This window comes from Eucalyptus grandis, chromosome 6 (assembly GCF_016545825.1).
Source record: "Eucalyptus grandis isolate ANBG69807.140 chromosome 6, ASM1654582v1, whole genome shotgun sequence".
NCBI lineage: Eukaryota > Viridiplantae > Streptophyta > Magnoliopsida > Myrtales > Myrtaceae > Eucalyptus > Eucalyptus grandis.
The window spans coordinates 33,573,296-33,645,384 of NC_052617.1; the positions used below are offsets into that span (position 1 = coordinate 33,573,296).

Here is a 72,089-nt window from a genome sequence, read left to right on the forward strand (position 1 = left end):
TCTCGGCAATTCTCACATCTCGGAAGTCACTTCTCCAAGACCAACATCCACAGCACCGGTCCTCGCCAATTCCGCAGCTTTCCGGTGTCTCATCCGGCGCATCCTGCTTCTACCGCATTGATTCCAGCAAGACCACAGCGAGTCTCGATGGCCAGCCGCACTTCCACTAAGACGGCGCGGCCGCTGCTTCTCTTGACCCGTTGCCGGCCCTGCTAAAACAACAACGCTGCTGCCGTGAGACCACACATCGATCTGTTGTCCAGCTATTGCCTCGTTGACGCCGTCCCTGCCTTGCTGATTTGCTTGAACCAAGAAGGCCCTGCACTATTCGATCCATTCACGAGCCACCGCCATGATCCCATGAATCGCTTCAGATTCATGCCTCCAATTTGAGTTTTCTTTTTATTTATTTTCTCTTGACTACCACTAACCAGGAAGAAAACTTTTAGGAGGCCGCACAATTCGATGGAGGGAACGTTGAGAGAAGAGATAGAGCGAAGGATCCAATAGAGAATAAAAATCGAAGTTCTTTTTGCTCTTTGGGTCCCAATTCTGAGATCGCTCCATCACCGCCTCCCGCGCCAACGAAGACGACGGAGAAGACCTCGTTGGATTACTTGAAAAGAAAGCCCACGACAATCAGATTTCGTGGCTCCCATTAAGGTCCCCTTGGCGATACTTGGAAATCAAAAAGGAATGATGAAAAAAATATATATTGCTGAACCATAGCAAAAGTTGCAATCTCCACAGTTTGTAGCAAATTCGGACAATTTTGCAATGCTGGTCCACCTCTTTCTGACGCGTACACGTTGCTCAGCCGCGCCTGACAATTTTATTGTAGATTTTCCAGGTTCTCCTTGAACGTGCACCACAAGAAGCTAAGTTGAACTGAGGCCACGGAGCCCGCAATCTTCCTGAGCCGTTTTCAGGTCTCATAGAGCCCGTTCGGGATCCCATCGCGACAACAACAGCGGAGATCCTTTACCGTGGGCTCTCTTGGCGAGCGCTCCCGTCCCCACAGCTAACCGAGCGCCACCAAAATCCGGTCCCGACATCCAAGTCCGAGCTGTGAGTCTCGCCGAGCATTGCCATATTGCGTCAGCGAAAACCGTTGAAGTCCAAATATGGAAGCCAATATTCGGAATAGGTAAAAATTTTGTCTATTTTGATTTCCGAAAATTATGTTTCCTTATTTGATATATTCGATTGATGCACATTATTGAAATTTCCGATATGCTAAGCTATGTGAAATCTCGAGTAGCCTTCTAAATTAGGAAATCTTCCTAATTTCGCAACGTGCATATGATTGACGGTCCGATTTCATGCTCGAAATATGACCCGTAATCGTACGGAAAATCGCCAATCCGATCTCACGCTCGAGATACGATTCGTGATTTTGTCTAAAATTGGCCAATCCGATCTCATGTGCGAGATATGATTCGTCAATTTATTTCCAAAATTAAATGGACATGGATGATATTTTGCTGGATTTGTTGCCGTGTTGATGCCTTTATTTGTTTGTTCCCATAAAAGAGAAAAAAAAAAAACATTTGAGTTAGATTAGATGCATCTTAGGATATTACTTGTTTTAGGGTTATTTTGCATGTCTAGAATAAGAGATTTATTTATTTCGAATTTCAAAAATTAAAAAAAAAAAAAAAAATCAAAAATCAAATCAATTAATTTAGGTTGCTAGTTTTCTTTAAAACTTGGATTGCATGTTAATTATTTGCCAATCTTAATTTCGAATTTTTATCAAAAAAACAAAAATGATCATGCATATGTCATGTAGAATAAATGCATTATTTGCCTGTCATTACATATTAGGATAAAATTTCATGTTTCATTTTAAGTTTAGATATTAGATAGATTGCATTTTAGGATTATTTGGGTTAAGATAATATTTTAGTTTAAATTAGGATTTGGCTTAACCTAATTCCTAATGCAAATTAAATAGAATCTTAATCTAGTTAGATAATTTTCACATTTTTCCTAATTCCGAATTTCATGAAAAAATAAAAATAAAAAAATGTCTTAGAATAAATTAGTCCATTCTTTAGAATAAATTGCATGCTTATTAAAAAGAAAATCATGTGCACGTCATATAGAATTAGGTTCATACAATGCACGTCATTTAGTGATTTTTGTCAGGTTCATTTAATTAGAAATTGCCCGTAATTAGAATTAGGTCATTAGATTAATTTAGATTGCATATTTAAGTGTTGCATTTCTTTAATTTCGATTCTCATGGAAACTACAAAAAAATTATTTTTTAGAATAAATCCATCTCATGCTTCAGGATAGATTACATGCTTAGTTATGTCATATTGCTTAGGTCATATAGCTAAGTCATGTTGCCATGTCATATCATTTCATGTTAAATTAGTGGCATGCATTGCATATTGCATGATTTTCATTAATTAAATGAAAACAAAACAAAAATTGCGTGTTAATTAGAAATCATATTTAGGACTGCTGATGTGAATTCTAAACTAACATTGCGGATGCTTTCGTTGCTTTGAGGTAAGTCCTGCAATATTTAATTACTTTATTGGGTGTTAAATTGGTGGTTTGCGCACCCGCATGAGCACCTCACATGTTAGGGAATTAGTTTAAAATCAATCTAAATTGCTTGCCAAACATTTTTTCAAAAATAAAAGAAAAGGTACCGAAAGGGCGTTAGAAAAGTCTAGCGTAACCAAGTCCCCGTACCCATAATCTCTGGTTCGTAGAAGTAAAGTAAATCTCCCATTACTTTACTTGGGTTTCTAATCGACCCACCAAAAATAGATTAGTGGCGACTCTGATTAAAAATCAATTGCATGTTATAAACTTGAACCTAAGTCGCGAATTGGTATGGGCTTGGGAGAGCCCGAGCCAAGTCTTCGAACTTAGTAATCCATTAACCTAAACTTTAGGATTGGTCCGAAAAAATTGGTCGCGACACTCGTCTTTTATTCCTCCCCAAGCATCCACGCCGCCGCCGCCGCTCCTCCTCCGCCACTGTCCGCCCCCTCGCGCCGGTCGCCACTCGCCACAACCGCTGCTCCTCCGCCTCTGCAAGAACTCTCGACCGAGCCCCTTTTCTGTCACTCAACAAGGTACGAAGCCCTAATTCGCGTCTCATCTCTTCCGGTTTCTTCCTCGGTTTTTGATTCTCTCTCTGTTTCTTCCTCGCTCTTCTCTTCGTCTTCGATTCCTCCTCAAGCATCCACGCTGTCGCACTGCTCCTCCTCCGCCACTGTCCGCCCCTCGCGCCGGTCGCCACTCGCCACAACCGCTGCTCCTTCGCCTCTGCTGTCCGCCCCCCTCGCCGACGCTCAGTCCCTTCGTCTTTGATTCCTCCCCGAGCCTCGATGCCGTCGCTGTTGCTCCTCCGCCACCTGCTGTCCACCCCTTCGCGCTGGTTGCCACCCGCCACATCCACTGCTCCTCCACCTCTGCTGTCCATCTCAACTGAGCCCATTTTCCTTCACTCAGCAAGGTACTCGATTCATCTTCCGATTGCGAACTTGTACTTCGGTTCGATTACCTAATAGGTGAAGTGTTCAAGTCTTTGTTGTGGGAATCGATCGCTGTTCATCTTGGTGCTCATGCTTGAATTTGCAGAATCTTGGGTTGCTTTTTCCCTTTTGCTGTGTTTTTTTGATTTTTTGTATGTTTGATTGTTAGTAAATTCTATGCTCATGGTCGTGGGAAATATTTTTGGCTGTCGGCAGAGAAATGGGAAGTCGTGGGAAATATTTTTGGCTGTTGGCAGAGAAATGGGAAGTCATCATTTCACCTCATAAGTCACAATTTCACCTAAGAAGGCAGAGAAATGGTCGTGGGAAATATTTAGCTACATTTAACTATTTTCTGGAAGAAAGGTGGCTAATTGGTTCTCTGATTGTCCCAATTAGTCACATTTCTTCTTCGTTTGTTATGTTAATGATTAACTCTTTGAGTTCATTCCTCTATTTGACATTGGATTTTATAATATTTAAAGATAATAAGCATCCTAAAAATGTCTTATCTTCATTTGATGGCTAACCATAGTGCGTTGCTTAATTCAGGTGATTCATTAACATGTTAATGGAAGTAGAGGAATCCTATGATGCAATAATGCCAATAGTGGAATCAACATCACAAGAACATGAATGAGGTGAAAACTTTGAAGAAGCATCCAAAATAAATCAGGTATCCGGTTCTTGTCCATGTCCTCCTAGTAAGCGAAAATCAGCAGCTTGGCTTCATTTTTGAAAAGGAACAACTCACACAAATGGGAAAGTTGATGTATTTTGCAATTACTGCGGATCCAAGTATTCATACCACGTTGATAATGGGACTTCAAATATGTTGAAGCACTTGAGAAAGTGCAATAAGTATCCTCGCAATGTGGATAAAAGGCAAAAATTGTTTGCATCACAAAGAGTAGATGGAACTCAAATGATAGGAGGAGATACTACTAGTAGTACTGGGAGTGGTGGAATTTTAACGACATGGAAGTTTGATCAGGAGATTTGTAGGTAAATGCTTATTCGGATGATTATAATTGATGAACAACCATTTTCAATTGCTGAACGTGTTGGATTTCGTGATTATGTGAATCAACTACAACCTCTCTTCAAGCATATGTCACGATTTACGGTGGCTAGGGATTGCATGAAGTTGTATTTTTGTGAAAAAAGAAAATTGAAGGCTTCCTTTCGTAAACTTAATTCTAGGATTGCCCTTACGACTGATACATGGAGTTCCATTCAGAATTTGAACTATCTATGCATTACTGCACATTTTATTGATGAAAATTGGAAATTGCACAAAAGGATTATCAATTTTGTGGTGATAGCTAGTCACAAGGGCAGGGATATTGAGAGAGTAATTGATAAATGCATATATGAGTGGGGAATAAAGAAAAAAGTGTCCACAATTACAGTGGATAATACTAGTTCAAATGATGTGGCCATTAATTATTTGAAAGAAAATTTTTCAAGAGAGAGGTTATTGATCTTAGATAGTGAATCTTTACACATGAGGTGCACGGCTCATATATTAAACTTGATTGTGAAGGATGGCTTGGCCGAGATACGGGATTCCATTACACGTATTTGAAACGTGGTTAGGTATGTGAGAAGTTCTCCTATGAGAGCTAAGACATTTCGAGATTACATTGAAATTACAAGAATTGCTTATAAGGGTTCAGTTTGTCTTGAATTCTCAACTAGGTGGAATTCCACTTACCTAATGTTAGAGAGTGCCATAAAGCTAAGAAAAGCTTTTGAAATGATGGAGGAAGAAGATGTTTCTTTCCTAACGAGCTTAATTCGATACTCCAAGTAGCGTTGATTGGGAAAATGCTATTGTTCTTTCTAATTTTTTGAAGAAGTTTTATGATACCACCAAGAAGATGTCCAGAACTTTGTATATCACTTCAAATGATTATTTTATGGGGATAACTTCTTTGTACAAATATTTGCGAGAAGCAACGGAGGCTTTTGATCATAGGGTGAGAGTTATGGACTTGAAAATGAAAGAGAAGTTTGACAAATATTATGGAAGTTTTGAAAAAGTCAATATGATGGTATTGATTGCGGTAACATTGGATCCTAAAAAAAAGCTGAATTATGTGAAGTATTGTTGTAGACTCATTTATGATGATGCTGCAGAAGTTGATGAGATGTTTGATAAGGTGAAGTTTGCCTTGGAACGTGTGTTTATATTTTATGAGAAATCTTGTCACGCTTCTAGAGACAAAAATTTGGATGGCGAATTGGTAAGTTCTACTAATATCGGTAGTAGCTGCGATTCTTATCTCAATGAGGGAAATGAAGAGGACAATTGTAGCTTAAATTTCTATGTGCAAGAGCCTTCGTATGATGACTTTCTTAATGAGGAGAAGAAAAAGTCCGATGGCAACTTATCTGAGCTCAATCGATATCTTAAAGCTGAACTTGAAGATGGTCGCGATCTTGACATTTTGAAATGGTGGAGTGTTGCTGGCCAAAAGTTTAAAATCTTATCTTTGATGGCTCGGGATATTTTGTCTATTCTGTTACTACCGTTGCTTCAGAATCAACTTTCAGTACTTCTGGTCGTGTGCTTGATGGTTTTCGGAGTTCTTTGACTCCTAGAGTTGTGGAAGCTTTGATTTGCACTCAAGATTGGTTGAGAGCAATTCGTGATCCGATTAATGTTGAAGAATGTATTGAAAATGCAGAAAAATTTGAATTGGGTAAGTCCATATCATTTCATCATGTAATTTTTTTTGTATATCTATTATCTAATAATTGAATACTTTATTTAATATCTTCTTTTTGTTAGATATGGATGATGTTAGCAAGGAGATTAACAAAGAGATTGACGGTCCATAGAGTTTACAAGTTGAAGTGGGAGGAATATATGTGGTGAGATTTTCAATAATTGTTTTGAGTTCAATTTTTAGTAGCTCACGCATGCTGCCTTTGGTGTTGCTCTTGCAGAAGTACCTTTTAGGACCTGTAGTTTTTCAATTCTCTCATTCACACCAAAAAGTGGCTAAATGAATAAGTGGTGAAGTATGCTGAATCTTGTTGTACTTCAATGAACAGTTATTTTCAGATTGTACCCATTTCTCATTGGCTAGTACCGACAAGTTGTTAACCAAAAGTTGGGGATTGCAGTTGGGGGCTTCTTGCTGGAGTTGATGGATCTTGTAGCTGAAGTTTTTTCTGCTTGTTGTTTGAGGCAGCAATTATGTATATAAAGCCCAATCCAAAGCTGCAATTTTGGTGGTTCTTTGGTCCATTGTGACTTTTTCATAGATTGTGTGTAAAACATAGAAGCTTTATTGTCCCTAACATTGTCATTGAATTTCTAAGATGATTTGGGCAGAATTTTGACATAAAAGAATTCATTGTTGCATCTTATTCAAAACTTCCATCACATCCTCTAGTAGGCCTGGCGAAATGCAGTTAAGGAGGGTGGCAATGGGAAATCCTATTTTATAAATTTTTCCTTACTCTTACCTATTGAGATCTATGAATTACTAGAAGTGTAACAAATCTTCCTAGTCTCTGCACTTTTGGTTGTTGTTTATTTAACTTGTGTTGGCTTGAACACAGGGACATGGAGCTTGTGATTTCTTTTAATGGACAGATTCTCTGGTAGAAAATGTGGCCCCCAAAGATGTTGCGACTTCTGTTGTTGCACCTCTGGAAGTCATGGAAATTGAGTCGACAATGGCATATGTTGGTGAAGATTACAAGGTAGATCCATGAGTCATCTTGAAGGTTTTTTCCCCCACCGCACTTAGTTTTTTTTTATCATTCACGTGTAGTTGACTGTTATTTAATGTTGAGCATTCATCTATTAATTATTGTTTTAGTTTTTGGAGATTGGAACTTGGAATTTTAGAGCTCAAAACTTCCGGACCGGCAGTCCAGGAAACCAAAATTGTTTCGCGACTGTTTTATGTTGAAAACAAAAATTTTTCGCGTCAAGATCGGTTCCATGGATTTACCCGGGGAACCGGACCGCTGGTCCGGTTCTCGGGTGGATCCATGCAATAAACGGGTGGATCCCGGTTCCAATTTTTCGAAACTAGTCCTTAGCGGGCGGTTCCCGGTTCTAGGTCGGGAACCGCCCGCCCGGACCATGCACAACCCTACCTACATCAGTAAGCTACTTCATCAACACCAAGCGTCTTGTGCTTGTACCGGCACATCCTACACTAGCAAATTACTACATCAAGATCAAGCACTGCAAATAAAGGGCAATAGCATCAATACACTGTGCTTACACCAAGCATTGAACTAACACCAAGCATGACCATGAACAAACCACCGCATCTAGAAATACCAACAAAACCACCACCAACATAATTAGCACACCACTAGAACCAAAAGAAAAATATGTATAAATAGAATAAACGTAGATAAAATAAATATTGGTCTATTGACATTGAACATAGTGTCTTATGTTAGGTCAATATCCAACTGTAATATCCACCTCTAGAGGTTGGCTTCCAACTAAACAATAAAATAAAACAACTAATTGGACACCTAAGAATATCAATTTTAGTCAATAGCAATCTCCCAACAAAAAAAATAGAAACAATTATATCTAGCACACCCCATCATTTGTCAATATTCACAGCCTCTCCAATCCATTTTCTTGATAGACCTTTGGCTTGAATCCTTGCACTTTTTCTAACTGCAACTAGACGTGGAGATTGTTATACTGGCTTTTCTATCTAATGCTTTTGCATTTTCTTCTTAATAGTTACCACATTCTTAATGGCGATGTCCTTGGCTGTTTTGGAATTGCCAACGTTAGCTCCTTGAAATGGTATTGATGCTGAATTTTTTTATGGTGGTTATTTTGGAGTTGCCACTTGTGTTGTTTATTTTAGAGTACCGTCCTTTCTCAATTGTGCTCTTGTTATTGGACTCGCTGCTCGTGTCATTTGTTTTGGGACACTTTTTTTTTTTTTACTTAATTGTGCTCTAATTGACATTGTTGTGGTTCTTCTTTTGGGTGCAGCCATTGACTCTTGACTGGGGCCATCTTGAGAGATGAGCATCTCCGAAGTTCTCCCAAGCTACAATAATATAATCTTATAGTTAAAAAAGTCCAATACTATAAATTAAATGCATGATACCCACAAAACTTATCTTCAAAATAGATATTCAAAATAGTTATTCCAGTATTGAAGTTTGTATAAATGCCATAATTATATTGCCTTATCTTTCTCCTAATAGATCCTCCAGTTGAAATGGTGCATCAGTTTCGGCAATCTAAGCAATTTGTGCGGTTTATCTTCTTCTTACCTAAAAATATAACACACACAATTAACTCATAAACAACATTACACACACAATAAAAATTGTCACCTAAGCACATAACCAGCCCATAAAAAAATATAACACACACGACTAACCTATAAGTAACATCACACACACAACATAAATAGAAACTATCATCTAAACACACGAGTGGACCATAAAATAATATAACACACACAACCAGCCCACAACTTAACTCACACTATAGAAATTATATGACTTACAAGATATTTACTCATTGTTTATGCAATTGTCAACTTAGGGGTTGGCCTTTCAATTTGGCCTTTAGCTGATACTTCAATTGTCTTTCACCTAGCCTTTTAGCTTGCCCTTCTTCAGCTGGCTCTTCAGCATTTATCCTTTCAGTTGGCCTTTTCTCAACTCCTGTAGATGGTTGTTGTTGTTGATGTACATTCTTTAAATGACAACTAACCTTATTGTGCCATTCTTTATGATAATATGAGCATTTTATCTTCAAACCCATCCTGCCCATCTTCTTACTTGAGATCTTCCCCTCTTGCATTTTTCATTTCTTTTTTGGCCTACCCATTTACTATTTTATGGGTAAAGGTCGAGAGGATTCATGAGTCGTGGGTTCCCAAAATCTATTGCTTGTAACTAGTTGCAACATGTGCTGGTAAGAAGTAGTATATGTGCTTCTCTTGTAGCAATTGTGTAGGTAGTCATATGAAATATGATGCTTCAACTGGATGGCACAAATGGTGTGTGCACATGGAATTTCAATCAGTTGAACACTTTCTCCCCTTTAACTAGACAATGTACTTATTAGTATTGTGCATTATTTCATATCCATCATCTCCATTCCAGATCGAATAACATAATTTATATCTTCGAGCATGCTAATGATTGGTTTACACCTGGTCTATAAGATTCTCCCATTAAATGCTTCGCTGATGTTGTTATCAATAATGTCGTACTTGAATCCTTCATTAAAGAATGCCCTACACTAATATTTAGATTCAATTTGGAATAGTGCTTCAAATCCTCCCTTAGTCAACTCAAGCAACCCCTATTTATATATTCTAAAATAAGCCATATTAGGGCTTCTTGCTATAAGCCAAAATTGCTTCTGCAGTTTGTCTCCTTTATAGTTCTTTGTCTAGTTTGCATAAATATGTCTTGCACATATTCTATGTTCAGCATATGGCATCAACTCAACTAATGCTAGAATAAGTCTCTACAATAATTCCAAAAATAAATATTCATAAGTTAATATAAATGAATAATATGAAAAAGCAAACAATTAATAATAGCATTATCTTTCGTTGGTCACTCTCGAATGCCCAAGCTTCCCCATTATTGATTTCTAAGTAAGCTATTATATTCTTTAGGAATTAGAACCAAGTGTCCTTGTTCTCTACTTTCACAATAGCCCATACTATTGGAAATATCAGGTTATTGGCATATCTCTCAATGGCAGCCAACAAATGTCCTTTGCATAATCCTTTCAAAAGACATCCATCTAACCCTATGACTCTTCTATAATTAGCTAGAATTCCTCTTTCGCATATATCAAAGCAAACATAAATTCTGTCAAACTTAGTCTCATGGTTAGGCAATAGTCTTTCGATAACTTCTATATATATTTTATTGGATGAGTTTTGAAGCCTACACTTAGCAACATAATCTCAAATCTGAGTATATTCTTCTTTATACCTACCCATCAGTGTACTCATCACCTTTTGTTTGGCTCTTTTGTACTGATTTTTGGACACATTTACTCCTTCACTAATTGCTTGAGTTAAGGACTCTTCATGTTGAAGAAATGCTTCTAAAACCATGCACTTGTTATCCTTTTTTTGTCAAACACAATGTAGCAAGTATGTTTCTCTTGAAAAGACTTAACCTGGAATGATCCAATGTTTTTATTCACCGCGCCATAGACTTTCCATAAACAATTTCATTGTGAACACCTTGCTCTCACAAATTTATTGGTATTTCTAATGAATTCAACACTTTTCTATTCAACAATTGAATATTTCGCAATAACTTCTTTGAACTGTTTCACATCATCGAATGTCATGTTAATAGTTAATACATGACATGCAACGGTAGGATCATAATAGAGATACTTATTGTTCCTCCTATGCACAGCTCCTTTGGCATCTTCATTCTCTTCACCAACACTTTCTTCATAATTGGTTTGATTACCACAAACTGGAGCTCCGTCATCCTCATTTATAGGCTTAGATTCATGCGATTCTCCTTACGTTACAAGTTTATTTCTCTAAAAGTCCCTTTGCTTTTGCCTTGATTGTGTTAATTCCTCATCATCATCATCACTTGGGTAATTCACATCTTGCAGAGCTTCATCATCTAATTTACTGGATAAAGTAACTTCCCACTCTAATCTAGTGAACTTCGTCACCTAAGTCTTCACCAGAGACTCTTCTTGATTGCGCTATATGCCCTGCCTCCCTCATCTCTCTAACCTGAGCAAGCTGCTGTCCTTCATCTAAATAGATCTAGACCCAATTTGAGTAGTCAGTTCAACACTACCTTCTACTTCTCCTGCTTGAGTACTCTCATCATCTTCATCGTCTTCATAATACTCAACATATATTGTAGCTTTCTCGTCGTGAAAATAATAGTAAATAATGTCATGTATATCATTATCATCATCAAGAGTTCTCAAACCCTCATTCAATTCTTTCTCAGGAAGACAATAGTGCAATTTTTCTATTTTGCAACATAACTAATACACTATATCCCTCATGAAACTAATATATGATGGCTTACCTACATCGACATAAATAGTCCCCTCATTTCCACCAGCATATTTTCATTTATCGGCGCCAATGACGAATTTCCCACCATATCTGACAATGATGCCTACGGTATTGTTGCCCCCATGTCGGCCCCTTACCTAAAAAAACAATTAGCTTTTGGGACCACATAAAGGACGATCGACAACTCAATATGGAGGTCCCCACATGACACCTACTTTAAAAAGAATAACTCGACGCTTGAGTGACAATTAACCTAACTAATTGAAAGTGAGGACTTGACAAGTGATGACAGCAAGCGAGCGTGAGCTATATTTACAGAGAAAGTGGCGTTGATGATGAGGCAACACGATTAGAGCCCTTATATTATTCATTCATTTGGGGCAGCATCATGTGGCGTTGTTTTGGCCCAACAATGTGGTACGGCGCCGCTTAGTCCAACCTAGCCACGTTGGATGAAGCGATGCCATTTGGCCAGTCCACGTGGACTTAATTTTTTTTTTTTAAAATTTCAACTCAGCCATTTTTTTAAAATTATAAATACCACATAACTATTTTGGCCAGAATTTTCGTCGGAGGCACTTAAGTGATCTTTATTTATTTATTTTGGCACTAAAGTGAGCTGGCGAAAAGTTGTGGTACTAAAATGAATACCATATATGAGTTAATGTACTTCTAATGTATTTATCCCATTTTTTTTTTAATTTAACAGTGAAGATTTAATCTCCCCATCTATTATTTACTCGCATAAACTATAATTATTCTTTAAAAAGGTGTACATGTACCCTCAAGAATATTCTAGAGTACTGAAGAACCCTAGGCCCTTGGAAGCTTCAAAGGCTGACTTGGTTATCTTGATCATTCTTGATTTATTGTGCCTTGAAAACCTCTGGAATGTGACACATGTGTCACGGGCCGATCGATCAACTCTTGATCAACTCTCGATTCACCCGTGCGGCCTTAAGGTTTTACCCTAAGCAGCCTTTCTCACACTCGACTCACAACGAACTTCTAGAGAGATAAACACTTGATGAGAGAGAAGCTCTGGATTTTCATATATGTTGTGAATGAGTTACAATGAGGGAGGACACCTCTTTATATACAAGTATAAGGCAAACCCTACCCGTAGATCTCCCTTAGATCTAACGGTGGAGATTGCACCTCCCCATCTACCAACCACTTGCATTCATAGCCAACTACCAGCTATATGCATTTATGGCCAACTACCAGCTACTCGCATTTATAACGTATGCGTACAAATACGGTATCACCCGCCCCTAGGAGAATACTTTTGTACATCTCGGGAACATAGGTCGAGGGTCATCACGTGTCACGCCCGTGCCATGGAAACCTCTTGGACATGCTAACTTTCGGGCCGTGACATTCTCCCCCACCTAATCAGGCGACGCCCTCGTCGCGTCTTCGGCATGGAAATCTTCTATCTCTTTCTTGAACTGCCAAAGACTCTCCTCGGGCTCCCAACTGGCTTCGCTCTCAGGAAGACCCTTCCATCGGATCATGTATTCGCGCTTGGGCGCACAATATCTCTTTCGTATGACTCGGTCCGCCAAGATGGTCTCAACTTCCCGATCATACGAGGTCTTTGCTCCGAGCGGTGCTCGATGAGACTCTCCTCGATCCGGGTCTTCTTCATCAATTTGGAAGGGTTTGAGCATACTTACATGGAACACCGGATGTACCTTGAGTTTTGGAGGTAGTTCCAGCTTGTATGCAACCTTTCCCACCCGTTGTAGTACTCGAAATGGCCCCTCGTAGCGACGGATCAACCCCTTGTGCACGTCCTTGTATCGAAGAACCACGTGTAGCTTGGCCAGCACTTGGTCTCCAACTTGGAACTCCACATGCCGTCGCTTCTTGTCCGCCCATTTCTTCATGCGTTTGGAGGCTTTGTGTAGACACGCCCGGGCCAAGTCCGCCTCTTCTTGCATGTTCTTGGCGAACTTGTACGCGGGCGGGCTACTCCCACGGTAACCCGAAGCAATGGTGCTCGGGGTGTTCGGTTGTTGCCCGGTTGCAACCGAACGGACTACGGCCGGTCGACTCGCTCCGCTGCAAGTTGTAGGAGAATTGGGCTCGTCGATCAACTTCGCCCAATCCACTTGTGTCGTGCTCACGTAGTGCCGGAGGTAGATCTCCAAGAGTGCATTGACCCGCTCCGTCGGCCGTCGGTTTGGGGATGCAAGCTCGTTGACATGTTCAACTCCGACCCCGACAATCGAACACTTCGGACCGAGAAACGTCCCGTGAAGCGGGGATCCCGATCGCTCACGATCGTTTGTGGCACCCCCAGTACTTCACCACATGCTTCATGAATAGCTTGGCCGCTTCCTCGGCCGGGCAATCCTTTGTCGCAGGCACAAATGTCGCATACTTGGAAAACCGGTCAACCACTACCATTAGGGTCCGACACCCTTCGGACTTGGGTAGGTTGACGATGAAGTCCATGGAAACGCTTTCCCATGGACGAGATGGAACGGGAAGTGGTTGTAACAAACCTGGCGACGATCGTTGCTCCAACTTGTCTTGTTGGCAAATCAGGCAAGTCTTCACATATGCCTCCACGTCGTCGCGCATCTGTGGCCAATAGTACCGATCTTCGACGAGGGCCAACGTGCGGTGGATCCCTGGATGACCCGCCCACTTCGAGTCGTGGCACTCGTGCAAGATCTCCTTTCTCAGCTTCCCATAGAAAGGCACATACAACCGCCTTCCCTTGGTGTAGAGGAGCTCGTCCTCGCACCAGAATTGTCGGGTTTTTCCCTCCTTGGCATACCCGATGAGGGCTTGGGCTCGTGGATCATGCGCCAATCCCTCCTTGATGCGGCCGACCCATGGACAGCTCGGTTGGCTCATCGTGTGGCTCATCAGCTCCGTCTTTCGACTCAACGCATCTGCCACGGAGTTGGCCTTCCCCGGCTTGTACTCCGGCGCGTAGTCGAATTCCGCGAAAAGTCACCGCCATCGAGCACCGCCGGACTCAACTTCTTTTGGGTGAGTAACTCGTGGCCACGTTGTCCGTCTTCACGACGAACTTTGATCCCGAGGATGTAATGTCTCCACGTCCGAAGGCGTGCACCACCGCGGTCATCTCCTTCTCTTGGACGGTGTAGCGACGTTCCGTGTCGTTCAGCTTTCGGGACTCGAACGCCACCGGATGTCCATCACCGCATAAGAACACCACCGATCGCATAATCGATGCATCGGTCTCTACCTCGTAAGGTTTGGTGTGGTCGGGCAATGCCAACACCGGCTCCTTGGTCATGGCGGTCTTCAATCGGTCGAAGGCTCTTTGGCATCGATCCGTCCATTCCCACGCCCTTTCTTTCTTCAGTAGGTCCGTGAGTGGCACGGTGATGCTCGAGTAGCTCCGCACGAACCGTCGGTAGTAATTGGTGAGGCCCAAGAACGACCTCAACGCAGGTACCTTCGTCGGCGGCTCCCATTCGACGATCGATTGAATCTTTGCCTTGTCCATCCGCACTCGTCCACCCCCGACGATGTGCCCCAAGAACGGAACTTCTTCTTGGGCGAAGGCACACTTCTCGCGCTTGACGAACAGCTCGTTCTCGCGCAAGGTTTGGAAGACCTGCCTTATGTGCTCGACATGTTCTTCCAACCTCCGGCTATATATCACGATATCATCTAGGTAAACCACTACAAACCTATCTAGGAAAGGGTGGAGTACCTTGTTCATCATCGTGCAGAAAGTGGCCGGAGCGTTGGTCAAGCCGAACGGCATAACCAAGAATTCATAGGATCCGTACCGTGTCACGCAGGCTGTCTTCGGCTCATCCCCCTCGGCGATCCGAACTTGGTAGTAACCCGATCGGAGATCCAGCTTGTGAACCATTTAGCGCCCCAAGTTGATCAAAGAGATCCGCAATGAGCGGGATCGGATACTTGTTCTTCACGGTCGGCTTGTTCGGCGCCGGTAGTCGATGCACATCCGGAGTGACCCATCGTGCTTCTTTTGGAGCAGGACCGGCGCACCCAACAGGGCCTTTGACGGCCGTATGTAGCCCGCGTCGAGCAGCTCCTTGAGTTGTCTCCTCAACTCTTCTAACTCGGGTGGCGCCATACGGTAAGGCGCCATGGCCGGCGGTCGAGCGTCAGGCACAAGCTCGATCCGGTGATCCACCTCTCTCTTGGGTGGCAACTTCTTCGGCAGCTCCGAAGGCATGACATCCTTGAATGTGTTGAGGACTCGGGTTGCTTCCGTCGGGACTTCCTTCCCTTCACCCTTATCGTCCTCAATCTTCAAGGTTGCCAGGAAGGTCACCTCTCCCTTCCTTGCTCCTTTGGTGAGTTGTATAGCCGAGATCATCTTTCGATCACGCTCCGACTCACGATGGACCGGAATCATGCATTGGCTACTCTTTTCCAACACGCATATACATTCCGCAAAGGGAACTACAACAGCTTGGATCCTATCTAGGAATTTAATTCCAATGACAATATTGTAGTCGTCAAGTGGAATTACCTCTAGAGTCTCCTTGCCTCTCCATGAGCCGAGTTGTAGCTCCACGTCCCGTGCAACCCCGATCGCAGGGACTTCCTTTGAGTTTACGGTTTTGAGCCAGCTGGCTCCCTTCTCAACCCGTAGGTTAAGCTTCTTCGCGGCCTCCTCCGAGATGAAGATGTCGGATGCTCCCGTGTCCACGAGCGCACTCATCGTGGTCACTCCGATCTTCACGTCCGCGAACATCAAGCCTTTAGGCTCCTTCGCCTTTTTGGTCTTGATCGTGCTAAGGAGTCGCAGCGACCCCAGCCGTGCTTCCTCCCTAGGCTCGTCCTCTTTGCAAAGAGCGGCCAACTTGGCTTTGTTCGGGCAATCCCGTGCCATGTGTGGACCGTCGCAAAAGAAACAGCTATACGAGCGTACCTTCCTTTGCCCACCCCCATTTTGTCCCGTATTGGCCCGGTGAGGATGAGGACCATTCGGCGGTCTAGCTCCAGTCGGGCGATTGTTGAATCTACCGATCTCCCCCACCGGTGCCTTTGTCCCTTGGACGGGTGTCCGTCGGGATGTGGAAGGCGACGCCTTGTACTCCACGAGCGACTCGGCTACGGTCATGGCCGTAGTGAGATCTCCCACGTTGTACCGCTTCAACTCTTGTTTCGTCCATGGCTTGAGACCGCCCATGAGCGGTGAAACGCTTGACTTCGTTCATCGGGGATTTGGAGTAGCAACTCCGAGAACCGCTTGATGTAGTCGCGCACACCACCCTTTTGCTCGAGACGCTTCAGCTCGTCACGAGCTTCCTCCTCCGCATAAGCGGGAAAGTAGTTCCGTCGGAACTCTTCGACGAAGCCTACCCAGGTCGCGATAGGATTCCCGCACCTATCATCCGACCGACGACGCGCCACCACAATAAAGCACTATCCGCTAAGTACATGGATGCAGTGTTTACCCGTGTTTGGTCGTCGTTGATTCCCATGGCCTGGAAGTACCGCTCCATGTACCATAGAAAGTTGTCCACGTCCTTGGCCACCCGCGAGCCTCGGAATTCCTTTGGCTTCGGCGTGTCCACCCGTGGACCTTGCACCCGTGATGACACCGTTCACGCGTGCGGCTTGTGCCTCGGCGAGCTTACCCGTAAGCTTCGCAATCTCCGCGCGCATGGCCGCCATTGCAGCCTTAAAGGGTTCGTACCGTTGGGCTAGTTCCTCCTGTAGGGTCCCCAGCAACTTGTGGCGGAGTTCTCCCATGCCGGTCTTGAGCTCTTGCACTTCCGCAACCAGCTCCTCCCTTCCGGCGTCAACTCCGTCCACGGTCTGGGTCAGGTCGTCGACCGATCCTTGGACATCGGAGACGAACAACTCTAGCTTCGCCATCCGTTGTGCAAGATCCCCCATAGGCTCCTTTGAACCACCACGGTTCTTCTTCCCCTTGACGCCGCTCTTCTCGGCGTTCCGCCCACGATCAGCGCAGTCATCACCCAGGACTAGCGCCTCATCAAATCGTGGATCAGCTATTGTGCTTGCGCTTGAAACAAACTCAGCTCCAATACCACTTGTCACGGGCCGATCGATCACTCTCGATCAACTCTCGATTCACCCGTGCGGCCTTAGGTTTTACCCTAAGCGGCCTTTCTCACACTCGACTCACAACGAACTTCTAGAGAGATAAACACTTGATGAGAGAGAAGCTCTGGATTTTCATATATGTTGTGAATGAGTTACAATGAGGGAGGACACCTCTTTATATACAAGTATAAGGCAAACCCTACGTAGATCTCCTTAGATCTAACGGTGGAGATTACACCTCCCCATCTACCAACCACTTGCATTCATAGCCAACTACCAGCTATATGCATTTATGGCCAACTACCAGCTACTCGCATTTATAACGTATGCGTACAAATACGGTATCACCCGCCCCTAGGAGAATACTGTACATCTCGGGAACATAGGTCGAGGGTCATCACGTGTCACGCCCGTGCCATGGAAACCTCTTGGACATGCTAACTTTCGGGCCGTGACACATGCCTAGGAGAAGTACGAGCCACACCAGATCATGTCAGTCCTCATTCCAATATTCCCGCGGCTTACCGGCATCAATGTGGTCATGTTCCATGCGCTAGTCCTGTTCATCACCATTGGGCTCGGGAACGATGCATCATCACTCATGTCTACACTTATCACTAGTGGCATCAATTTGGCCGCAACATTTATCTCTGTGTGTGGGACAGATGAGTGGGGGCGTCGCCGTCTCTTCATCGGGGGTGGAGGGTTGATGCTCATCTTTCAAGTACACAAACATTTTTAGACTCATTACACTCTTTACTAGATATCTTCAACTGTACACTCCTTATAAACTCATCCGACCATGTCTGGATCTTTAATAAGGTGTCAGTAGAACTCTTTAGACCATCAATGGTGTTTGATGTTCCTTTATGTTTCTAATCGTAAATATCCAATCCGTATATTTTGTAAAGAATTATACTAGTTGTTATTGCATAGGTGGCAGTGACGTCCCTAATTCGCTGGAAGTTCGGCGTGAAAGGCCAAGTGGACAGCCTCCTCGGGCTGTGTGCAATTGTCGTGGTAATATGCATCTACACCTTTGTGTTCGCCTTCGCCTTCTCGTGAGGGCCGTTTGGGTGGCTAGTGCTGAGCGAGATAATCTCCCAGAGATCCGGCCGGCCGCTCACAGCATTATTGTGTGCGTCAACATGTTCTTCTCCTTCTTGGTCGCGCAAATCTTCCTCACAAGGATCTAACACATGGAGTTTGGCCTCTTCATCTTCTTCACCTTCTTCGCCGCTCTCATGACTGCCTTCATTTACTTCTTCGTGCCCGAGACGAAGAACATCTCGATTGAGGACATGTCCCAAGTCTGGGAGGAACATTAGTATTGGAAGAAGTACGTGGTGTAGATGGATTGCCATTTCCAGAGAAAGTTTAGACACTCAATTTTTTCCTAAAATTTAAGGAAATAATTTGACTATGTTTTTCTCATCCATGCAATTTCAGTATGTTAGGTTTGATTAGGTTACATGCTTTCCTGGAACCAGGGTTTGCATGCAGACAAATTTTTTTTTTTTTTTTTTTGGGTCGTTGAATAAGTGCGACTGATTTAGGTTCATCGATTATCTCTTCTATGTACACTGGATTTAATAACATTAATTTTGATAGGATAAATTTGAGAATATTGATTCCCTTTTTTAATTTCGCAAATATGTTCCTTGAGTTTATTGTCGATAACTATTAGAAAGTATAACATTTTGAGTGTGCGAAATTGATATAAATAGATATTTAATCCTAAAGATCAATAAAATTCAGAATTTATATATTATATATATATATATATATAAAAATCATGACAAATTAAGCAAAAATTATTCTTGCGAAGACCTCACGAGCACTGTGTATAGTTGTACTTCTTCACTCGGAAAATTAGATATACTTAATTGATCGGACTAGTTGAAATTCATTAATCCTTCATTGTTGCTTGAAGATCAAATAGTTGGAGATAAAACCATATTATGGATTTTCATGATTCAATTTGTCAACAAAGATGGTGCTAAATGCCTCAATAAGTAAGATTAATAGTGTCTATATAATTTTTCTAGTTTCATTAACCATTGGCGTCAGCGGGGGCAAAAAATAAAATAAAATCAATATTAGTTTTGAAAAATAAAACAGAACAATTTCTCATATTGACAACAGTAGGCTCGGTAAGTAAATTAGTTGCTTCTAATTATTTCAAATATTGCTCTAGGATTACAAATTGTAACAATATAATTACATATATAAACTAACCATTATCTACTCAGAGAAAAAAAAATTGAATTATCTATTTACATATAATAAGTATTTGATTAATTATAGACATACACAAGACGATTTCTTACAATTGACTGCATAAAGTGATTTTCCCCGCTAGATCGTAGATAGCATGAGAATTCTCGGATTATCATTATCTTAAGATCTCACATTTCGAATATCTCAACCTTATTTCTTTCCTCAGTCCTATCTCTCTCAGGAGTCACCCTTCCTGTTAAAAACACAGCACAAGACCGAGTCCGAATAGAATTGATTGCGGAGATTGAAGAAAAATCCCCACACAAACGTGTATAAATACAGTCAGTCCTCCATTGACGTCGAATCTCCGTTTGTCTTCTATAGTTTCGTCCAGATGGCGGGTGGTTTTGGCATCGAAAGTGACGGCGTCGCCAAAGATTATCCTAGGAAAGTCACAGCTTACGTTATCATCACATGCATTGCCGCCGCCATGGGTGGGTTGATATTCGGGGATATGACGTATTTCGGGTAGTGCTCTTATCAGCTCCTTCTCTCTTCTATCGTTCGCGTCGAAAACTCGGATTTTATCGTGACCAAGATTCTCTTTCGTAATTTATGCACTTAAGACGGCGTGACGTCCATGGCTCCATTCCTGATGAAGTTCTTTCCTACCGTGCACCGGAAGGAGGTATTGGACGATTCAACAAATTAATACTGCAAATTTGACAGCTTCATGCTGACAATGTTCACATCGTCGCTCTACTCGGCAGCACTCATGGCCTCATTCTGCGTATCCACAGTGACGAGGAGCTTGAGTCGGAGGTGGTCCATGATGTTAGGTGGCATAATCTTCCTTTGCGGTGCTCGCGTAAATGCTGTCGCTGAGGACATCGTTATGCTGATCATTGGCCGGATTCTACTTGGCATCGCAGTCGGCTTCGCAACTCAAGTAAAACTGCGCTATTCTTGTACCAAGTTTTCATTATTCACGTATCATATGTTACATGTATAAACATGCTTGCCGGTGTGTTTTTTACCCATTGTTTTCGCTAACCCAAATTCTTACTTAGAATTACTAGACTCCTACAAGATCTCTCTATAGGCCATTTTAAATCTACATTTAATATATTAAGTTCATTCAAAATTGCTATATTTTTTCTAAAAAGAAAGAACTAATCTGGTCAAATTATTGATTATCCTGCTGCTGTCCCTGCAGAGTCGAGAGGTTTAGTTTAACCATGCTTCCTTTCAAGTAAACGAAATAAGAATTATGAACAAAGTAACAGTTTGAGCCGATTTTCTCCATATCTGGATGAAGAGATTTGATGATAATTACTGCAGACTTTCAGTTGCATGTAATATTTATATGGGCTTTAATCAACCGTGATTGCATAATTGGAATTATGTGTTACTTTTGAGATTGCAATAAAATCAACCTAAATGAACATGTTGGTTGTAATCGAAATTTACACTCCGTTCCACTCTGTGTTATAGATGGTGCCATACAAGCACCGCGGCTCGCTCAACGTGCTCTTCCAGTTGTCCATCACGGTGGGCATCCTGTGCGCAAACGTGATCAACTACTTCACCCAGAATATGGCCAATGGTGAAGGGTGGCGCATGAGCCTCAGCGGCGCGACGGTCCCTGCCCTCGACATCAGCATCTCGGCCTTCTTCCTCCCTAACACCCCCAACTCCATCCTCGAGAAGGACAATCCACAAAGGCGCGAGAGATGCTCCACCGCATCTGGGGGGTCTCTGACTGCGAGGTGGAGGCTGAGTTCAATGACATCATGGAAGTAAGCGAGGCATCCAAGACTCTGAAGGACCCATGGAGCAACCTCTTAGCAAAGAGGAAGTGCCGGCCACACCTGATCATGTCGGTGCTCATTCTAATATTCCAGCAGCTTACCGGGATCAACGTGGTCATGTTTGCGAGCCAGTCCTGTTCATCACCATCGGGTTCGGGAATGATGCATCGCTCATGTCTGCGGTTATCCCTAGTGGAGTCAATGTGGCCGCAACATTCATCTCGGTGTATGGGACTGACAAGTGGGGACATCGCCATCTCTTCATCTGAGATGGAGGGTTGATGCTCATCTTGTAGGTACACAAACATCTTTAGACTCATTACACTCTTTACTTTACTAGATATCTTTAAGTATCCACTCCTTATTTACTCACCCAACCATATGTCGATCTTTAATGAAGTGTCAATACAACTCTTTAGACCATCTTGGTGTTTGATGTTCCTCTACGTTTCTAGTCGCAAATGTCCAATCCCTATCTTTTGCAAAAAAATTAACCGTTTGTGATTGCAGAGGTGGTAGTGGCGTCCCTGATCGGCTGGAAGTTCGGCGTGACGAGCCAAGTGGACAACCTCCCTGGGTGGTACGCAATCCTTGTGGTGATCTGTATTTGCATCTTGTGGGGGCCGCTGGGGTGGATGGTGCCGAGTGAGATATTCCCTCTAGAGATCCGGTCGGCCGCTCAGAGCATTGTTGTCTGCATCAACATGTTCTTCACCTTCCTGATCACGCAGATCTTCCTCACTGTGCTTTGCCACATGAAGTTCGGCCTCTTCATCTTCTTTGCCTTCTTCATCGTCCTCATAACCACCTTCATCTACTTCTTCGTGTCTGAGACGAAGAACATCCCCATCGAGGAGATGTCCCAAGTCTGGGAGGATCATTGGTACAAGAAGAAGTGCGTGATCGTAGATGGACCGTCATATTCTAGAATGCTTGGGGAGCAAGTTCTTGAATTTAGGCAAGTGGTAAATATCTAAATCTCATAATTGCCCAAATCTAAGCCATTAATGAAGATGGTGAGTCATTAGCTTAGGTGGCCTTAAGAAGATTACGTGATGATGGCCAAAAGATTTGACTTGGAAGAGAAGTTAGTGATCAAGTATAAGCACCTCATTTTTTCACTAAAGTTTTGCGATTATTGGTTTTCTTTATCTTCGTAAATTTGTTCCTTGGGTTTAATGCTGATAATCATTAAGAGTACTTTAGTTGAGCCTGTGAATTTGATAGAAATAGATATTTATCCTTGACATCTATGAAATTTAGTATTCATGTGAGATGAACATAAGGTATGATCAATCAAGTACCCTTTTTCCTGCGAGGATCACATGAGCGCTGCGCATAATTGTCCTTTTTCATGGTTGAAGAGTTGGATAATTCTAAACTGATTGAATTAATTGAAATATTCATTATTCTTTTGTGGGTGCTTGAAGATTGAATTGTTAGAACTATAACCATATTATGAATTTACATGAATCAATTTGTCCATGGAGATGGTCCTAAATGCCACAGAGTAAGATTAATGATGTGTATTACTTTCATAGTTTCACTAACCACGAGCCTCCGTTGGGGGAAAATATAAAATAAGATTAGTTGGAAAAATAAGGCACAATAATTTCTCATATTGAAGACGGCTGTCATGGGAAGTGAACTAGTTGCTCCTAATTATATTCAAATATTGCTCTAGAATATAATAACATATATGAACTGATTACTTTTTACTCAGAGAAAAAAAAAATATTAAATTTATTTTGTATATATACTCATAAAAAGTATTTGATTAATTATAGACATATACAAGACGATTTCTTATCGTTCATTGTATAAAGTTATCCTACTTGTAAAGACGGATCGTAATTAGGATGAGAATTCTCGGATTATGATTATCTTATAAAGATCTTGGAGTCCATCGCAGTTACTACACATTTGTGTCTTCTCTAGTTTCATCGAGATGGCAGGTGGTTTCGGCACTCGAAAGCAGTGCCGTCCCCAAGCATTATCCTGGGTTCATGGCTTACGTTCTCATCACATGCATTGCCGTCGCCATGAGCGGGTTAGTATTCAGATACGACATTGGCATTTCGTATAATACTCTTATCTTTCTTATCAGCCTATTCTCTCTTCTGTTGTCCATGTTAAAACTTCAGATTTTATTGCGACTAAGACTCTCTCTTGTAATTTATTTATCAGGCGGCATGACGTCCATGGCTCCATTCTTGAAGAGGTTCTTCCCTACTGTGTGCCGGAAGTGAGGAGGAATAGGTAGAGGGTATAAGATAGAATTGGCCATAATTTTGGTGTCCGATATTTAGGTGGGCGATTTTAGTAGCGAGTGGTTAGGACATATACATAATACCAACTGAATGGGACTCTAGCACCACTTTTTTTTTAAAGCATATTTTGTTGAATGTGAAATGTAAATGGACCATTGTTTAACAAATACCTTAAGCCCAACATGGCTGCAATGAAAGTTTTGGACTCTAAATCAGAGCTAAAGCATGTCTTCCCTTCAAAAGGTACAAGAGATGGCAAAGGGGAATTGATAACATCAGCTGTGTCATTCGTTGGTAAAATTTTGGAGAAAATCATGATAGGTTGAAGATGCTAGGGATTCGATCGGATCTTCTCCAAAATCCATTAATAGATCATCCGAAATCTTTACTCAAGTTGGCTCTTCTTCTCCTTCCAACCTTGTTACTGAAACATTTCCAATTCCAATCTCTAATATCCATTCACTAACTTCCAACACATTCGACCAAAAAAGTAAAATAAAAAATCCAACACCAAAATATTGGATCTTACCAAGAATCCAACAATCGTATGTTTCTTCTTAATTGGAATACTTCAAAAGATTGCCATAGGCTTGATCTATTAATTGATGCATTAACTGTTTCTTCCCAGGATTATTGTCCAAAAAGTCCTATACTTATTGTACTTTTGCTAATTTAATCATAAATATTTCAATTTTTACCAATTGAGTTAGAAATATTTTTGCCTTTTGCCAATTGTGTTCATCAAGCTAATTTTGGCCGGAATTTGCTAATGTGAATGTTAGCGGTTCCATATGACAGGGTTGGTGTTGATATAAATAATTTTTAATAAACTTTTAAATTGAGGTTAGCAAGGGTGTGCAACTCTTGCCTAAATCTAGGCAAGGCTAACCTCGCTAGCTAAGGGCAAGTATGTCCTCACTTATGGCCACAATGGCCTTCTAGGTGAGGTTTGTGGGCAAGGCTAGGCTGAGGTTTGCAATGGTCTCATCCATATCCAAGTGAGGGCTGTGACCCTTGACCAGTGGCTGCCTATCCAACAAGGGCTTGACGACTCTCGTCGCCATAGTTGGAAAAAAAAAAATAGAGAAAAAAAGCAAAAAAAGTGAAAAAAAAATAAAAGTTTGAAAAATATTAAGCTTTTATAAATTGTCCATACTTGCGCCGACCATACCACGTAAGATGGCTATTGTCCATAGCAGCAAATTCTGGCAAAAATTGGCAACATGTAAAAATGTTTAAGACTCAATTAGGAAAATTGAAAATGTTTAGGATTGAATTAGTAAAAAATAAATAAGTTTAGAACTTTTTGGACATTTTTCACGTTTCTCCCTTTTGCCACCGGCTATCACTGGTAAAATTTGCCTAGAATCTCCACCAGTGGAAAAGTCTTACCAGTTCCCCCATGGCCATGCACAAAAAACAATCTGCCTTTTCAATTTTCCACAGAATCTATGACAGCATCCAAAATAGTTCTATGTTCATCATTCATTGGTTGTATGCACTGGGAATGCTGACTCTAAGGTTCATTCATATCACAAGACAACTCTTCTCTTAATAATCTACTACTTACATTCTCTAACAGTGACATGTCAACCATAGGAAGTTTAAAACTCTACAAGTGAAGTTGCATTTAGATTGAATATTTTTTCATGCTTAAATAAAACATGATTCTCAAGATGCTCCTGATGTTCCTCATTCTCTGTACAATATCTTCTCCCCGTTTATCACCATGACACTCAGACAACTTAAATGGGTCACCAACAATAGAATACTTTTCTAAAATGCTTGATGCCATTCTCTAAAATCACCAAGTAAACCTAAGGTATAACATGCAGATTACTGCGTGGACTGCACAAAATCTTGACAGTTTGACAATTTAATGTCATAAAAAATTGCTTGCAACTCCAACGATATTCAATAACATTCTCATATAACATAAATCACCTGAGTTATGATGCACATGCACAGTTCTACCAATCCATTGGCCTTGCTTTGTCCATGTCCAAATCTTTCCATAATGATTCCAGATCCTTTTTTTGGGAAATCAGGATACGTTAACTCCCGTGCATTTGAAAAGTTCTGATCAGTTTTCATCCACTACGGGAAAGTTATTTTGATAACATGAACTCTATTAAAGAATTTTTCAAGATTTTCTCCACTTTGATAGGTCACCTTATTCATGAATGGTAAATGCAGAGCTAACGGTCCACAGCAAGCTCTGTTTACTGAATGCGAAAGTGAAAAATACGCCAAATGGGTTGTTTAGCAGATGTATATCGACAATCTAAGTTTCTATTTCATTGAGTTTATTAGTTCTAGACTCTCCTGGTTTGAGTATTTGCCATAATATTAGCTTCCAAAATTGCTCTTATTCTATCTGGGCCTTTGTTAATATATTTAACCAACTTCCTTATTAATCTCGATGTCTTGCAACCATTCTATAACCATGCGAGCATTATATTGCAAAAACATAACAACTATCCAAGTGAACTTCTCCTTTATCCATTATCTCCTCTCCTATAGTTAGGAAAACCATTTGAATCAAAAGTTGTTTTGGCACAAAAGATTTTTGGAAATTGTTTCGAGCAATATCCTTTAATCAGACACGGTGAACCATGATTCAATGATCCACAAGCACCATGAGTCATGAACTTTGAAACACATTCATACGCAAATGGGCTATGGTTGTGGTTGTCGACCATTCATTGTCTGTTGCAACCAAAGCAAAATGTGAGCATGCGGCAGCCTGCGTTTCTCTGATTCGATTGTGTAGACAACTACAAGAAAAGAACGTTCAGATAGTAAGCTCTATTAATAGAATAAACCGTACTGCAATATTAAAAACTAAATGTACAATTATGCATTTCTTACCTGCGGTGACCGCCCCAAATCGTTGGCTTTCTTCTGAATCTGAAATCAAATGACCTAGTCTCATCTTGACTACTCTACTGAAAATATCATGCCTATCTTCAGGCTTTTGTCCCGGAGTTAAACCCAATGCGACATCAATATCAGCCCACCTTGCATTGCAAATGAATGTTATGAATAGGGTAGTACTCAGAAGGACCAACAAACCCTCGTTGCATCTTGATAATTTTGATTCACATATCCTGAACCAGCGGCAAATCTCGTAGGAAATATCATACGTTTTCAAATTGCATCTCCATCTGTATCAACCCTGAAAACTGCAAACCTGATATCTCTGTTGATTTCCGATCGTAGATTCTTGTGATATCTCCTGATGTATTCTAACTTTTCCTCCTCAATGGATGTAGAGGCATCAACACTATATATTGCTGAAACAATCTTCCAAAGCCCTCATAGCTTCGGTTTTGACCAGCTTTATGTATCTTTAATTGAAGGATAGCAAATTTATTTAAGTTATGATAAGTTTGGGAGGACTTATCATTCGAAACATTCTTTGCAGTATTTGAGGACTATTCTAGCAACTTAAATGAAACTGGAACTAAAAATTTTCCTTCAGGACAGTAATTAGCTTCAAAATTGTTAACTTAAGGGGTTATCCGTCAATAATATTGCAATTATGCAACGATTCTCTTGTAGTAGTCGTATCTGATAGCACCGATACTTGGTAACTGTTGTTCCTCGACAATTACAGTTCCCTCGAAACCTTCGTAACTTTTGTTCAACTTAGCGTTGGCGACTTCCCTTCACGATAGGAATTATGCTTCAAAATCCGTAGTTATATTGATTTTCCAATGAAATACTGTCTCTCCTCGAATAGTTAGAAGTGATTGTACCTATAATTTTAGCAATAATTCTTTAATGGAATCCTAGTAACTCTGGTTAAACATAAAAGTTAGTAACATTTTTTTATCATGAAGTGACTCGATAATTATCCGTTGTTTGGTCTTTCATTTGATTTTTCCCTCTATAATTCTCTTTCTTAGTGCGTTCCGCTTGAGGAAAAACTAAAGATTCAATGAAGGTATAGTTGGTTCTAACTTTGTTCAACTTTATAATTTGCTTCTTCTATATAGTCTCAAGAAAGTTAATTGATATATATATATATAATGATCAAGGGGCATGGATGCAGAAACCTAACTACCTCGAAGTCCATGACACACCTTGCAAGCTCCATAAATCAATTAAGTCAAGGCTTTTGGCATGTGCAGGTGCCTTGAATCTGAGGAGTTGACACGTAGTGAGCGAGATTTGAATGGATAACCCAAGTTGAAAATCGGCGTGAGATTTGAATGGATAACCCAAGTTGAAAAATTGGCGTGAGATTTGAATGGATAACCCAAATTGAAAATCGGCGTGAGATTTGAATGGATAACCCAAGTTGAAGATCCACCAACGCCTCACCTAACCATGCCAATCTCGAGGTGCAAAAGTTAAAATGGATCTTTAACACACTTCGGGTCCCCTTGGTTCATGTAAATGGACTTTTTACAAGATTAGCATACAAGATTATTGTCAAATTATCTCAGGGTACAAAATCAAAAACTTCGTGGGGTCAAAACTAATCAATTAAAATAACCAGTACGTTAATGATCAAAAGCCAAGAATAAAAAAACGAAATCACTACTCATGTCATGATGAAAGATGGCTTCAGGAAACAAAACTTTCCCTAAGTGGAGCAAATGCTAGAAAAGTCTAACGAGCATTATAGTCCAAGTTTTTCACCGAACTCTCTTATCCTTGGAGATAAACATTAGGTCAAAACGTGGGAAAGAAATACATAGCGAAAGAGATAACTACATCTAGGTAGTCGCCAAATTTGAAAGTCATGTAGTTCTATGATACAAACTGTGGAAATCTTTTCCCAACTCCTGAGACAATCGAGTGGAGTTAGACGTCGTGCGACCCCCCGAACATCCCACATCAACAAAGCAAAGCCCCGGAATGGCCGACCGACACAACTCGAAAGGCCGAGGGGGGTCGGAGACACACTCAGTCGGAAAAACAAGGTGCCGTGGACCACCCCTCATGTTCTGCACAGCAAGCAAGACACGTAATCGACGCGAGACAACGGGCGCAATAATAAGTCCCAATAGTCGGAAACCAAAGGCGACATACCCTCCCTCGGACCTTGTGCTGCGCAATCATTCTGTCCGATCAAGAAGTCAATCGCGTAACAAGAAGCAATTAGTACGCAAAAGAGAAGCAGTGAAGCCATGCTTGAGCCCCCAAGATGGAGTGAACTTTTGGGACAGGCTTTAGAGTATGTATTCAATAAAGTTTTTGAGCTTTTCGAGACTTTATCATGTTGTGTTATCTGATTCTAGAAGTCTGAATTTGCATCGTGATTCCCGCAAAATTGTATATTCATTTTAAAATGTATCATTTCTCTCTACAAAGCTATCCACACTCCCTTTTTTAATAATATGTTTAGGGATGATTGTACAATGTTTCTCTTATTTCACACCCATTTTAATCGTAGTCTGTGAAATACTATTAGTAACCCTCTATTGTCCTAATCTCTCTCTCTCATCACGTCGGCGTGGATGACCTCAACCCAATTATGTTGCCATTGATGTCATGGCTAGGGGTAAGCAAAAGTCCAAACCAATCTAATTTTTCTTGCCCGTATAGGCTCATGCCGAGATTTTGTGCTTGTCCTTTTTTTTCCCAGCAAATTCATGCCTTCGAGCCTGAGAGGCCGGAAAAGGCCCGGATCAGCCAATATTGTTTTTTTAATAAAAATCTGACAAATATAAACTATGAAAATATACTAGTATGATCGAAACACTTTAATAAAGTCTTATATAAGTTAAAAAAAGAAAAAAAGAAGAAGATAATTTAGATCAAGTAAACGAGCAATAATGTGCCGATATGGGTTGAATTCCAAAAAGTGGCCGAAAACAGTAAAAAAAAAAAGTGAATTTTGAGACCGAAAGTATAATAACTAATTCCCCCCCGGGGGCTCCTCTTTTCCCCCTAAAAAAGGTGGGCGAGGCTTGAACCAGCTTGAGCCGACCGGTTTTGTTCGGTCGGGTACTTCTCTGGTATGAACGGTCCAGGCCTGAAAACGCCTTGGCTAGGACAGTACTCAACCCTAGCGATGACCTAGAATCAAAGTCACAGATGCGACGGATGACTTTGTCGACATTGTTATTGGCGGTGAAGATCTTGGATCGAGGTGCTCAATGGCTGTATTTGCCATTGCTACGACGCCCCCCGAACAACATCTAGGGTGTGTGTAACAGTAACTTGACAGTAGGGTTTTCTGAGAAGCATTCCATCGGGGAGAAGAAATTCTAGTCAATCAAGCTTTGCACACAGCACAGTTGAGGGAGTAAAATTGTATTTAAGAAAGTAGAGGACACAGTGTGGCAAAACACACTGAAAACTTCGGGTATATGCTCTCAACATCTCCTCCCTACAATTTTCACCGCTGTTGATGCTTCTCTATACAATATGTTTCCACCGGGAAAAGCTCGGGAGTCCTTGGTGTGATTTGGTCGTGGACCAAACCTCCTTGAAGTTTGGATAAGTGTTGTGGTTGTTGCTCCGAGGGAGGAAAGAGCTCTCATTCAGTTCCCAGGTTGGATACGACAGTGGTGAAGTTTCACCGAAACGGACAAGGTTTAACCTAAGAAGCAACTCAAAGTCAAGCACCTAAAAGCAGGGGCGAGCAGTGACGCGAACTAGGGACAGCAGCAGAGGCCACCAAGTCTTCTCTCCCCCCCTCTCTCTTCATAACTTCTCTCATACTGTCAGAAACTCTGTTGACGTAAAGTTTTTAGGTACAACCTTCATGATGCTGTCCCAGAAAGATTTGTGCACGTTGCCGGGATATTCGGCGTTTAGTTTCTGATTTTTGACTTTTATCTGTCAAGATATTAGTTTTTTTTAGTTTAGTTGCTTTTCATACCTTTTTCGTGATTTAACATATGATAATATTTAAATAACAAATTACGTATTTATTTAATGATAATTTCTGAAATAGCTGGCTTTAATTCAAATTTTCTAGACTTCTATTTGTCTCTCCAGTCGTATATTTACACATTTTAATCTTTTTTTTTGGTAAAGTACGCATTTTAATCTTTTAAGTCTATTTTTGTATAAAATATATAAACTTGTACTTAAGTAATATATTTACTTTTCGTCAAAGTTCCATTAGATAATTTTCAGCAATAACAATATCATTGTCATTGCATTTAAGTCATGTGGGCACCATATTAACGTTATTTGCTTTTTGGCATCCATAATAGTTTTCATTGTCAGAACTTTAATAGAGAGTAAATGTGTATATAATTATAAGTTTGAGATTTTTGGTTTTATAAAAAAGAAAAGTTTAGGCAAGATATGTCTCAGCTCGCATAGTTTAGAGTTTTTTGTGGCTTTTACTTTTTAACCAAAGCTTGGTGCTTGTTCCATCCCATTTTTGACCTATAATCTTGAGTTGACCATATTATTTCTTCCGTGTCACACTTTATCATGCGTTTGAAACTTAAAAATTTCAATTCATATGTGGGGCCAACTCTTGATCTAAGCTTATTTCTTACATTTATTTTCTTCTTTTTGTTTGGATTCTTTTTACTTTTTGTTTTCTTTTCCCATTTAGAACAAAACCGGTGTCCCTCTTATGACAAAAAAAAAGTAATTTGTTTGGCAAATAGTCAACTAATTATTGTAATAATGAGTTGCATATTTCTTCTTTTATTTTTTATTTTTATTTTGTACCTGGAAAGCATTATTATAAAAATGACATAGGTACAAGGTTGTCCCTCTACTAGTTTTAATGAATGCATCTGGTTCAACCATTACTCTTTTATATGTCATTTCATAATAGTTTGTGAATTGTAATTGATCAACTTCTTTACAATCCAAACTTTTTAATTAAAACATTGAATAAATCAAAATACTAAAGTTAAATGAAAGATAAGCGGTCAAAATACACAAATTATAACATAATGATACATAATAATTTTTTTGTTTACCAAATGCATTCATTGAAACTGTAGATGATTATTTATACCCTTACTTGTGTTTAGGACATTTTTATAATAATGGTTTCCTATAACAAAATAAAAATAAGAAAGATACAACTCTTCAACTGGATGACTAGTTGGCAATCCGCCAAATAAATAATTTTTCTTTTGGAAAAAGATGTACATCGGTTTTGTCCTAAATGGGAAAAATAACAAAAAAAAAAAAAAAAGAAAGATAAGAAAGAAGCTTAAATCAAGAGTAGGGCCCACATTTGACCTTACTATTTATTATGTGGGTAGAATTGTGATCAAAATTGATAAGTTCCAAAAGCATGCTAAAGTGGGACGATGATGTGATCAATTCAATATGGTAGATAATATATGTAGTCAAAAATGGGTTAAAAATCCTTGAGCCTTTTTATATAATACTTAATGCGTTTCGGATAAATTCAAATGTGGCTTTAATTATTGGAATGTTTGAAGCTCATCGAAGCATTTTCTCGAGCTAGACACATGTTGCTTGATTAGCCATAAAGCCAGACGCTTAAGTAGCCGCAAACTTTGGGGATTCATATACATCGACTATAATTACTACCCAATTAAGCAGTTAGTATGGCCCACGAACACTCTTGCTTTTCGTCGTGACGAGCTATGTTTGGCTTCAAGCCAAGGCTCTTGCTCAATTCTGACTCAATCGAGCGCATTTCCCTTGCGGTCAAGTAGTTCATTTAAGACAAATTTTGGTGCATTAGACGGCACATCATCATTCTTTAGTAGCCAGAGAGACTGAGCTGGCGGGAGGGAATTGATGGAATGATCTTCCGTGCATTTTTATGCGACGAGAATGAGGACTCAAAGGGACCACAACGCGAAGGATAGAGTTGAGAGTCAGTGTCCTTTAGGCTCAATTATCGGCTATGATGATTGCATTCAAAAGCTAAGCGTGGAAATTATTGGAAAAATACAAATATTGGCAATGCGATACTGTTTATTGTGATCGGATATATTACACGAAAATAATAAAACTGAGAAAGTGGCAATAAATTAACACTGATAAAGGCAGCTAGCGGATGGAGCGAACGGCTTATTGTCTAAATTTGTGCTGGGCATTAACTCAGGAAGTCCTCAGGCCATCTTCTTGAAGAGATGCAGTCTCGGAAACGAGGAGATGCTTTGAGAACGAGAGTTCCTTTGCCTGGTGCGATGAGGCAAGATAGAGACGCGAGTGGAGCCTTTGTGGAATCTCGCCCGAATTAGCTTGGCCGGTTGCCATAGTCATTCGACTATGCCCTGTGTCATGTGGAAAAATCGAACAGATTGTAACAGAATTAAGCAGGAGGTGAGGTACGGTTAATTAAATCTTCTTAAGGCGATTAGTTCTTAGTAATAGTAATAAGCAATTTCACGAACTACACCTCCCACTCCCAAGATACAACACTACAAATCTGTTTGAATTAGCACTATAAAAATAAAACTTTATTAGATACTTTTCGATACCGGCACACTTATAGAAAAAAATTGAAGAGAAATTTCACTCTATTCACTATACTCTCTATGTCCATATATAGGCTCTATCTTTTATTCTTCTCTCTTAACTCTTCTCTCTTCTATCGAATGAAGAATTGTTTAATTCCATTTATAGAGTTTGAATGGACATGAAGTGAATAAACACATGAACTAAAAAGATATATGAAGTCAAGAGATAAATGAACTTAACAGATATGTGTATTGAAAAGATTCATGAAATTAAGAGATACATGAATTGAAGAAATTCATGAACTTAATATACACGTGAAGTAAAGAGATTCATGAACTTTAGATATCAAAGAACATAATAAATTCATACACGGAAGAGACAATGTCTCTTTTTTCTTTTTGGTCGGTGACATGTCTGTTTTACTCACGTACGTAACCCATAGTTACAACAAAAACCACTCAAAGTGGTCGGACATAGTCCAAGTCTAAGTTAGAACAAACAGAGGATACGCAGTAAGTGTAGAGAGAGAGAGAGAGAGAGAGAGAGAGAGAGAGATGACAGCAGGGGTCAGGTTGCAGCAACGACGGGTCAATGATGAAGGAGCGCGAGTGAAGGGGCCTGGCGATGAGGAGCAAGTCGACTCGAAGAGGACGCTGGAGGCTGATGTGGAGGAGCGGAGAGAGTTACGGTTCTAGGAATTTGTTTATAAATTCTCATAAAGCATAGTCACCGACTTACCTCATAGTTGCAGAGAATCTCAATCCTTTGAAAACATCATCATGTTGGGTCATGGCTTGTCTGAAAACCAGAGTTAGAAAGTACAACAACGCTTTGAAACTTCTATATAACTTTAGAAAAATAGGTTCATTTGATTTTCCAATGTTAAACTCATCTGTAGATTTCTACTCACATAACCATCTAGAAGCTTGAAAAATAGTTAACAAGTTTTGTAGGCATACAATAATATACGATATAATCGCAATATCATCCCCTAGTCAGCATCATTACAACACCTGACATTGCTAATACACTTTGTCATCTATCGAAGGATTCGATAACTTCAAATGTCAGAGATTCTCTCGCCAAAACATGAAAAAGAGGAAAAATCACGTGTCTCCGACCTCGAAGGTTAATTTGGCACAGCTACATTTCGTATTTGCAAGTCATTCATGCACACAAATCCATAACGAGAAAGTGCTTGACAATTTACAGCAGAACACCAGCAAAAGTCAATAAAATTAGACGTCTCATGTCCCGAAGCCAAAAAAGAGGCAACTGAACTGCGGTACGTACTCTTTCCATGCGGGTGCTTTTCCCGAAATTCGAACGTGACAACGGGCATTTAAAAATCCATGAAATTTTCAACAAAAGGTTGGATTTATATCAGTTTGGTCGGTGGACCACAGAGGTACAATTTGTCAAATCGAATTGCTTTCTTAAATTCAATTTCTTACAGGTGTCGCGTGTTTTTATTTTTATTTTTTATTATCAGATCTCACATGAAAGTTGTAGAGAGGGATCGAAAAGATGATTTGCCAGATCTGTTTAACAACGCGTTTGTTACCAACGTCTTCTCCATGTGAGACCCTCATGCTTTTAATTGCATTTGATTATCTTTCTTGTTTTCCTGAAGGAGCAATAATGCTCTCCGACTCTTATTTTAGATTCTTCTTAATGAAATCTGATTAAGATTGGAAGTTGAATGATGTACATGCAAAACTAATTGGAGATGATGGTACATGTTGGAGATAATTAAGTTGACTATCGAGAATATTTTCTTTTATTAGAGATAATTAGAATATTTCTATTGATTTTCTATATCTCTTAATATTGTGCATATATCTCCCTTCCATATATATATATATGTATGTATGTATGTAACTTTAGATAGTCATCTCATAAAACTTATAAATATGTTGTGATGTACTTATAATTAATTTCTATTTGTTGGGGCTAACAATACAACTTATAGGGGTGAATAGGTTGTTTGGGAACTTTAAAAAATATTTACGGAAGATAACGAATTAAACTTCAAATAACGGCATAAATAGATTGTAGAAATCAAGTGCACTTGTTGCTAATGAACAAATAGTGATGAAAATGAACAGATGATGTTAATAGTGAAGAGATAAAAGATAGCACAAAGAGATTTATAGTAGTTTGGCTTATAATCAAACCTTCATTTACTCTCTATTTTTATTTTTATTTTTTTATTTGTCGGAATCTGCTCTCTATAGTTAACAATCACAACAAGGCTGGATTTCATTAGTGGTCTCCTAGAGAAGTTATAATTAGCAAGTACCGTGTTTCCAATAAATCATACTATTAGGACTCATGTACTACCATCATTCTTGTATACTTCCTTTTATCACTAATTACAAACACTAGAACCACATAGACGTTGACTTTAGGAATACATAGCACCTAACAACAAAAACAAGTAAAGAAGAATACTTAAGGCATGTGACTAGTTTTGTTCATTTTCACCCAAGACAACTATTTCTCTTGGACTTAACATATAGCCATCCATCCTTAGATGACCGTTCCCCTTTAAATTCCTCAAGTAGTCATTATCCTACCATTGCCAGCAGTAGAAAGTCTCTTGAAATCGTTAAAATGGCTCTTTGACATCGGCAGTATCTCTCCGATGATGGGAGTTTCCCAGAACAATATAAGTATACTTTTGTTAGAGTCTATCTCTCGCTCATTATTGTTGGAACTGTTCTTGATCAACTCTAGTGCTCCTTTCTGGGTTCAAACCTTGAAGATAACTTTAGACACCATATTGAGGTTGAAAAGAGGACATAACATGTCTTCAACCTCTATGATGTCAGCAGCTACTCGTGCCAACAATTTGCTACTCCTGATAACGATCCCACTGATCTATTTTCTAGTCATTCCAAGCATATGAGCAATTATAGCTCTAACAAGTCGTTCATCTTCATAGTTTCTTCAAGTTTTACTGAACATCCTTGTTTTAGGCTTGTTCACCATCACCAAGGTCCATCTAACTATTCACCTTATCTTGGTCTTTCCAAGCCATCACAACCATCCCTGTTCTACTTGGCTTATTCACCCTCGTCAAGGTTCTTCCATATGTTCACTTTGTCTAAAGATCCTTCCAGTTTATAGATATCTCGACACCCAATATCTCGTTCATCCTCGATATTAGCAGTAGTTTCTCGATATCGGCAGAGCACTCTTGGTAGTGGTAGAGCATTCCTCATATCAAAATCACCCAATACTGATTGTGACATTATCTAGATATTGGCTTGGGCATATATTATGTAGTATACTCAACCGATACACACATTAGTCATCATTGATTATTTTGTCACTGTCAAAACAACGTTGGGGATTTTTCCAATACTATTTTCCATTATCCTTGTCTATCCACAGAAGTGTCAAGTGACAAAGTCAAACCACGATTCATGATGTCTCTAGTTTGTCTCGTGGTTGCCCTTACTCTCCACAGCTTATATTTATATGTGGCCAAGCAAGCCCTAAGGACAAGTGAAAAGCTCCCTCCCTCTCTCAATCTCTCCCCACTACACAGCCTTGTCTCTATCTATCCTAGTGAATCTACATCAGTAAACCACTTTTGGAACACTACTTGGGAGCCAATGTTGTCTAGGAAAGCTAGTTGCAATTCCCATGGTCAGGACTCCTATTATTTCCTTGGGTGGGAGGAGTACAAGAAAAATCCCTACGATGAAGTTAAAAACTCATCTGGAATCATCCAGATGGGACTCGCAGAAAATCAGGTGTGGTTGTTAACGTCTTTTTTCATCCATCTTGTGGATTTTAAAATCAGATAACATTAGTAAGATAAGGTATGATTTTCATTGTCACCTTTAAAAAATCTATCTTTTTCCTGATATACTGGACAAATGATGTTTGGTTATACATCATCACGACGAGCGTCTCATAATAATTATATGTTATCGGAGATTTTTTTTTGTTTTTTCGGCTTCCACAATCTAAAAGGTCTGATTTTCTTCAATGGTCGATACAAATTCAAACTACACTCGCCGATAATAAGTAGGATCTGTTTTCGGACTGTGCTATCGGCCTAAGTTCAGCCAGCTAAAATGAACTAGAAATTACTTTTCCATTTTGGTCTATCCATTTCAATTTTCATAAGCACTCCAGTGTGATGGCACGACCCTTTCAATTTATGAGCAACATCATTTCCATTCTTCTAGTACACTTTCAATTGTATGAATTTTTTCCATGTATACAAAATGCTTTTCCATTTTGGTCTATCCATTTCGATTTTTATAAGCGCTCTAGTGTCATGGCACAACCCTTTCAATTTATGAGCAACATCATTTCCATTCTTCTAGTACACTTTCAATTGTATGAATTTTTTCAATTGACTGGCGTTATGTAAAACATTCTGTTTTTTTTATTTTATTTTGTCCAACCTGTCTGTCACATTAGTCTTTGTTATCTTTCAAAGGATAAAAAGCATGCATGGTACTATGGCAGTCTCGATGTCATCATTCCCTTGTAGAAGATGAATGTCCGAGCTCACAAGAAAAGGTGATCGATCACTGTGGGACTTTACAAACAATTGATTGTTCCCACAATAAACCAAGCACCAACAAAGTTTTTTGGTGGGTCGAATTGAGAATGTCACAGATCAATAATTTGTGAACTTTCCCACAGAAAAAGAGAGAGAAAAGAACGGAGGAAAAAACCCATAATTCTCTCTAGATTCTGGCAAAAGAAAAAGAAAAAGAGAAAGTCTTATTTTTCCTGAATATTATCTGCCAAATGTGTATTGATCCAGGGAAGTGGTTCATCTTTGCACAGCTCTCTCTGGATCTTGTGGAGTCATGGCTTGAGCGCAACCCAGAAGCAACTGAATTCACCAATGGAGGAACTACTTTTAGAGATATTGCACTCTTCCAAGATTATCACGGCCTTCCCGCTTTCAAGAATGTAATGATCATTTTCGACTCTGTTGATAAAGGTTGTCGAATAAAAAAACAGTCTTTTAAACTTCTGCGCGCGCACATTGTCGTGCATCTAGCGCGAGAATAATTGGTTAAAATGAGAACACATCGTAATGTTGAGGAATGATATTTGGCTCCTCTCTGGACGGAATTTAGGCAGCTTCTACCAATTATATAAATTGCAACTTTACCGATCAGCTTGGCCTTTTCCTTCTCTTTCTCGATCTGTATTTTGATCTCATCACAGCTAATCACAGGAGCGGGCTGACTTATAAAGGCTCGTGTTTGGCTGTGCAGGCCCTGGCGGGTTTCATGTCGAGAATAAGAGAGAACAAGGTTTCATTCGATCCAGACAAGCTGGTTCTCACTGCGGGCACAACTTCGGCGAATGAGATTCTCATGTTTTGCCTTGCCGAACCTGGTGATGCTTTTCTTGTTCCGACCCCGTATTATCCTGGGTAATCTTAAGCATCCCTCGCTTTCTCATCGTTCCATTTCAAGCACGTTATTATGTTCAGAGTTTTGTTCAGATATAGTACAATCGTTTACTCTCATTTTACAGCTATAACAGAATGCTAGTCAACGATTGTCTAAAAAATAAAGCAGATATTGTTTGTGTAGATATTCACTCTAATAGGCCAAGTTATAAACTCACTTCAAGAAATTATGCAGAGACTGGGCTTGAATCTAGCTTATGATTTGTGCATTGCTGATGGGTTTGACTCAGATTAGAGTCTCCCATAATTTTCTACAAAATATTTGTAATTGCGTCATGCACTAAGGTCTTCTAATAGATCGACTTTATTTGACAAACAACATTGCAAGAATCATATCGACTAATTGTGAGTCCATCTGTTTCGTGGAAAATCAACAATTTAGAAAATATTTTCCTTATTTTAGTCATTTCTATCTCTTCGATAAATGAATCACTAGAAAAATGTTCTTGGTGATGAATAAAAATTTAAGCTAGAACTTTAAGTTGATATTACAAACATTTGCTTTTAACTCATTTCTTTTGGTGACATAAACGATCAAAATTCAAACTTTATTTTTTTGGCAAATTATGTATTTTTTTTAAGCTGAAATGTTGGCACACTTTTGAGGAAGACAATCTTGTCTGCACACAATCTATACGGTGGATTGGGTGATCTCAGCTAGTTCCATCGATGATTGACTGAGTCTGAACAAGGTTTTCCCATTTGAAACATGTTCGTCAATTTTTTTCTTAATATGGATAGTTGCTCCTTTTCTTGATGTCTTGCCTTGACGTTTTTGTTGTTGACAGATTCGACAGAGACCTCAAATGGCGAACCGGAGTTGAAATCATCCCCATACACCGCTCGAGCTCGAACGGCTTCAAGATCACCGAGTCCGCCATGGAAGAAGCTTTCGACCATGCCCAAAACCAGCTGAATCGAACGGTGAAAGGCCTCTTGATCACCAACCCTTCCAACCCGCTCGGCACCACGATGACCCGCCACGAGCTCAGCCAAATCATACACTTCGCGAACGCCAAAAACGTCCACGTCATCAGCGACGAGATCTACTCGGGAACCGTCTTCGACTCACCCAGCTTCGTCAGCATCGTCGATCTCGCCTTGCAGCATGAGAACTCGCACAACGGGGACGACCTGTCGAGCCGCATCCACATGGTCTACAGCCTCTCCAAGGATCTCGGCCTGCCCGGCTTCCGTGCTGGGGCGATCTACTCGAACAACGAGGCGGTCGTCTCGGCGGCGACCAAGATGTCAAGCTTCGGCCTCGTCTCATCGCAGACTCAACACCTTCTCTCAAGCATGCTGTCCGACGAGAAGTTCGTGCAGAAATATTTAAGCGAGAACAGGACGAGGATCAAGACCAGGAAGCAAATGCTCGTTTCCGGTTTGAAAGATTTAGGAATCGAGTGTCTGAATAGTAATGCCGGTTTATTTTGTTGGGTCAACATGAGGAAGTTTCTAAAGTCAAACACTTTCGAGGCCGAGATGGAGTTATGGAGGAGATTGATCTATGAGGTGGGGTGGAACGTCTCGCCCGGTTCGAGCTTTCACTGCGTTGAACCAGGTTGGTTCAGGATGTGCTTCGCCAACATGGACGAGAGGACACTGGCCGTAGCCATGCGACGTATCGGGGTCTTCGTTGACGCCATGCGTGCAGAGAGAATCAAGGGCACGAAACCTCAGTTTGGCCTGAGAGGGAGGAAAAAATCGGCTTGCCCTTGCTCTGTTCTCTGAGTTTTGAAATGATCGAGCAGAAGGAGATTTGATCTACATGGAGTGGTCGAGAAGAGATGATTTAGATGGATCGTTTGAATTAAATTGGACTTTCGCTAGATTGTCGACATAGATTGGATGTTGTGTATTTGGTAATTGGGAATTATATTTTTAAGGTAACAGCAAACACCTCTGTTTTGCTGGTCTGTGCGACGTTTGAGTTGCTACATCCTAGTCAATTATTGTGCTTTATTGGACTCTGTTAACCATACAATGCAACCAATCCTCGAACCAACAGGCTTCCCACCAAATCCTTCTCTCTGCCTTTTTCTTTTCTCTCCATCTTCTTCTTCAACCTTGGGGAAGATTTGAGCTAATCTCACCCTTCCCTCACTCTTTTGTTGATTTCATTTGTGTTTTATTGTTCTTTTCTTGTCTTTTCTTCTCTCGTGATTTAAGTTTGAGAGTTCTTTTCTCCCGATCTAGTTCTCAATTTGAGAGTTTGAACTCTTTCGATCTTATTCCAAATCTAGGTGCTATCTTCTTTCAATCTAGATCTTGGAAGTTTAATTGATATGCTTTTGGGAATTCGATACTCCTTTGCTATGTTTGTCTATGGGTTCTCTACCTACAGCTTTAATTACGATTGCATGAATTTGGCGTCTCGTTGAATCATGAAAATTTGCTCCTTTCATATGTTAGATCCGTGTTTGTTCAATCTATTTTAATTTTCTTTGTACGGCGATGGTGTAAATGCAGTCGAATCTAAGCACACATCGCCAACTCTTTTTTGATCTCATGGATGCGAGGTCCATTGCTTTGAACAAATCTCTCCTTCAACTTGTCCCACATTCCTTTGCTTCTTTTGCGTATGCCATGCTTCCTTGTAGACTCCTGTGAGGGAGTTGAAAATTAACGAAACTATCATTGAATTGCTAATGCCCTAGGCATTACATTCAGGTATTGTTAGAGTTGGCTTCTACACTGATCCATCCAAACCTGAGCTTATGCTTTGCCTGCAATGCATGTCTCATTGCCTTTGACCATGTTGCAGAGTTATCCCGAGTCAACATACATGAAATCAGTACATTTCCAAGATTGCTGAAGGTGTTGAGATAATATGGTGAGGAAAGGTCAATCACCTTCTTTGTAGATGCTTCCATAGCCATATCTAAACAATGCAAGTCAAATTGTCTAGTGTGTTTAAGCTTCATGGCTTTGATAATATGTGAGATTTTATAAAACCAATGTCAATTGTTCTAAAAAGATTAATTTGTTAGATGAATATGTGGTTTATTATTTAAATATTCTAATAATGATATTTTGTAAGATCATTGTCAACTTTTTCAAAAACTTAAGTTGTTAGATGAATGTGTAATTTATTATTTAAATATTCTAACAAAAGTGAGATTTTGTGTTATCACAATCAATTATTTTAAAAACTTTGGTAGATAAGTACGTTACATATTATTCAAATATGTTAACACTCCTTCTCATGCTTAATCTAATATTTATGCTCAGTACTAAGCATGTAAATATTTAATTAAGGAGGCAAATGGAGTTCGAAAAGATTCGAACTCAAGACATCCAACTCTAATACCATTTGAAAATGCATAATTTTCTTATATTGCTCAATGTATAATACAAATATTTATACAACATACTTCTTAACGAAAAAGGGAAAGAGAAGAACTACCAAACATGTCTTACTAATAATAAAAGATAGGGTTAACATCAAGAAAAACCCTAAACTTGTACTTTTGCAAAAAATTTACTATAAACTGATTAGTTGACAATAAAAAACTAGTACATCCGTGATAAAATTATTTAAAACTGATATTTTGAGTACAAAAAAACCAAACTGGTACATTAATAATAAATTTACCATCAATCAGTTTTCGTTAAATTAGATTAATACTACAAAATTATAAATTAGTATACATGTGATAAAATAGTGAAATCGCAAATTGGTATATCTATTAACTGTTACATGTAATTTAATTTAGTAATTTGATTGTAAAATTTAACAGAAACTAACAAATGCTAAATTTTTCATGAATGTACTAGTTTGAGGGGGTTTTTGTAGTTAAAAAATTAATTTTTGTGGTAAGTTTCCATAGGTTTACTAGTTTGAGATTTTTTGTGATATTAACCTTAAAAAATTTACTAAATATTATGCTAACAAAAAACAAAAAGTAAATCCTAACTAATAATACGAGATACACTAAATATTAGAAAAACAGAATATAAATCTTTAGCAAAATATCTGCGATAGAAACAAAGTACTTTGATAATATTTTGACACGTCTCGCCCGTACTCCAGAACCCACATAGCTAACAAAGCTTGACTTAAGAATGTGTTTTTGACCATTCAAGTTCCTGATTCCCTAGGAATGGGGAACTGAACCGCAAAGTATAGATTCCTAAAAATATGAAACTGAAAATCGAATCCGGTATCACTACAACCTATAACCTGGACCTTGAAATTATGCCCACCCATAATTTTGACATGATTCGAATTTTTAAATTTTTCCTATTTCACATAACACACAAACGCAAGTTGTTTATAGTGTCTCTAGGTTTTTATGGCAAACCTTGGAGAAAAGAGCATGATTGCTTGCGAGGATTTGTGTCTTGAGGTTAGGGAAACACATAAGCAATTAATAACTTTGTAACTTTTCAGCTGGCTCTCCCCATAAGATAGTTCCAACACTTTGAATCAAATCACATAATATATAATATTCTCTATCATTCGTTTTGATTTGTTTCGTAATTTCTTTTTTTTTTTTTTTTTTCGCACTAAATTGGGAATGCAAAATCTGTTTAAGTCATGTTAATTCATAATAATTGGTACTAGAGTTAGCTTCGGGTTATCTGGAGTTGATTTGGGGCTTTTGCTTGTTTGATCACTGTCTTAAAAATCTTATTGTTGCAATAATGTCCAAAGCGAAGGTAAAATTTGAAAAGTTTAACTAGAGGGTCAATTGGTGAGTTGCTATGGATTTAACCATGGTTTTGGATTTTTCGCCACCGACGAGTCGACTTTATTATTATTATTATTATTATTATTATTATTATTATTATTATTATTATTATTATTATTATTGTATGGTTCTTGCTTAGTAGTTTTATGGAACGATGTCTCCAAAAGTAATCTTGATCGTCAAACTTTGTATACACAAATTCCATTAAAGAAAATATCCTTGCCGTAAATGACGAATAGCACTATCTTATTGGATAATGGACATAATGGTATTTAAACTGTAGACAAAACTATCACATCTTTATGAATTCTAAATTTAAGTACCAAAAATTCACGCCGTGTGCCCGGGATGCAACTTGCAGGCTCTACTCGCTCTACCATAAAATTATACTTTATAAAGATGAACTTCTAGTTAAATGCTTTAAGGTCAAACCATTATTTAATTTTTTTGTTAAAAATAAATATGATCAATTCTTAATGATCAAGCTATATTTAGTATCATTATTTGTTATCTTAAGTCGATTGAAAGGCTAATCCTAGGTATGAGGGGAAATTCACATTAACAATTAAGTTGAAATTAAGACTACCGGCATATACGCCGTGAAATCTTTGTAAGGGAATAAAAAATCTCTAGTCGCATTAGTACTTGCAATAAAGAAAGTTTTAGAGGAAAAATAACGCGAATGAAGTCTAAACTTTTATTTAATATGTAATGTCATTCCTAGACTTTTGTTTAATGTGACCCCAAACCTTTATACATGTTTAATCTAATTCCGGGACTATGTAAAAATGTTCAATGTTATCCTTCAATTAATTTAATTTAACAAATTTGGTGATTTGACTTCTAATCTTATACATTTTAATGGTGGACAAAAAAAAATTACATGGGGATTAATCAACGAATTTGGTAAAAATTGTGAGAAAACAAAGAAAAAGTAAAAAGGAGAAAGATAATATGGAGTGGGGAATGAAAAAAGTGAGTGAGTGTTCATAAAAAGGAAAGACAAAAAAAGAAAGAAGAAGAAAATTAAAGCGTGTGAGTGGGTTAGAGTGGAGAATCGAGATTGCACTCTATCGTCCCAAGGAGGGTCTAGAAAACCCTATTTTCATGTCATCCTAATGTTAATCATGAAAATGCTAAACCAAAATTTAAGTTTGATGTAATACTATTAATTATGGCTAATAATGAGAGCGCTAAATTTCTTTTTTGAAAAAGAATATATCTTTTTAGACAATAAGAGGAGATGAACTACAGAGAAGATGGATGTACTAAAAGGAATTGAATGAATGAAGCACGCTTAATTTCCTTGATGCTTTGTACAGTATATATTATAGAGATATTATCATCTGTAATCATGGTGGGGTTAAAAAAGATGACAAGTTTATCCACATGGAAATTGAAGAAAAAACAAATTAGGAAAACATCTTTAAATAATTAACTCATGAATGCTTTGCTTAATGTGTTTTCTTCATGCTGATTTATAGAAGCTTCCGCATTGTGATCATGCTGATAATTTGCAATTTGATTTGTTATTTCCATATATGCTCCTTCCAGCAGCAGATGTCAATACAATCAACTTCTAAAATTCTTTACATGCAATTTCCAAATCCACTGTTCACCAACCTAGAGAACAACCAAACTCTCCACACATGTAATCATTCTACTACTATAAGGCTACATTTGGTTGTCCATATTTCTAATTAGGATAGGACTGTATAGAATAGGATATGAAATACTGTGATTTTTTTTATATCATGTTCATTGTTTGGTGTATCGCAATATTAAAGTTGGATATATTCACATCATGTCATATAACGGCATATCATTATAAATAGAGATGGTGAACTATAATAAAATTTAATAAAATTTTATCAAATAGTAAACTGTACTAACATACCTAAAATACAAAAATACCTAAAATATATAATAAGTATAAATATATAATTTATAGATTGAACATTTATTATAAGGTAGAATTCAAGTTGAATATATAAATTAAAATAAGATTAATTAAATTATTTCTTAAATTTCTTAAATTAGAATTCAAATATTATTTATATTGAAATATAATTTCAATTTTGTTAATTTAATAAGTTTGTTATTCGAGAAAAATAATTTTTCTATTATGGACATTAGAAATCCTATCCACCTTTATCCCACCTCCCCCATGGGATAATTTTATCCGACTTATATCCCCTTATATCCGACTTTATCATGTCCTAAGCAAGTACCAAACGTAGGATATGATAAATTATCCCGAATTTTATTCCAACTGTCAAACACAGCCTAATAATAGTCAACTTCAACTCCTAATGCTTCGAACTTCTCTCTAGTTACATTATACAAAAGCAAATAACAACGTGAAATTCCAACTTGAATCCACATAATAAGTCTTGATGAAGAAAATTTCTCCTGAATTTGCTAATCCAAATTTGCTAATCCAAGTGGCTGATACTAAGAAATGCTTATTGTTCTCACTCCAATGGTGTACAACTTGATCCACAATTCGATGATGCCAAACTCTTTTTGAGTCCACACTTCATAACACATGGATGGTATGTTTTATGCGATTAGAGATATGCATCCATCTAACAAAGTGATGTATTTCTTTTGAGATGACATTGAATCTGGTAGGGCCATCACCTTAAAAGCCTCATCAACCACATCAAATACGATTAGCATTGATATATAGTTTAGGTAATTCAAGTAGAACCAAAGGCACCGATAGATTAAGTTCTCCGACATAACTTGGTCTCCAAATGCTTGGTAAGCAATAGAGGGAAATGATCCCCAAGTTGTTTCCAACAATTTATCCTAAAGTGATAAACCTCCACTTTTTTTTTTTTTGGTCGTAAAAGAAATTGCATTCAAGATCATGGAATATAACATTCCGCAGCAAGTGCGTCCGAACAGAGGAGATCAAGCAAGAAAGAGGGGGGCGTAACGGCCTAGTTAACAGGTAGGGTTCCATTCCTATAGCCTTTTGTGGCCTAGTCGGCTGCAAAATTAGCCTCATGCCTGCAATGCTTTACTTGAAGGTGAGAGAAGCAAGGGAGGAGGGCGATGGCTTCAGAAAATAGGGGTCGAACCTCCTATGGTGTCGATCGGTGATCCAGCACGGCGGTAACCAACACAAGGTAGTCGGATTCTATCAACAATGGATCGTGTGCCTTACCTTGTTGGAGCAGATGTTGCAAGGTGAGCATGAAGGCCTGTATTTCAGTCTACAGGGCTGAAGATGCGGCAAATCCTCGGGTAAAACCATCGATCAACTTTCCATTCTAATCTCGGCATAAGCATGCCATTGTTCCTTCCTTGCTTGAAAGCTGAAAAGCCCCATCAATATTGATCTTCAGGACACCTGGATCTAGAGGTCGTCATACATATGTAGATAGGGTTGGGAGTTGTCCTATTTTCGCTGATTGTCGATTGGAGTTTGAGCTGTTCGGACCTGGGCCGGGACTACATCCACAATATGCACCGGATTAGGATGTTGTTAGTGGAAAATGAAGTTGTTCCTTACCTTTCAGATCTGCTAGAGGATTGAGGCTATGGTTTCAAAATCAGGTGAGATATACTTCTACACAACCCTGTTTGCTAGCCATTGTTCTATGCGATGTATAGCTTATGGCGTTAGATGAATGCAAATTTTAAAGTGAGACCGGATTGGTGTTGTCCATGGACAGAAGAGGAAAAGGTGTTCGACAGTTTTTGGAATTTGATTGTTGCAAAGATTACATACCGGTTCTATGTTTATGTGTCGTCGAAAAAGGTTGTCTTTGGTAGGCAACGCGTTATGGTAGAGGAACCAAACAAAGGTCCAAATTTTTGGTGCCAGCTGAAGTTTCCAAATACTTTTCCACAAGATAACTGGTAGCTAATATGAGGATGATGGCTTATCTGTATATTGCTGAATGCTGATGTCTGTATTGCTATGTAGCCACTCTTCACTATGTATTGACCATGTGTGGTGTCTGGCCATATGAGTTGGTCTGCTGCATGATTGGGTCTTATTGGAATGTTAGTTCTTTCTTGGAAAGTCTGGGCATCAAAATGCCGGTTTAGTAGACTAACATTCCAGTTATGCCGGCGCGGATCTAGAAGTTCAGCAACCATCACAGGTTCAGTTAGATTAGCAAGACCACCTAGAATTCCTTTAGGTAGCCACATATCTTCACGTATTCTGATGTTTTGCCCATCGCCAACTGACCATTAAAGTCTTGGTAAAATTGAATCTCTTCCTGATAATAAGCTTTGCCAGTCCCAGGATGGTCACGCACCTTTCTCCGCATATTTGAAATCTTGTGAGTGAAAATAAATACCTTAAAGAGTGTGCTCCAAAGTGATGATGGATTATGAATTAAATGCCAAGCCTATTTCCCCAACATTGCCTTATTGAAATCTATGAGATCTTGAAATCCTAGTCTGCCCTTATCCTTGCTACTCTTTAGCACTTCCCAATGTTTCTAGTGAATACCTGATTTGCGACTATCATTCTGCCACCAGAAGCAAGCAATCTTCTTTTCAATGGATTTACAAATTGATACTGAAATTTCAAAGATGGATATGGCATATTGTGGTATTGCACGTACAACAACTTTAATAAGAATTTCCTTACCGGCCTTCGATAAAAAATTTGCTTTCCATCCGTCTAATTTAGGATTCACTCTCCCCATGATCCAGGCAAACATATCTCGTCTTGATCAACCCCAATCAGAGGGGATCCCTAAATATTTACTTGTTTTGTGTAATACTGGGACTCTAAATTCATTTGCCAAGTTATCCCTTAAGCTATTAGGGCAAGCTTGACTGAAGAAAATGCTCGATTTGTTTCTATTAACCGCCTGTCCTGTAACCAAACAGTATTGATTCAGAATATTAGCTAAGTTTTGACATTCCTGGATCCTTGCAACTATGAAAAAAATGGCATCATCAGTGAAAAACAGATGGGAAAGAGTTGGACACCACCTGTTTAACTAGAGGCCCTTGATGTTGCCCATGTCGATAGCTTCATGGATAAGATTGGATAAAACATTTACTAGCAAAATGAACAAGTAATGCGAGAGTGGATCTCCCTGTTGAAGTCTCTGAGTCGGATGAAAATAAGCTAATTGTTAGCCATTGAAATTTACGCTTAGAGAGGCTGTTGTAACACACTGCATTACCCATTGTACCCAAGTGATATAGAATCCTAACTTGAGTAGATAATCTTTAAGAAAATCCCATTCCACTCTGTCATATGCCTTTTACATGTCCATCTTCAAAACCACTTGAAAATTTCTTTTGCGTTTCTTGATTCTTAGTTGATGAAGCACCTCTTGTACAATGAGAATGTTGTCTTAGATTTGACAACCACTTACAAAGACACTTTGCTCATTGGATATCAGATCAAGTAACAAGGGTTTAAGGCAATTCACTATCACCTTGGAGATAATTTTATAGGTATAATTGCAAAGGCTGATAGGTTGATATTGGGCTAGACTTTCTGGTTGTGCAAATTTCGGAATCAGAGTAATGATAGTCTTATTAAAAGCAGAAGGCATTATTCCGGTTCTAAAGAAACCCTGCACTGAGATAAAAATTTCATCTTGTAAAATATTCCAGTGTGCCTAGTAAAACAATCCATTAATACTGTCTGGTCCTAGTGTTTTAGTGGCCCCCATATGGAAAGTAGCTATGCGAACCTCTTATCTAGTGACTAGGGTTGTCAATATAACGTTCATTTCCATTGTAACAGTTCTTGGGCATTTGTCAAGAATAGGACCATAATCTCGATTTCCCACTGATCTGTAGAGATTTGAAAAGAAACTCATTGTCATTTCTTTCAAAAGGCCATCTTCCCTAATCCATTTGAGATTGTGTCCTTCAGCATTCATATTCTATTACGAAGTCGCCTTTGAAGTGTTGTCGCATGGAAGAATTTGGTATTTTTATCTACCCAGCTTAGCCAATTTATCCTGGATCGCATTGCCCAATGTTGTTCCTCTTGCTGCCATAATCGTTGTATTTCCATCTTCAGATTGGTAATCGTCTGCTTATCCTTGTGGCTATTGGGATAATTGATATGGGTCTGGAGTTGCTGTTGTAGGTCCAATATTTGAGTTTGGGCCTTGGAAATTTTAAACGACTCCACTTAGTAAGGGCAGTAGCTACTGCTTGTATTCTGTGTGGTAGAGTATAACCGGTTGCCCGTGTGGAAGTCCATGACCTTGCAATAACCTCACGACATTCCTGGTCTTGAAGCTAGTAGGCTTCAAAGATAAACTTCTTGTGTTGTCTGCTTGGTAAAGCGTCAGTTGTTAATAAAATAGGGCTATAATCAGAGCCCACAGGAGATAGTGCCAAAACCTCGGCTTCAAGGAAAGTGAGACGCCACTCCATAGTACACAAAACCTGGTCCAACCTTTCTTTCACTAGGTCGTCACAATCACGATTGTTCATCCACATGAAGGCGCAGCCCTTACTGTCCATGTCCATAAGAGAGCAGTCGTGTAAAAATTCTCTGAAAGAATACATTCGATGAGGTTCAGCCAACCGTTTGCCTGTCTTTTCCCAATGATAAATTACCTCATTAAAATCACCGGCATAGACCCGGGGTAGAGTATTATAATAAGCTATTTGTCGAAGATCTGTTCAGAGTTGTTGGCGAAGCTGATAAGTTGCTAGTGCATGGACACAAGTGAGATGCATAGAGATCCTAGATTGAGCATCCGTGCAGGTTGTATCAAAAAAGTTCTGAGTGGTTCGCTCCATATGTATTAAAATGTATTCATGCCAGAACATAGTCAGTCCTCCAGTGATGCCAATAGGATCGAGCACATGAGAGTTTCTAAATTTGAGACGTTGCTGAAGTCTAGTTATTACCACCTCTTAATTCTTGGTCTGCATCAAAAAAACTAAGTCGGGCTTTTCTTTGGCCACTAAGGTCTTTAAGGCTCGAACTGTTAAGGGATAGCTCAGGCCCTGACAATTCTAGCAAAGTAGCTTCATTTGTCTTTTGGTGGCTGTTGAGGGCTAGCCACCATAGCTCATTTTTCAATCTCTTCAGCCAGTAAAATGGGTGTATCCAGTAGTTGTGTTTCATCTAGAGTTTCTGTTATATTAATCCTCGACTCATAAGGATTGTATCTTCTAACTTTCTTTGCTGCTCTTGCTTTGGTTGAAATTTTGGTAGTTTTCAACTTCTTACGGTAAGGGTTACTCATGGCCTGACTCTATAACTCATTCATCTGTGTAGGAGCTGGAAACATCGCGCTTGGGAAAGGAGTGGATTGGGGAGAGTCCTTATGAAGAAGTTGTTTTGATGGTTGGACAATAGGGTTGATATGAGTTGCTGGTCGTTTCAGGAGTCCTATATACATATCGGAACTAAAGTGTGGCACATTCTGAATTCTTTCATCTTTTTAGGTACCTTGATCAAAGCACCAGTGGATGGTTCCCCCCGTATTAGTCCTGTCTGGCAGTGCTGCTGATTTGGGGTATCAGTGGACTGGATCGGAGGAAGAGCCGGTCGCTGTAAATGGGTTGAGGAAGGTGGAGTTTCTGGTATTACTTCTTCCTCAGATTGGTATGGCTTCTCATAAAAGGTCTTCCAATACAAAATGTGTTCTTTTACTTCGGCACGTAACCACTGGCCATAAGCCATTTTCTCTTTGCCTTCCAATTTCACCTCAGTAAAATGATTTTTTTTTGCAGTACATAGCATAGTGACCTATTTTACCACAAGAATAGCAGAAATGTGGCTGACGTTCATAGCGAAAATCAAGCCATATTGCTTTCTTGGATATTCGTATTAACTGCCTTGCTTTTAATGGTTCCTTTAGATTTAGCTCGACCCGTGCACAACCTGCTCTAAGAGTTGTGCCATCTTTGTTGACAAGGTTAACCTCAAGCACATGTCCCACATGTTTCACAGCTTTTGCAATCATATCATTCGAACACCATTCTAGTGGTAACCCAAAAACTTGCACCCAGAATGCACAAGTAGAGAAATCGTAACAATGTAATGGCGTGTATTTTATCCATGGCTTAAAATAATTAAGTGACTAGAGAACAGCCAAGGACCACCCTCTAACACTCGTTTTTCTTCTTCAGACTGGAATTTTGCTACATAGATGCCAGCTTCACATTGGGAAATGTCAACTTTGTCAGTTTCACCATGCACGCTTCAAGGTATTCTGAAAAGCTTGATAGTTTATAGAGGGGTTTGATAGGATTTTACCTACTAATATCAGTTTACATTCTTCAACTTTTTCCAATGGTGGCACATCGTCCCAATCTTCAATTTGTTGTTCAGACCAAAGACGGCCCATTCTGCTGCAAAGAGCTGCAAGTCTCAAGCCATCCTCTTATTCCTGGGGTTCCATGAGGTCAAAAGGCCAGGGCAGAAAAACTTGCCGACTCACAAAAGAAAGAGAATTCGTCCCTCAAGGGACCTTGCACTCGACTAGATTGTTGGTGTAAGAGATTGTGATCATCAGTTTCGCCATGCAGACTTCGGATATTGGGTATGAGTCGTGACCCAATCGGAGGAGAAAATGGCGCGGACGAATTGAGCGTTTGATTCTAAGAGAGGGGAGAAGAAAAGGGTATTCGACATCGTTCGTGAACATTGCCCTAGAACAAACTGAAACAGGGGAATTAGGTACTGTTTTTAGTGAACGAGAAGGAGATAATCGACGGAAATCTATCGAAAGTCATTTCCAATTCAGGTGAATTCCAGAACAGGGGGGGATTGTGAGAGGTATAGGTGAGATAGGCAACATGTCGAACCAAAATTAGGGTTTGAGATAAGAAGAAACTACCATAGCGGTAGAAGAAGACTATAGAATCGATCTTGATTCATTCCTTGCATACTTTGAGATGCTCATTAAAGAGCCTATGGTAAACCTCCACTTGAGAGGTACCATTTGGATGTTCACCGAAATATACATTTATATTGACTACTATGAAATCATCAAGATGGCCACCCTCCAAATGCAACTAGATCTGCCACATGAAAGTTGGGTTCCGGAAGAACTATGTTTCAACCTGTTGAGGGATTCCATAGAAAAATCTTCGAAGTGGTGAGGGTTATCTTTGACAAAGGTCAATAGATAGACAATTCCATTGTATGAATCAACCAAATAGAATTCACCACAATCTTGGACAAATGAAGAATCAAGATAAGAGCTCGTGATTACTAGGATGGCACATCATTACTCTTGAGAGTTGGTCAACTTGATAGTTGATAAGCTCATATTTCTGCAATTCGGTTGATCTCTCAAGATATTCTTTGCTAAAAAAAGGTGCTAAAAAAAGGTGCTAGTTGATAAGCTCATATTTCTGCAATTCGGTTGATCTCTCAAGATATTCTTTGCTAAAAAAAGGTGCTAAAAAAAGGTGCTAGTCAGATCAAAGATTTTGTGGACAGCCTCAATAAAATCTCCATTAAATCGTCCATCAGAATGCTAACCATCATTCTTGCACAATTATTCAAACAATTTTGAAAACAACAGTAAATTGAGGAATCGCGTCGCAATCTTATGTAAAGGGTGTATAAAATTTATTCACATAAATGACTAATCAATAAAAAAGAAACGGATCTATATATGATTGTAAAGCACCAAAATCAATAAACACAACGAAATTAAAGCGTACATGTATGAGTCATTGCTTCACTTGAAGAAAATTAGATCAATCTGATAACCAGTGATCTATCGAAATGTCAGACCTTCTTCTCTATGACTTATTTTGATATAGCAGCTTTCAATATGATTAAAGCAATTGATAGGTATAACCTATCTTTTTATAGGCTAGAGAGGGGACCTAGCAAACCTTAATCAACAGCTTGTCAACTAGGCCATTCCCATTATGGGTTTCAGTTAAATACAACCGCCTACACTTTGCTGCTCAACTAGGCCTATTATTTATAAATGCAAATACCCAATTCAATCAGATCACTATAGGGTTCAACAAATATTGAAATATCCATTAATCCGATTATTTAAAATAGAAAATTAATTAATTAATGTAAGCCCATATTATAGAAAATTTACAACATTCTCCCACTTAGGCTACATTAATTAACTTATTTTATTTTGAAAAATATTTTATATTGAAAACGACACTATCGGGTTAATAACTAAAAATTTTGTTTTATGTGGCCACAATTTAAAAAAATAATATTCCAATAACGGCATCTCAAAACCAATCTAATCTTATATAACCTCAGTATAGGACTATAAAGATCAATGTGTTAAGAAAATGCTACAACACAAGACCTTCCATAATCACATATAATAAGTATTATATTTTCATGGATCATGGGCCTATCAATGTAGTAAGAAATAGTGCCAACATGTGATCAAAATATACACTATTTCTTATTGGTCTTCAATGCAATTTTTCAATGACATAAAACTGCATTAACGCAATTTCTAAACAACATGAAATTGCATGACTATGTCACAATCCAACATGATATCTTATAATCAGTGACATACAGTCATCTTTAAACTAAAATTTGTTTAAAGATACTGTTTTATACTTCCATTTCTCAGTCAACAGGAGAAATGATAACAATAGAATCAATGATAACATTCATTGAAAATAAATGCTTTAATAGACATCATAAAAACATTATTAGTCTGCATATAACTATAATATCCATAAATATAAATTATATAGCTCCTACTAACAAAAGAAATCAAAAGATTCTAAAACACGCGTATTCTTTACAAGTTCTTTAAACAAAATGAGTCGTAAGTCTTTTGTTAGAGGATCAACCAACATTGACTCAGTTCTGATATTTTTAAGCACAATGTCTCCCTTTTTGACCAAGTCTTTAACAGTATAATAATAGATCTAGTTAACATTTCAACCGTGACATTATTTTTATTTATAATAAAGGTAACTGCTTGTCACATATAATACAATAAGATCAATTATGGGCAATAAGCAATTCAACAAAAATAATTAATACATTACAAACTCCCATTTGAGCAGAGTGTACAATGCACCATTTTTTTCCATAGCATTAAGGTTATAAAGTAACAATAATCAAGGATCCATTCCCTTTGAGCAGACAAATCCTTTAAATCATACATCCCCATAATATCAATATAGAGGGGGATTACATATAATTTTCCAAACATTTATCCCATTTGGAAAGATAAATATTTTTTTTTCAATTATACATCCTCATCTTTCAAATATAATTTTCAAAATATTTATCTCCTTTGGGTAGATAAATATTTTTTTTCAATTATACATCCTCATCTTTCAAATATAATTTTCACAATATTTATCTCCTTTGGGCAGATAAATATTTTTTCAATTATACATCCCTATATTTCAAATATGGAAATTAATCTTCATGCTATTTTCCAAATTAACATACACAATACCCCTCTTTGGGCGAGTTATTATATATATAAATTTTTTATCAATATGGAACTTCAAAAATTGATGCCCAAATTTCATCAAACAATATGAAGCACTTTACAACATGTGATTCCTAAAATCATATTGCATTTATCAAACAATAATTTTTGCTTTCCTTTAGCTAATTGCTTCCCCAAGAGAGTAGAAAAACTTATGTAATAGACGAAAAACAGCTCACTAAGACCATTTATAAATAAAAGCATCTCCCAACGTGATGTTTTCGTCTCTTCCCTTACTAGTATAATACAGACAAAGAGGCAAGCAAGAAGCATGTTCGCTCACACTAGACTCCCGACACTACAACCCGATAGCCTTTCATCTTACGGAATATTGTAGCATGATCTTCTATCATGAACAAAGAACAAAATAACCAAACACGATAAGTATAAACACTGAAAATAACAGGAACAACATTAAAAAGGTTATCAAGTCACCGACACAACATCAACACATTGCCTTGGTAAATCAAGGCAACCCAAGAATCGGCCTCGCTCATGCTACCAAAAAGACCACTATATATATATATATATATATATATATTTTATTATATATTATTTTATTACTTCGGATCCTCCCGCGGGGCCGAGGACCCACGAGCAGCCCAAATCGGACCGTGGGTTAGACCCGCGAGGCCTAAACCTAACGCAGTCCCAAACCTTTACACGGCTCACGAATTGGGCTGTTTTATTTTAATGGCCCATAATAGTATTTTGTTCTCTTATTTTGGTTTTGGGCTTACGAAGAAGTGAGCGGCGGCTTTAGGAAAAGACATGAACCCTAAGGGAGAGAGAGACGTGAATTTAGCAGCATTGATCAAAAGCTCCTAGAATAGGAATACTAATATAGTACTGGTCTAAAGCAACACGTGATGAATTAAGCAACCAATGTCTATTACTGATCCTCGACGCGCTATTCGGACGTAGGTTTTTTTTTTTTTTAACTATCATTCTGCTATAGTTGGGATTCATCTCTGCATTAGACGTTGGTGGTCAACCAGTTTGATGGCTACCACTTAGCTGAGAGGAAGAAACTATGATTTTTTTTTTTTTTAACTGGTATGTAATGACATAGTTATGTTCTATAGAGAACTCATAGCTTAGAAGATTGCTGTTCATGTTGAAGCCTGCTGTAGCTGGAGGCACGCACGTTGCAAGCCATTATACCGATGTCAAAAAGAACATAACAGAATTCGTTTATTACGAAGTTCTCGAGTAATAGTCGTGCATATACAGGGATAGAATTTTAATCTTTCGTGTTTTCTTAAATTTAAGCACAAAAAACTTACCTTAATGCAACAAAATGATGCTAAAACATATATATATATATATATATATATATATATATATATATATATATATATATATATAACAATACCCATACAACGATTTACAACAAACATCAATCAATTGCAAGTAATTTGAAGATTATAGAATTTTTTCTCGATCAAATAAATCCCAGCGAAAATCTGCATAGATGAAGCACATGTGACTCGAGAGGACTACTTAATGTTGCTTAATCAATGCGAAACACATATATCTGGTCTGTGGATATAGGTCACATGATTTGGGTAAAATGCTATACAAGCAATTAATGCAATCAAATCTTTTTACTGGAAATATTTCCCAGAACAGAGTTATGTCGGTAGTGCAAAATGATCAACTGGCTACTAAACAACACAACCGTCAATCATCTTTCTCTATCAAATAAATTCCACCGAGTTGCCAAATTTCCCTACTCCATTATAACTCAAAAATAAAAGAACCCATGATGTCAGCAATGCGACAGAATCAAAACACCACAAGGAACCATCAAACAAGATCAAGCGTAAAGAAACACAAGAACAAGAAAATCCCCCATGCGCGGAGCAACTTCTGCAATATTTACTCTGGCTACCCAACATGCAGCGAATATTTTGAATACTGATGACAATATTTCGCAATCCACATAACCCAGAAACTGATTCTGAGAGACGAGCCCCAGAACAACAAACGTGAACACAAGCAAATAACAAAACAGAAAGCACGGATATGACTCGGGAGCAGATAAGCACCGTACGAGAATTTTCCCATTTAAAAAAAAAAAAAACAATCAGCTACAGTAATCTCCAAACCAACCATTGCTACTGTTGAATTGAAGAGAAAAACAAAGGTAACACTAGAATGTAACTTAAAATTCTAGGACATTTTCTATATATAAACCCAGAATTTCAAATTTAAAATTCTCACTCAATTCTCAACGAAACCATACAAATTATATATGGTTGGAAAGATCTCAACATGTAGAACAAAAGCCCTATGATTTCAAGATCAATCGAGCAAAAAATCCACACAAAAAAATAATGCCCATATTCGGCTCAAAGAGGAAAATTTGAATTTTTCCATGAAATTTTTTTGGGTTCTACAATCATATATGACTTACTCTAATACCACATGTACAAAATTTATTCACATAAATGACTAATCAATAAAAAACTAACGGATCCATATATGATTGTAAAACACTGAGATCAATAAATACAGCAGAATTAAAGCGTACCTGTATGAGCCATTGCTTCACTTGAAAAAAAGTAAATCAATTTGACAACTAGTGATTTATCGGATCTTCCTCTCTATGACCTACTTCGATATAGCAACTTTCAATGTGATTAAAGCAACTGATAGGTATAACCTACCCTTTTATAGGCTAGAGAGGGGACCTAACAAACCCTAATTAATAGCATGTCAACTGTGCCTTTCCTATTATGGGCTTTAGTTAAACACAATTGCTTACATTTTGTTGCTCAACTAGGCCCATTATTAATAAATGACAATATCCAATTCAATCAGATGTTCAACAAATATTAGAATATCCATTAACCCGATTATTTAAATAAAAATTAATTAATTAATGTAAACCCATATTATAGAAAATTTCCAACAAATGGTGGTTATTGGGATGTAACGAAGCCTCCTCGACATTTACGGGAAGAATTTGTTTTGGTCTTCTTGTTTTTTTCTCTATCTTAATGAAAGGTCTTTGTCGGGTCACCATAATCTATGAAAAAGAAAGAACAATATAATGAACTTGATCGGGTAAATTTATTTGAGAATAATTATAACATCGGATCTTGCACCAACTCATCACATCTGTTGGAAATTTGTGATCCGTTTTCTAAGAAATCTCTAGTCCAATCTAGAGAAGTCCCCCGCAGGAAGCAAATTTACTTGATTAGCATGTTAAGAAAGACCAGCCGTGGAAGTTAAAGGCGGTGGAAAGCAAGCAATAAGTTGACAAAAGTAAATATAGCTGGAGATGAGCTGCAAAGAGAAGTCCAGAATATCGGCGGTGGAGTCCACAATTCTTGCAGAACTATGGCGGTGGAATTCCTCTATAAAAGAGCTAGGAATCATTCTCGGAAGAGTGCGTGAGAAGCATGACAATATACTCCATCACCATATAGCTCCTCCACCAAACTAAACTATCTTCTTATTCATTGCCTATATCCATTGAATATTCATCTACATACCTTACCCCTTGTTTATTCCTACATACACTAAATCCTGCACACATACACTTATGCATCACTAATAAAAAAAATTATCATTGATATCAAAATCATGTTTCCGAATAATCAAATTTTCAGCATCACTTTCAGAAAAACTTGTCCAAGATGATAAAGAAAATGATTAAATCTACAATTTAATTGCCTTTGGTCCTGGAAAAGAAAAGTAAAAGAAATGATCAAAGGCGACGAAACTACTCGGTTAGAATGAAAGTAGGGCAGAATCAAGACTGTCATCTCTCTTTCTCTCTCTCTCCAAATTTAAGCATGAACAATCTTATTTTTGTTTTTTTTGAAATGATGTTATCGTACTTATTCGGTACGATTTTGACTTCTAAATATATGGCGTATGTTTTTAAATTATTGTGTTAGGAAATTTTATTTGGATCAAATTTCAACACCAAAAGACAGTTATTTTAAGTGACAAGCTAAAAAATTGTCAATGCAATATGTCCGAAAAATCATCCTAAAGCGTTGATGCATAAATGCAACGGATCCTCGACAAATCGGCCCATCCATATTTGGTTACGGGCCAAGTCTTCAAAAGGATTGCCAAGGTGTAAGCACACGAGTTGGTAACCTGTTAGTAGTGGATCTTCCTTCTAAGTAACTTGACAATATCTCACCCATAAACTATGAAACTTAGAGTTTCACAAACTCTCACACTTAAAACATCAACTCCTGGTGAGCATAGGTTCACATCACCCATCAATAGTTTCCCAATTCAACACGTATTTACTTTATTCATGCTCCCCTATTACCTTAAAAGCTTGCTAGGAGTCACGTCTGGTCCGAGCCTCTCATGTCAACATTCACTCTAGCCATCGTCGTATTCAACATAGGACTATTTCGTCCACAATTACACAACTATTGGAGGGGATCCTTGTTACGGTGACTTGACTTAATTCATGTAACCCAATATTCCAAAACAGAAGTACTCAAATACAATCATACAAGATGATGGTCATTCTAGGTGGATTTTACTAATGAATAGCATTAAAAACTCTTCTCCATCCGATGTGAGATTATAGATGTGATGGCGGACTTATTTGAGTCCATGTTGACTACGAATCCTTCATAAGTCCCAGACCCATTCAATTAGGGGTGAGCATCGGTTTAGGAACAACCCTGCATTGACCCTAGATTGGCCCAACTCAGTCAATCTTGGTCTAGTTCTCAGGGGGACTGGATCGGTTATTGGTCCTAGGATCCCCAAATTAGCACTGTATGAGTGGGTCCTTGGTCCTAGAAATTTATGATCAATCCAACCCAGACTAACAATAACTATATATATATAAAAATATTTAAAATGTATTATATATTTAATATATTATTTATAATTTTTTTATATAAATAAAATCCTAAGTTAAATGGCGTCAACAACATTAAGTTGCTCATTAGTAAGGAGTTCAAATAATTTTACACTATTCTTTAATAGTTTAAACTTTTAATGTCTTTTATGGCATCAACATCCATAATTCACAAATAAGGAAAATGTCTCTATGAGGAGTCATGGCATCCAAAACGGTGTAAACAGTTTCTCATGGCATCCTCATCTAATACTCGTTCTCTTGTCTTTTTGTCATTTTAGTCTTCAATTTGCCAAAATCAAAATAAACAACTTCCCTAATCATCACTTGACACTCGCTCTGCTCACCTCTAGTCGCTTGCGCCGCTCACCACTCCATGCTCATTGCTCGATGCTTGCCCGGCTCGTTGCTTGCCGCTTGCCACTCAAGGCTTGATGCTCGTCACTTGTGCCGTTTGCCACTCAAGGCTGGATGCTTGTCACTCGTGCCGCTTGCCTCTCTTCACTTATCTCACTTGTTGCCGAATCCATTAGGTCAGTCTAGTCCTCGGTCGCCTTTTTAGGAAGTACAAAAAAATGAAATAAAATAATTATTGATTGGTCTTGGGTTGATCTTGAAATTAGATCGAACCCATTGGGTTAGTCCGGTTATCGGTCTCAAACTCAATAGGGTTGGTCCTTGGTCAAAAAAATTGAGGATCAATACTGTGTAGGTTGGTCATAAGGTTATGGGGTGGACCAACTCAATCCAGACCATGCTCACCTCTACAATCAATGAATACCCTTTTTAGGAGGTACTATATATTGCTCAACTGAAAGATTACCAAATGAATATGTCGCAAATGTTAACGCTCACAAAGTGGGGGAACAAAAGTAATAGAAGTATGCGTCTAATACATGACACTTTTTATTTATTTATTGAGTCTTAAGTTGTACTATATTCATCCTAAAACGTGGTTTTATATACATTATTAATAGTGCATAGGAAGAAAATGAGAACTTTTTTTTATCACGATCACATGCGAGTTCAATTAGATGCAACGGATCACCAGTGGTCCTCATCATTACTAAGTTGCCGTAAAAAATCCACTGGCTTTAAGTCCCTTATTATGATCCGTCCCTCCTCTCATGTGCTCTCTATTTCATCATGCTCGCTAGGGTTGCACATGCCAATACATTCGCTCTCTCGCTAAAGGAATCATGTGTGTACCCCGGGACAAAATCCTTCACACATGTTGAAAGCCCATGGAAATGAAATAAGAAAAATTATATAAAAAAGAAAAGTCCTAACTGTATTGCACTTGTGTTAATTCAGTTATAAACTTTTGATCAATTTGATCAATTTAATCAATTTAATCAAACATTTTGACAATTTATCAATTTAATCTAACGGGCCAATTTTGGTAAAAAAAAATGATGACGTAAATACCGAGTATCCTACGTGATATAACTGACATGAATTTTTTTGATTTTTAAATTTTTATTTTTATTAATTTTTTTTTCTATTTTTATTTGTTAAGGGTTGGCCCAAGCAGCCTCTTGCCAACCCTTATCACTAGAAGAAAAAAAAGAAAAGAATTAATATAAAATTCATAAATATTAAAAAATTTCCATGTTAAGGTCGGTCATGCTACATGAGATGACCGATGTCCACATCATCCTACCAAATTTAACCGAATGTACTGAATTGACAATTGTTAAAGGTTTATGACTAAATTAGCCAAGTTGAAAGTTTATAACTAAATTGGTATAAGTGTAATATGTTAAGGACTTTTTTGATAACTTTCCATCAAATGACAAATAAGTATAACCAAGATTATTTACCGATTGTGCTTTTAATGCGACGGCACATGTTATGAGGAACATCATTTATATTCTTTCCTCTTAAACACACCAAGTTAAACAGGTCATATTGTTTTTAAATCAACGTGTCTATCGCATTAGTCTTTCATATTTTCCAAATGACAACAAGCGTGCATGGTGCAACGGTGGTCTCAATCGTCATCGTTCACTTGTAGAAGATGAATATCCAAACTCTATGAATTAAATTTATCCTTAAAAATTCTTTGATGACAGCAAGCGACATCACGAAAAGTTCCTTGTTTCTGCTTTAATTGCTGCCTCCCACATATGTCGGTGCCCTCTATCTGCAGCAATTTTAATTTTCGAAAGGGACAGATGATTATCTCTGCATTTGACAGAGGAAACTTTGTGGTTTTTCCTGGTTCTCCAGCCGAAGCATGGGAAACAAACACCGTGATGGCATCAAGCAAGGACGACTTGCAAGACAATTTCGGTCCGGGACCTAAAGAAAATGCGACCGCAATTGTTGGAACTCAATTTTTGTGCTGGGGTTTGGGGCTGGAGCATCATGCACTAATTTTAGAGTCTACATTACCACTTTTGGCTGATTTCCCAGCAGATAGGGATCCCACTTCCCTATCTCCAAATCATTATTCGAAGTGGGAGTTCACTAGGCAATTCCAATGTGGCTGTGGAGGTATTAATTTTGCTTCTCTTGCAGTTAGGGAGGCTCTTTTTAGCCTCTTATTGCCTGAATCGATTACGTGGTTATAATTTTTCGTTCGGCCATTGCACATAACCTGAGATATCCTAGCCGAATTGCAGAGTGCAAAGGCTGCCGACCCGGATGCCGACGTATGATACATGGACAATATACCATTAGGGGAGTACATGCTTCATATTTCACTCAATTGAGTGGCTCAGTTATTTCTTTTTGCAACATGCCTTCGTGTGGTCGGTGACGAATTGGCTTAGCCAAACTGCACCCTCGTACTACTGGGAAAAATTATTTAAAGAATTCTAAGTTTATTACACTTTGGTCAATTCAATCCTCAACCATTCGATTATGTCAGTTGAGTTTTAATTATTTTTTCATATTTTTCCAATTGAGTTCATCTAGTTAATTTTTCCAATTGACTGACATGAGTGCTAGCCATCTAACTTGACACTGCTAGCACCAACGTGAATAATTTTAATAATTTTAATAATTTTTATTTATTTTTTTATTTCTTTTTTCCTTTTTTTTTTTTTTTTTTTATATTGTTAAGGGCTAGCAAGGGGTTGCCAGCCATATGCTGAGGCCCAGCAACCCCTATTAGTTTGTGGGTGAGAATGACAATCCTCATTGGCCATTGGGTGAGAGCTTATAGCCCTCGCTCACAGCTAGGTGAGGGCTTGCGAGCCCTCATTGATAGTAGGCTATAGTAGTTGGCTAGCCCTTAATGATTAAAAAAAAAAAAATCAAGAAGGAAAAATCAAAAGAAAGAAAATTTAATAAAATATTAAATTATATTTAAAAATTATCTACATCAATGACAACTATGTCAAATAGAACGACCGGCATCCACGTCGGTAATTTTAATCAAAATTAGCTAAATATACTCAATTGGCAAAATGTGAAGATGTTTAGAACTCAACTAACTAACTAAATTATTTAAAACTAAATTGACAAAAATGTAATAAATTTATGACTTTTTGGATTATTTTTTTCCTTCCCATTTCATAGTTCCTTGTTCGTGTTCTTTGACCTCTTTATCTTGGGAGAAAACAGAACCAGCAACGTATTTGCATGTTGCTATTTTCTTGATTGATCATACTCTTTCTCAGCTAAGCAGCGGCCAAAGGCGTGAATTAACTGCTATCATTCCCGATAAATGAGTCTAAAATGGAACAGCCCCAAATCTACGTTGGATATCTTAGTTTCTAAAGTCAACAAACATTCTTCGAGTTAATGGTATTTTCGGTATTCTCGACCTAAAAAAAACAATAAAAACAAGGGAACGGTGTTTTTCTTTTGGACTTCACGTCCACTTTTACTCGTGGGAAGCAGGCACTTCTCTCAAATGATGAAATTTGGGTCAGCATTGTCATGCGGTGCTTATTTGTACATTGCGACTATCAATTTAGTCAATGGAGTATTTGAGACCACATTTGTCATGTGGTGCCCATGTGGGTGGGGACGAGGCCAGAAACTGGAATTCCTTCCTGGTGAAGCAAGCACCTAACCGCATAATATTTTTCTTTTATAATTTTTGTGTATTATAGGCAACTATATGATTTGTTGATTTTCTATTAATTTTGATCATTTTATTATTTGTAGAATATTTTCTAACTAAAGTATACTTTACTTTAAAGATTTCTTAAAGCTCTGTCGAAGTCCGCTGGATACAAACATTTCCTTAAAAGCTCATTCAAAAACTTACTATATTCCTCGGTTTAAACTTTTTGCTTACCGATTATAGAATGATAGGAATAAGTATAACAATAAACACATCTGAATAAATTAAGTTCTTAATGTAACATGTCCACAGATAAGGAAATCACCAAGAAAGTCTCAAACATACTGTACTTGTGTCATGCAGTCATAAATTTTTCAATTTGGCCAATTTAATCTTAAACTTTTCAATATCAATTTAATTCTAAATTTTTTTATGGTTCACCAATTTAATCATTTTGATTAATTCTTATTGGAAATCGCTGATATCTTACATGGCATGAGTGTTGATGTGGGCAATTTTTTGAATTTGTTAACTTTTCTTTTTTTTTTTTTTTCCAATCTTGGGCCAGCAAGGTTGCCAAAGAAAAAATTAAAATTGAAATTAATTTTTTTTAAGAAACTTTAAAAATTATCAATATCAATACTAGTCACATCACATAAAATGGTTACTGCTAACTAGACTATCATGTTAATGATTTTTTGGCCAAAATTGGTCGAATGACTAAATTGGCAAATTGTCAAAATGTTTATGATTAAATTGGTCAAATTGAAAAATTTATGACTAAATTAGTACAAATATAATGAGTTTATAACTCTCTTTTTTTTTTTTTTTTTTTTAGTGATGAGGGTTTCTTAGTAGATTATCTGAGAAGATCCGTGCTGGGATGACATGGAATGCCAAGAGAAATGAAACCCACCAACAAAACAGCGGGAGGCAGGCTTCTGAAATAATTTCCTCCTTCTAAGTTAAGGGATCATCTTCTCTTCATTAGACCAAGCAAAGAAATTTCCACAAGTGAGGATAATAAAAAATTATCAAATTCCTCAGGGAAGGAACTCAGATCCTTTGTCTCTGGAATCAAGTAAGTTTCCCCAAGATTTACTAGCTTTGTAAAGATCGCCCTGATGGGTCCTCCTAGGATGACCAAAGATCAAACAACTTTCTCCGACAACAACTCTGTTTGAAGCATCCAGAAAGGTCCGATGATAGTTGAAGCTATCATTGGCCACTAACCACTCCGCAATATTTTAAACGCGAGCATCAAAATCAATCGATTAAACTTCTCAAGAAAATCCAAATCCTTTCCAATGATGATTTTTCCTGTTTGGGGTACAGGACCGATTAGGAAGAAAGTTGCCGAGCAAATCAGCAGAGTAACAAAACATTAACTTTGTTCTATTGACAAAAAAATAATAATTAATATTACGAAAAATCATAAATTTGTACGTTGATAACAAATTTACCACACACTAATTTTTTGATCATGAAAAACAAAAAAATAGCATACCCATGACAAATTTACCCTAGACTAATATGGATTTCTATGTGAACTTACCATGTTATGTGTCATCTAACTCAACAATTTAATAATAAAATTTGATAGAAATTAACGGATGGTAAATGAGGTTTTTAGTCACCGAAAAATTAGTTTAGTGTAAATTTATCACAAATTTATTAATTTGAAGTTTTTTGTCATATTAACCCAAAAAATAAATGTGATTTCTCACTCTTGGGCTTACTTTCCATTGTTATTTGGGTCATTATACGGATTCGTTAATTATTGGGCTGAATTTTTTTACACGAGTTGATATTAAAGAAACTCGATTTGAAATTTTGTTGAAGTAGAATTACTTGGTTAGATAGATTAAAAGTGCTAAGACTTGATAAGGAAAATGCATATAAGTATGGGGACAAAAGTATTACTTTTCCTTTACATAGTAAGTAATCTCATAAATATATTTATATATAATCAAACCCTTGTTTTCTAACACTAATTTAATAAATTGGAAGAAACGTCACAAGGGCGTTTTAGAAATTGCCATTACAGACTTTGACTCTAGTAACCATTACGTACTGGTTTCGTGTTATGATTACAAGAATTTGTCCGTAGTAACAATACTCCCCCCGCCGCATCTGTCTCTCTCCCTCTAGTGTTTCAACCTTTCTTCACTTCTCCAACTTTGAAGTCCCTCTTCGGTTACTTTTCATTCTATTTTCTTGTGCCTTACTCTACTCTCTGATCAAAGTCTAGATTTAAAAGTTTTAATGAATAAATACTTTGCATCCAGTTTTGATAGTATTTACAGCAACTCTAACATTTCACACTTGCTAAAAGACTTGTTCTTACATGTGTTAGATATGAGCTTGGTTAATATGTTTTTGTTGTCTCGATACAATGATGGTGTTAGAGATGCCCAATTTAGGCACACACCGCCAAATGGAAAAGCCATTGGCATGTACTCATCATTAATGATAATTTGTAATTTGATGACCCGCTATTGATGCAATCATGAATTTGTTTTTGAAGGGCGTGTGTTTGCTGACTATGCGTTGATGATATACCTTGATTTGTTGATTTTAATTTGTTTTGTAGTTCTCTAGGGTTGTTTTCTTATGGTGATTTCTAGATTTCCTAGGAATCTTTTTATATATCATTTGATAATGAACAAGAATTTCCGTTGACCAGAAAAAAGAAAAGAAAAAGAAAAAAAGGGACAATACTAGACAATACTAAGAAGAAACGTTGTACTATAAAAAATCATTGCTACAATTCTATTAGTGAGTCGAAACCCCTATAAATAAATAACAGCGCCCTTATCATTGTCTCTTCTTTATTACATGCATGTGCATGATTTATATGCATGTAGCCTATGACTCGTCAACTTCAATAGGTCAAACTCCTCACCCTTAATATATATTTGCAAGTCCCTAAAAGTAACATGAAGTCCCCGTGAAATGCTCCTCCCTAAAATCTGATTCTTATTCGACTTGCTTATTGCAATATTCTTGATCAGAAATGTCCAGATTTGCCTCGTCAAATCAACTCATCTGTGTCGGCCACATCTCGTGTCGGTAACGCCGTCCCGGATTCTAGATGACGAGATTACAAAAAGCCGCCAACTTCCACGTTTAATATTTACGCAACAGGAGAGCGAACCACCTGTGGACGCGTGCGAAGCGAGTGAACGGATCGGGGGCGGTTCGATTTCGGTTCATGGACCCCAACCCGATGGCGATCGGAACCTACCTGTCCCCTCCGGTCTATTCCCTGCCCTCCACGTGGCGCCACCGTCGCTTTCCTCAGTGATTCGCCTCCGCCCGACCTTATATTTCAAATTCAATATTTTCTTTCTTTCTTTTTTAAAACTAATTTCGAACGAGGAAGAAACTCGACGTGGCATTTCTTCTCCACCCTTCTTCTGCACCGAACTGCTTCCTTCGCCCTGTTGGCCGCATTCGACGTTCGTTCGCGCCTTCGCTCGATCCCTCCCTCCGAATCGCGTCCTCGCTTCCGATCCATTTCGTGCTCCGAGCGTCGCTCCGGATCGACCGCGCGTCCTCCCGTCTCCGCGCGTGCGGTGGAGTGGAAGCAAAGAGAAGGAGAAGGTGGTGGGGGTGGCGGTGGCGGTGGCAATGGCGTGCGGGAGTTTGTTGGCGGGGATTGGAAGCGCCTTCGCCTACACGCCGACGGGCCTGAAGTAGCTTCCTCGCACTTCCTCGTGCTCCAGATTCGAGTTCCGGCCGCCCGCGCCCGCCCCGCCCCGCCCCGGGTAACTCTTCCTTTCTTCGGGTCGATCGATGTCGTGTTTTGCTGCGCGTGGGTTTGGTGCGGGTCGGTTTGGTGCTTCCGCTATTGATTCCGTGTTGTGCTCTTCCTTGTGAAGTTGTGTGTTGTTGCTTTTTGGGGAATTACTGATGAAGTTCGGCCTTTTGAGCTGATGGAGGGAAGGAGCGGGGGATGTTGCTTGACTGGGAATGATGTGCGGATGAAAAGTGATGCGCTTTTTAGTGCCCTGCTTTACTTTCTTATCGAGAAAAAAGTGTCTTGAATCGATTCATCACGGGTTGCGATGAAATGCGTTGCGCCTGCGTAATTTGTTTTGAAACTTCGCGTCACTGGCTTTTCATCGAGAGGGCGAGAGGGCGAGAGGGCGAGCGAGCACGCGTGGGAAAATGTGGGGAGCGATTTTTGTGTTTGGTTTTTCACTTTAGTTTCCAGCTTTACTATTTAAATTGAATGTTTGAAGCCTGAGTTATGCATTAGGAGTTCCAGAAAGGAACAGACTTGTGAAGTGGTTCTTTGGAGGACTTGATGAATATAAATTCTTCTGCTCAGCATATATTGAGGGGTTATCGGTGGCTGAACTTTCCTAGCCAAATAGGTTTCTGTTATCTATAGCTTCGAGGAGAATTTCCTGCTATGTTTATGTACTAAGATGTGATTGGTGATGTGTATTCTTGCCTCATTCTTTCAGGTGGAAATATCAAGTGGAATCCACTCTCCCTCGAATCTTGATTAGTATGATGCGACTATAAGTGAGGTGTCTATGTGCATTGACAAGAGTTGCTCCACAGTGTCCTAAAGGCTTTCTAGGAATGCCCCTGGAGCTTTTTACACTAAACTAACTCAGTTTTCCTGCATATTGTTTCTGGTCTTAGTGGGTAGAGATGAATATTTCTGCTCTTCTAACATCAGCTGGAATAAATATCGGCTTGTGTGTGGTGCTTTTGTTGCTTTACTCCTTGTTGAGGAAACAACCGAGCAACTTTTGTGTATATTTTGTACGGAGGCTTGCTCAAGCACGCCAAAAACGCACCGATTCTCTCTGGTTCGATAGATTTGTTCCATCCCCAAGCTGGATACTGAAGGCTTGGGAAACTTCTGAAGAAGAAATATTATCTACTGCTGGCCTCGATGCTGTGGTATTCATCAGGATACTTGTTTTCAGGTTATTAAACTTTGTCCAGCAAATATAGGTTTTGAAGGCTATTTATTTGTGTGTTAATTGATGTATGAAATGCCTGATTAGGGTTAACTTAGTTGTGACTATTTATCAGAAGGATAGAGTTCCATTCATGCTTTTCTATTTTATTATTCACTTTAGTTTTTATTAATTACAAGGTTTTGAGTCACTCTTTGTTGGGATGAGCCATTCTTTTTGCTACTGATGATAACATCTGTCATCACCAGTTACCATTTTTTATTACTGATAACTTCATTTCATCACCGCTGTAAGATAAGAAACCGCATGTAAAGCTTTCCCACTGATTGATGTACTTCCAGGAGGTCCCAAGTATCAGGACAGAGGAGAATATAGCTAGTGCTTAGGCTTTCTCTCTTTTGCATTCTATTTCATCTGAGATGTTTAATATTATCTGAAATGAGTACCATAGGATATTACGATGTCAGTCTCTTCATAGAAGATGCACATAACCTCTCCTCTACCCACCTGTCTATTCTAGTTGAGTGGTCTAGGTGATTTAACTTGGGCACCTGCATGGGTCATGTCCTGCAGATAGTATGCTTTGAGGGGATGTAAATGGACTTTTTTTTAGTGAAAAAGAAAACTTTGTGTTACTATGCACACAGTAATGCTTAAATTCTTAGACATAATGCTGCATCCTAGCCTGAATGGCCGATAAAATGTTGAATTCTGGAACTATAAATGGAAATGGATGACAATGTTTTTGAATGTCTGTTATGTATCTGGTTCAGTTAACATCTTGTGGACTTTCCATCCTTGTACTAATATAATTTAATTTCTTTATGCAGTCTTCGAGTGTTCTCCATTGCAGCTTTTGTTTGCATGTTTCTTGTACTTCCATTGAATTACCATGGGCAGCAGATGCATCACAAGGAGATTGCATTTGAGTCATTGGAAGTTTTTTCCATTGGAAATGTCAAAGAAGGATCTAAGTGGTATGATAGAAAGCATTCTTTCATCTAATGTTTTGGCAGTTTTCCCTTGGGGGATGAATTGAGATGATTGTGAGTCATAGCTCTAGATTTTTCTATTATCCTCTCGGCATATTAATATCTCGTGGGTTGCAGCGATGACTCGGTATATTCACTCTAGAACCATTATTTAAAATATGTTTATGGTTAGTTGGTTGGCAGGCTTGAGGAATAGCCAAGCCATACTAAATTGGAAAGGATGTTATTCTGACTCATATTCAAGTAACTGTTTTTCAAAGTTTTTGGTATTTTGGACAAACATTTAACAGTCCTTATTTAAATACATGTCAGGCTCTGGGCACACTGCGTTGCACTGTACATAATATCTTGCTCTGCTTGGCTTCTCCTTTACTTTGTAAGTAATCTACAAGGTTGGGTGGGTGTTTTACTTGGCATCATTTTTTTAAATTACTGATGATTAAGAATGATATCTTATAGGAGTACAGAAGCATAGCTAATATGAGGTTAGCACATATCAAGGCTTCTGCAAAGAACCCAAGTCACTTCACTGTGCTTGTGCGATCCATCCCCTGGTCTCCAGAAGATTCCTACAATGATTCAGTGGAGAAGTTCTTCTCGAGCTATCATTTGTTGACATATTTGGGGCATCAAATGGTCTACCGGTGTGGTACAGTTCAAAAACTTATGGTATGAAATATTGTTTAAATGTTACAATGGTGTGGCTAGACAGATCAACTATTATTATTTATTATATGTTATGTAAATTGGGTTGCCGAGTTAATTTTTTTATGTGCAAAAAAGGTGCTAACAATATTTAGCACAATTCTTTAAGCACTTGCTGCAGCTAGTTAGGGCGCGTTTGGTAACGTTTTTGTTCAAAAATTGTTCCAGGGCACAATGGAAATAGAAAAAAAATGTTTCTGTTTCGAGGGACAATTTTTTACCAGAAAGATGCGTTTGGTAAACTTGTTCCGGGAATGAAAAATGAATAGAAACACGTTTGGTAAATTTATATTCTTTTTTGTTTCTTTTAATTTTTTAATATTTTTATTTTCTTTTTCTTTTTTTCCTTTCTTTTTATTTTTCTTCTTTCAGCTGGTCGCCGGCCTCCAGCGACCGGCCGACGGGGCCAGCAGCCTCGCCCAGCCACGGCGAGGCTCGTTGGCCCCGGCCCTCGACGGCCGGTCGTTGCCATGGCCGAGGCCGTGACTCCAAAGAAAAAGAAGAAGAAAAGATAAGAGAAAGAAGAAGTAAAAGTGACAATTTATTTCTGTTCTTTTTGTGTTCTAACAAAAATTAGATTTTGAACAAGAAAAACAAACGTTGATTTTTTTTTTTTTTCTCAAACAAAAAAAAAAATTTATGTTCTTAAACAGAAAAAAGAAACGAAAACATGCAGCCCCTTAGTGACTCCAATTAATGACAATTTATTCCTTTCTATAGCAAGAAAGGAATAAATTGTTTTCATAAATTATGGCACTATTTAATTTAGCAGCTAAAGCTCAGTCCGGTTTGTTTGTATGGTTTATATATTAGTATTCTGTTGAATTCGGTTATGATATTGTTTTCATTAATATTATCTGGTCTTTCAGATTGCCGTGCTAAGGAAATAATTTTAATTAATATCAGAGTCAAGTTATCCAGCCTGCAAATCTTTTCAGGCCACTGATTTGCCTCCTGGTGTAATGAATTCCAACAGTTGTCTTATGTCAAATCTCAGCCTGTGTATCATTTATATTAAATGATAGTCTGTTTGTATGAGGCTTGACATTTTGGATGCATAAAGTCTTCTTCCATTATGGAAAATAAGTAGTCAATGCTCTATTTCTTATAAGTGGGTTTTGATTAATGGTTTTCACTAGACTTCATGGAGCAATTATGATCTGGAAATGCCTATTTGTTCTATAGAACTTTAGTTTCTTCTACTTGGCTTTAGTTAATTTGTTTTATCTGGTATATTTAGTGTTGACCATTTTTTTCTATGGTCAATCCTTACTATCTGCCATTGGATTTATTTTTATTACTTAAAAATTTTAAAGAAGCAACTCTATCTCAAGTGGCAACTTTGAGCCAATTAGATCACTAATTAATCTGACTCTAGACTTCGTTAGTAGATTTCACGACTTGCAAGTGGTGTTATTCTTAGTATAAGTTGACTATTTACATCGCACCCATTAAGATTGGGAATATAGCATTCTATCTTGCTATAAAGTTTTGCTTGTCTACATTCAACAATGAGTATGCTAGATTGTAAATAATGTCTTGGTCTATGAATTGGATAAACAATATCTTATATATTCTTGGCAACCTTATGCTTTTTGTGAGATCCTATGCGGGTTACTGTGCTTCTTCCTTTACAGCACCTCATGGTTTTATATATGCAGGGTGATGCAGAGATGATGTGTAGAATGATGAGATCTGAGAATCGTGCGGTTGAGTGCAAGCA

The 72,089-nt window shown here is 38.4% G+C and overlaps 2 protein-coding genes and 1 pseudogene across 7 annotated transcripts in view; all 3 read left to right on the plus strand.

Moving 5' to 3' along the window:
• The first annotated feature begins 20,210 nt into the window (after positions 1-20,210).
• LOC104451822 lies at positions 20,211-33,055 on the plus strand (annotated as a pseudogene).
• Positions 33,056-38,054: 4,999 nt separating this feature from the next.
• LOC104449230 (1-aminocyclopropane-1-carboxylate synthase 3) lies at positions 38,055-40,626 on the plus strand. Its single transcript, XM_039314512.1, has 3 exons — positions 38,055-38,222; positions 38,393-38,694; positions 39,522-40,626. Exons 1-3 carry the CDS (start codon positions 38,055-38,057, stop codon positions 40,465-40,467), a joined length of 1,416 nt encoding a protein of 471 aa, XP_039170446.1. The 3' UTR covers positions 40,468-40,626.
• A 26,466-nt stretch (positions 40,627-67,092) lies between these two features.
• The window catches only part of LOC104449229 (CSC1-like protein RXW8), a 10,304-nt gene continuing 5,307 nt past the window's right edge, over positions 67,093-72,089 (plus strand). For 2 of the 6 annotated variants that reach the window (XM_039314879.1, XM_039314880.1), the window contains exons 1-5: positions 67,093-68,675; positions 69,500-69,646; positions 69,974-70,037; positions 70,121-70,330; positions 72,028-72,089. The exon at positions 72,028-72,089 is cut by the window's right edge and continues 121 nt beyond it. In XM_039314879.1, the coding sequence (XP_039170813.1) occupies positions 68,395-68,675; positions 69,500-69,646; positions 69,974-70,037; positions 70,121-70,330; positions 72,028-72,089 (764 nt within the window). In that variant the 5' untranslated portion in view covers positions 67,093-68,394. The remainder of the gene's footprint in view (positions 68,676-69,499; positions 69,647-69,973; positions 70,038-70,120; positions 70,331-72,027) is intronic. The other 4 variants (XM_039314878.1, XM_010063306.3, XM_010063305.3 and 1 more) reach the window with 4 other exon arrangements.

What these genes read in the sequence shown, in the direction of transcription:
- LOC104449230 (XM_039314512.1), top strand. Translation starts at nt 38,055, where the DNA reads ATGTGTATTGATCCAGGGAAGTGGTTCATCTTTGCACAGCTCTCTCTG. An exon ending in GCCTTCCCGCTTTCAAGAAT is followed by an intron (nt 38,223 to 38,392) that starts GTAATGATCATT and finishes GACGGAATTTAG; the next exon opens with GCAGCTTCTACCAATTATAT. An exon ending in CCGACCCCGTATTATCCTGG is followed by an intron (nt 38,695 to 39,521) that starts GTAATCTTAAGC and finishes TGTTGTTGACAG; the next exon opens with ATTCGACAGAGACCTCAAAT.